The sequence below is a fragment of the Aedes aegypti genome, chromosome 3 (assembly GCF_002204515.2).
Source record: "Aedes aegypti strain LVP_AGWG chromosome 3, AaegL5.0 Primary Assembly, whole genome shotgun sequence".
Classification (NCBI taxonomy): Eukaryota; Metazoa; Arthropoda; class Insecta; order Diptera; family Culicidae; genus Aedes; species Aedes aegypti.
In genome coordinates, this window is record NC_035109.1 from 307,244,977 (window position 1) to 307,317,065 (window position 72,089).

The 72,089-nt window shown below is 37.4% G+C and overlaps 1 protein-coding gene across 1 annotated transcript; it reads right to left on the bottom strand.

The window, feature by feature from the left end:
• Positions 1-31,619: 31,619 nt before the first annotated feature.
• On the bottom strand, positions 31,620-33,471 carry LOC5567442 (insulin-like growth factor-binding protein complex acid labile subunit). Its single transcript, XM_001657386.2, has one exon. The coding sequence runs from the start codon at positions 33,458-33,460 to the stop codon at positions 31,856-31,858; it is 1,605 nt and encodes a 534-aa protein (XP_001657436.1). The 5' UTR covers positions 33,461-33,471; the 3' UTR covers positions 31,620-31,855.
• Between the last annotated feature and the right edge of the window lie 38,618 nt (positions 33,472-72,089).

Genomic DNA, 72,089 nt, shown 5'->3' on the forward strand with positions numbered 1-72,089 from the left:
TTTTTGATGAAATCATAATGAGTTCGTCACTTATCCTTGACAGCTTAGTTATAGTAGAACATGAATTCGGTCTCAAATCTCTTAGCGAAAACCATTTTTACAAACTGGAACCATTTTTGTAATCTAAGTCAGAAATTTCCATATAGCGTTAAACGCCTAAAGGTATGCAACCAGTGCCGGATTTGGGCTTCGGGGGGCCCGGGTCAGATCTCATAGAGGGGGCCCTTTTATACAAAATTCAGCACGTTTTTGGGATTCCACAAAACAACTTGCAAAGAGTTTTGCACGAGATGGTCGGTCCAAAGATATGAGGGGCCCAAATGCAAAGTGGTGTAAATGAGATTTTCGATTGCGAGCTGTATACATTGAAAAATTTATCTGTTTTTAAAGTTTTTAATAGTATTTCTAGGTAATTTTTCCGTCCAATGAAAAAATATAACAGTTCGTAGAATATTGGCTTTTATGTGGTCGGTGTTCAGACGGACTGGACTAAGTGTTTTGTTTTTAATGGCTCCAAGAAAACGTACCTGTGCCATTTGGAGTATCAAAATATTTGCATTATTTGCTATGATAATTCAACTTTTCTATTTGATGACAAATTTGCATAATAAAAGCATCGGAAAAATCAGAATTGATGATGTCCTCAATGTATCAAGTCCTGTCTGTCTGAACACCGGTCATATAATTTGCATGGAGTGAAAAATTGTTGAAAATGTTTAAAGCCGTTTTTCTACAAACTCCTTTTGGTTCTACTTACTACAAGTTTCCAGTTTATCTCTGATATAAAAAATGATTTACAGTACTGGCGAGAAAAAATTCACAAAGGATGATTATCATATAAATTGATCAAGTTTGGAGATCTGCATCTCTGCTTCTTACAAACCGATTGACCTGAAATTTGAACCGCATGTTAAAAATAACTTCATATTAGATCTGTGAATCAACCATCAAATTCTATGCAAAGGTGTCTAAGTTCTTAAAGTTGGCCTATTTTGACAAAAATGTTCAAATTTTGATACTAAGATATTTTGAGAACAAACAACTTACGATAAGTATAATCTTTTACAAAGTTTGGCATTTCATCGAAGTGAACAAATTTGCAGAAGCATGCCTACTTCTAAATAATCACATTTAAAAAAAAATCCAAATTAAAATTTTTGGCATTTTTTAAATAGTGTTTTTTAATGCCTTCTAATATATTGAATAGAATTTAATTAAATTCACAAAAATCTAATTTCAAGTTATTTATTGGATGTAATTCAAATTTCAGATTAATCGGTTCGTCAGAAGCTGTTATTAAGTTCCCTAAACTTGAACATTTTGTATGGGAATCGGCCTTTATGTACTGTTTTCCTAGTATTGTATATTCAATGGAATATATTCAAAAATAAACCTTTACTAAAACAAAACTAAGCCTATAGTGATTTCAAAGAAAACTTCATCAACTCTGGCATACAAAATAAAAAAGTATTTAAAAATACTGATCACCGCGAAACAAAAGAATTTTCCATACACTTCAGGGCTCTGATAGAATTGCAAACATGTTAAAATTTTGAAGTTTTGATAGGAACCCAATAAAATCTTTTTTTTTTAATTAATTAGAGAAGAATGTTGAAGGTTTTGGTTTAACATTCATGTTGTCTTGTAATATACTGTGTGGTTTAGATATTAGGTGAAGAAATACAATTAACTCAAATATTGAAAAGTTGTCTTAAATATTTCAATTATATGTTCAAATGTCTAAAAAGAAAATATGGAAAGGTATTTTATAGAGTTTTTTTTTGTTCTTAATGTTGGTTCCTCGAGGGGGCCCCTCAACCGGGGGGGCCCTCAACCGGGGGGCCCGGGGCATTTGCCCCCTCGGCACCCCCTCAAATCCGGACCTGTATGCAACGCCCTATAAATGTTCCGTGGTTCATTCAATTTTGTTCAATTTATACTCCATTATCAAAGTTACCCCAAAACAGAAAATCGACTTTCGATTATATGAAAAATAATATATCCATTCAGAATAAATCATAAGGCAACATATCAAGTGCTATCGATAGCTAGGATGTCAAAACTTGTTATAAAAATATAAATTGTAATTCTTTGAAACAGAATGCATAAATATTGAAGTTTTCTTCAGAAAAACTATCAAAGTTACCCCGTTTTACGGTACCATTTTAGAAACAGCGAGCTGGTCGGAAGCGACGCCGTTCAAACAGCTAGTGTTTTGCGCTACAGCTGCGACACAATTCCCGAAGGATCCGGAAGGCCAGTGTACGTAGGCTTACGGCACATCTAGTGCATGTGTCTGGAGAATCCACTCGCTGAGCGTACAGAACTGAAGTAAATCTCGAGCTGCCGGTATGGCAGGATTTTGACGTTTTTCTGAGGGGAAGAAACTGAACTTAAAATTTTCAACACAGATCCTCAAGCGATCCGAGTGTGAGTGCAAAAAAAGCGAGGATTTTTTCAGGTATTCTCTCTCTCTTGTTGTGATGCTCACATTTACTCACGCTTCAAAAAAACTCTTGAGCGTCCCGCCCGAACAAGACAGTCCTCGGGGAGTTGTGATGGCAACTTTTTTTTTATGAAATTTTACTCTGATGTGTTTTGTGCTGCACCTTCCTCGCTCAATTTTAGTTGCCTCTCTGCTTAGCATTTTTACGTTACATTGCAAAGAGGCAAAGGCAGCACGCTGCTCTTGAGTATGTCACCGAACATCTGATGATGTTGAGGAGTATTATCAAGCCTGCCCGTAGCCGACCCATACCCAATAATTTGATAGCCTCGCAATCCCGAACCCGAAAATTTGTAAATGTTCAAACCCGAACCCATCGGAGCATTTGCCAATTCTAAAAGTTGTTTTCGAATTCCCAGGGATTTCCAAAAAGATTGCAAAACATTTTCAGATATTTCACAAGGGATATTGAAGGAATAAAATTTATTCAAAATAATAACCCAAATTTCATGCAAATTATTTTTCAAAAAATGTATTTATAAATTCTGGGGCACAGATAGCCGTAGCGGTAAACGCGCAGCTATTCAGCAAGACCAAGCTGAAGGTTGTGGGTTCGAATCCCACCGGTCGAGGATCTTTTCGGGTTGGAAATTTTCTCGACTTCCCAGGTCATAGAGTATCTTCGTACCTGCCACACGATATACACATGCAAAAATGGTCAATTGGCATAGAAAGTTCTCAGTTAATAACTGTGGAAGTGCTCATAAGAACACTAAGCTGAGAAGCAAGCTTTGTCCCAGTTGGGACGTAACGCGAGAAAGAAGAATAAGAAGAAGATTTATCAATTCTTATTCTATGAATTCTAAGAGCCCTTCTTGGAATTAATCCATGTTTTAATTCAAAAATTTCTTCATTTAATCGGACAAAAACTTCGTCAAGGAATAATTGTAATTTTTCAATAAGAGATATTTCAGGAATCCTCACAGGGATCATGTGTGAAGTTTCTCCTGATTTCATTATTGAATTTCTTCCGCAAGTGCTTCAAGAGATTTATTCAGTTGCTGCAGCAGTATTGTTAGCAATCACGATATCAACACGTTTTCACTAATATTCGGAAGCACTTCCCCTAAACATTCACAACACGAGCGAACAAACGAATGTCGGAATGAAAAATGTCAATTGAATGCCGCTGACCACAGATAGCTTCGCTAGGAATCGTCACGGTTATATTTGTTTCTGTTATTTTTCGTAATAGGAGTTCGCTGTATGTGTGTCACATTCGACATAATAAACAAAACCAAACTATTCATGTTGTCTATGATCCGATATGATCGAATTCTATGCAAAACTTATGATTTATGCAAATGCCATCGTGTCAGACGATATTCAATTGACACTTTTTTCCGGTTTCGCGATGTTCATTCTACCGCTCGTGCGAGAGGAGACGGTAGCAAATGAACGCGGAATAATAAAACTGACTGCTGACCATGAACTAATCTGCGATGGCGTCACGTTGCAACTTCCATTGGGAAGAAAACCTTTACTGCGGGCCGTGTTTACAGAAAATAAATGATTTCGCTACACATTCATCCACTCAATGTTCATCCGGTGAACATTCCTTCACTGGGTGTTGATTCGAATGTAATTTTATGTAAACACGGCCCGCATTTAGAGCGGAAAAGAAAAAGAAAATCGACAATAAAAGAATACCGTGAATAAGTTCATGGTAATGAAACGAACGTCGTACAAAGTGTCAAATGTTTACAGCACTGGCTGCAGGGAATCGGCAAAGTAGTCTATCAATTTATTTCCCAAAGATTTCTTCAAGGTTTCTTTTACGGAAATTTCTCCAAATATTCTTTCTTTCTTTGAATTTTTCCATTGGTTTATTTTCAAAACTCTTCTTAGAAACTTCTTAAGATCCTCAATAACAACCTCTTAAAACTTCTACAGCAAATTAAAGTTTCTTTAGAAATTTCTCCAGCGATTTTTCAGAATCTTTCTCACATGCAGTACTTCTTCCCAGAATTCTTTAAGAAATTCAATCTGATATTTCAGTTCAAAAATTCTATATGTTTTCTCCATGAGTTGTGTTTTTAAGGAATAGTATTAGAGATCCATCAAAAAATCTCCCCAGAAATTCCTTTGGTAACCCGACAAGTATTTTTACAAGGGTTTTCGACAAATTTCTTTGGGAATGTCTCGAAAAATTATTACAATGATTTCTCCACGTATTCTTCTGAGAATAATTCTTCTGATTGCTGCAGAAACTTCTCTAAGATATGATTAAAGTATCTAGGATTCATTCAGAAATTCTTACAGTGATTCTGCAAGATTTACTTACATTTTTGCTGAAATTACTCGAGCATATCGGCATGGATTCTACAAACTCCTGTTCCAGAAATTTCAAGGTAGTTCAAATAAGAAAACAATTTTGAAAATCCCGTCTCCCTTATCTTTCGAACCTATGATAAAAATAAAGTACTGTCAAATTTTAGTTCATTTTGGTTAAGATTAAAAGGTGGCTCAAAGGCATCGAAGGTTCATATGAAAATGTATATAACAAGTCTGAAATGATATCTACTTCCAGCACTGGTGCAACTATAATATCCTCATTACATGCTTACATTACATACGTCAATGCTAAATGACCTTCACAATAGACAGAGTGTTTTCTGAAAAAAGTTGCCTAATGAACAAATTTATTATATTTTTTTTGTAGTAGTAGTAGTATACTGTTAGGCACAAATTTATAAATAACTCTTCAACGATCGGTTTGATTGTTTTAGCCACATTTTCACAATTTCTCTATCTATAGTTTGAACAACAAGTTAAACGTTAAAGATAAAATGTTTGTAGCTTCAAAAAATTCTAGCACCCTTTTAACATTTTATCCGAATTACTGCATAGTAACTTATATGTAAATCTACATTGTCTTTAAACCACTTTTAAATCCTCATCGAAGGGGCTGAAAATGTGCCTCCTAATAGTGTGATGTAAAATTGATTCTATGGAGAATCATTAAGGGATTATTCAAGAAATTCTTCTAATGGTTGTATCGGTAGTTTTTGAATTATTTCTTCGACAATTGGTCGGTGTTAAATCAGAGGGGACCAAGTACAAAACTTGGGAAAATGGGATTATTCTCTCATTAGATGCAAAATTACCTTACCTCCATTTCACTTTGATCAGATTTGATAAATGCTGTAAACTGCGAGAGCTATGTAGCAAATTTACTCTGGATGATCAATAAAAATCGAGAAAAGTGTGCAGTCAGAGTGGACCAAGTGCTTATTACCATAAGAGCAAAAATGATCAGCGCGCTGAGGAATGCGAGGAAATGAAAAACATTTCAAGAGATTTGTTAGATTTGCAACATCGAATGATTTTTCTACTTATTCATCAATAGAAATTTATAAATATTACTTAATTCGATGCATTTGATTTTGATTTTGGACCATTTATCATATTTGGATGGGTGGTCAGAAATTGCAACAATTTCTGTGCAGACAGAGTGGACCAAGTGTTGAAGAGCGATAAACTGATTGATTATTGCATTTTTTGAGTCAATTACAGAGTCTGATAGAAGTTTATGGTAGTTCTATGGTGTATGTATGGAATGTGCTAAAACCCGCTTATTGGACTAGTATATTTTGGTCGGTATTCAAGATTTCCACTTGGTCCACTCTGACTGAACGCATATTTGAATATTCCTGGTCGTCAATGCCCTGACCATGCAAAAGTTTAATTTTCAAGCTATCGTAATGTCACTGATTTCGGTATTGACGATATGGATTATTGAAGAATTTAAGATACTGGTGTCGAAGGGTCTTGATAATCTGCTTATCTTAGAGACAAGCATCGAGTTTGACCATGCAAGCATTGAATGACTGTTATTTTCCTAGAAACTGTTCAGTCAGAGTGAACCAACTCACTGAACGGTGTTCTTTAGTTCAGTCAGAGTGGACCAAGTGCACATAGTCCATCAGAAAATCGTTCTATCAGAGGTTTGGATTATGATTTTTCATGATTATCACTTCACGTTATATTGTTTGGAAGTAACACAAGGATGTGTAGATATATTGAACCAAAATTTAAACGGGTTCAAAAATTACAGAGCGTTAGACTTTAAACCCTTTTTTCTCAAAATATGAAAAATGTCACTTGGTCCACTCTGACTTAACGCCGACCAATTGTTCCCAAAATTCATCCTGCATTTCATTAAAGGATTCTAATATGTTCCCGTGGGCGTATCTATGAAATATTGCCGAGAACCTTACAGCAATTATTCCAGAAATTACTTTATGGATACTGTTGGGTTTTTATGGCTGCTGCCAAAAAAAACTACAGATTTTCTACTAAAGTTCATCTCACAGGATTCGACATTGAACTCCCTGCGGAAATATCTTCACAGATTCTCAATGAGTTTTTAGTGATTCCACGGGGTCTTGAGTCCCTCGATGGAACTTCCTTGAATTATCCAAGAACATTTCAAATGATTTTCATAGGTTCCAGAAAGGTTTTATTATCTAGATTATTACAGCGATTTGCAGAGGCTCTCGGGAGATTCACTAAGAGTTACGTGGGATCTTAAAGCGTTTTTTTTTTCCTTTGATAAGTACAAGGAAATCGACGGAACGGTTGGTTCGACGAGGAGTGTTAAACGGTTTTGGACGAGAAGAATGCAGCACGGGCACTTATTCTCTATGCTACAGCAAGGCACCCGTCAAAGCGTGGAGCGATACAAACAGAAGCGATGACAGCAAACCCATCTATTCCGGGACAAAAAGCGCCGCCTGGAAAAGTTTGAGTGCGAAGAGATGGAGCAGCTGTATCGTTCTCAAGAGACGCGATGCATCCCGCAAAGGCTTTGTTCCGCGAGCCGAAATGTGCCGGGATAATAATGGAGGTATCTTGACGGACAAACGTGAGGTGATTGAAAGGTGGAAGCGGCACTACGATGAACACCTAAATGGCGCAGAGGAGGAAGACCAACGCAGCAAGAGAAATAGCTTCATCAGTACGACGGAGGAGGAAGACGTGTCTACTGCCACAATAAGGATGATATCGAACAGCTCAAGGCCAACAAAACAGCTAGTAAGGATGGTATTGGAGCGGAACTTATTAAAATAGGCCCGGATAGGTTAGCTACTTATAATAAACTGATTGATAGTCAGGATCTGGGATACAGAACAGCTACCGGAGGAGTGGAAGGAGGGAATAATATACCCAATATACAAAAAGGGTGACAAGTTAGTATGTGAGAGCTATCGAGCGATTACCATTGTTAACGCAGCCTATAAAGTGCTTTCCCAGATCATCTTCCACCGTCCATCACCGCTAGCAAGATTTGTGGGACCAATTCTTTATGTTGCGGCAGATCCTCCAAAAGTATCGCGAATATCAAGTCCCTACGCAATACCTATTCATCGATTTCAAAGCGGCCTATGATACCATCGACCGCGAAGAGCTATGGAAGATTATGAACGAGAATGGTTTTCCCGGTAAACGGATTGGTTTGACCAAGTGGAGCCACGGTTCGAGTAAGTTGGCGTACCATTTGTGGCGCAGGTCATGTCTTGAAGAACGTAGCGCCATCAAAAGCAATTTAGTAAAGTAAATTAGGTAAAGTTCGATTAATTACTTAAAAAGTGAGCTGATTAAGCCAAAACATGCTATTTAATCGGGATTTTTGATTGCTTGGGATATTTTCAGAGCATCCGTCATGTGCTGCTTCAGAAATGCAAAAAAATTTTGTCAGGTAAACGTCCAAATATTCCTCCAGGAATGACTTCATGCATTTCCCCAGTACTTTAAACCTCTAAGGGTTCTACAATTTTATTTCCAGAGGTTATTAAAGGGACTCATCAGAAAAAAAAACCTTCAAAATTATTCCCAGAGATTCTTTTAGGAGTGTATTCGGAAATATCTCTGAGAGATTCTCTTATTTTTTTCTCTCTGTTCGGATGCGCCACTGCGACCAGTATTTAGATCTATTGTGGCATTACCCGTATCCTTAGTGTGTAGTGCATGTCGCATTACTCCATTTCCTTTGATAAGTAACGAAGCATCGATTTTTGTACAGTTCTTGTTTTGATTCCTCAGATATTGATAAAAATCGACTATGATGAAAAGGTCCCGCTATTTACATCTCAGCGAAGGCGCGCCCCTTAGTAAACATAATTTCTGAGGAACCAAATCGGTACTACTGATATTTGACCATGCAACGGAACTCTAGTTACATCCTTGTTTCGCTTTTAGTTTAGTCCCAGAAAAATACAAGGGATTTTGCACAGTATTTTGTGGAATTTTCTACAAATATTTTTGAATTTCTGTATTCTAAAAGAATCATTTGAGAATTTTTCCAGTGGATCTTCTACAGATTGCTCCAAGGATTTTTTATGAATTTCCACGATCCACGATCGATACACAAAGAAGATAAGAAATGTTTGAATTATCACTTTGGGAATCCACCAAGCATCTTACATATATTTTATCACAAACCATACCCGCAATCCCCCACTTTGTTTTACAATAAACGCAATAAAGTCGTCAAAGTCGTCAAATCGTCACAAATATTTTCACAACCTTTATACTGAAAATTTTGCTATGAATAAGAAACCCATCATATATAGCTTTTATTATAAATTCTAGGAGCTACTCTACCGCAAACCATAGAACTAATCTGCAAAAGATCTTGTATCCACAGGGGAAGATCCCCTAGTACCGGACAAGATGGTGTACTAGAATAAAAGAAAGCTATTTTAGAGAGCAAAGTTTGCATTGAAGTCCACATCCTTGGAATATACACATTTTTTTAAATATAAATAAAGAAGAAACTTTTGAAAAACGTTAAAAACTAACGGTGACTAAATCCGTTTAAGTGATCCTACAAACTTAATTAATAATGATTTTTAATATGCAACCAATATTTTATTCATGCAAGCATGATCAAATATAATTACAATTCGAAAGTATGATTGTACTTCGCTTCAAAATTTGTTCAAGCTTCTGTACCCCAGATTCAGACTGCTGACAATTTATTGCACAAATGTCTCAAAATACAGTAATTTTCCACATATTCTGTCGATCATGGTGCCAATCATACAACAAAAATAAGAAGAATGAACATTCAGAACAATATCTTAAAAAGTATTATTTATCATCATTATAGAGGTGTTTTGAATTGGCAAGATGTAGAAAACAGAATTGACCCAGTAGACCTTAAATAACTTGTGTAAATGTTGCAAATGCATTGAATTTGTAGTAAATTACTATTCATGGAATGAAAGTATTCCATGATGTAGAAATCAGGAGAATAAATTCTAGGTTTCCGGTATTGGAGCCCACTTTTAAGATTGGTCAAATTAGTATCAAAATACATCATCAAAACACAGTCTAAATTCGTGTTTATGTTTACCAATCGTTTTATATTTAAGAACGCGCTTTAAAAATTCACCAATAAACTTACCAGGAAAAATAAAAAAACAGTTAGAAGTCCAGGAAGGAGTTTTCCTTTTTTTTTTCTTCAGAAACCAGAAAAGGATCTCAATATAAAGCAGGAATTTGTCGACAAGAGAGGCGCTGAAAACACTAGGCACGATGAAACTTCTCTCTATTATGAACGTATATTCCATTTCCACATTATTTCCCACAAATTTTCTTGGATTAGATTTAACAAACTTGACCTGACATCATTGCCGCCATACTTTCAAATACACCATTCTTCAAACAAAAACCCTAATAAGTTCCGAAATTAGACAATACAGTGAAATAACTTTTCCATTCCCGGACTTCTGAAACTCAAGCAATTTATCCATCCGCAGTTCGCCACAGCTAATCTAATCAGAAAATTTCTCAAATTTGTTAACCTTCATCATTGGCACGCTAGGCCATCCAGGGATAGAAGAAGCCGTCCCGAGCGGCAAATTGACACAGCTTTACCGAAATTCCTGCCAACTTTCGCTGCCGGAAGATGATGAAAACGGGACGACGGGCGGTGACGATGCTCAAAAGTTTCCCTCACTACTTTCACCTGCTGGCCTTTTGTTTGGACCACCGGCGCCGTCTAATAACGGGGATAACTTTTCACTCGCTTCAGCCACACCCGACTCAAGATCGCATCCGGAAGTTTTGCGCAAACTAATTCTGACAAAATCTCGAAAAATTATTCATACAGACTCAAGTCAAAAGAGTATACAAACTTACTTTATCAATCCTACGTGTTTCGCAGACGAAATTCTACACGTTTCGCTCTGAACCAACTCATTTTTCACTCTTAGAACGTTTAATTTCCGGATTTACAAAACGACGAAAGTAAGATTTTCAACTTTCGCAACCTAACCACTACTTTCGTCACCCCGCTGTATAGAGAGACAAAGTGACTTAACCACGAATCAAAACAAAACACTACTTGAGTCGATTTTACACTGGTAGAAAAACGTCGAAAGTAACTGAATGAAACGACTTATCATTTTGGCATACAATTTTTGTGGTAAACAATAGGAACTATCTAGTATTTCAACGCGAGCTGAATGCATGCAAAATTTAGGCGATGTACACGGTAAAAAAAAAGTTAAAAAGTGGATTCATTTTAATACAGATTTAGAAGACAGGTTGTGATTCTTCTAAATTAATTTTCTCAAAACTGTATGAAAGTTACTTACGTCTATTTGAAAAAGTAATCGAGAAATGCTGTCAAAACCTAATGAGATTCAACCACCCCACTCTTCCACAAAGAGAGAGGAGAAACTTCATCATCTCCATCAAAGAGCGGGCGTTTGCTAAATTTCACCATGCAAGTCGCGCCCCACTGGCTGCCAAATGTACTGTTAATGTTACGACTTGCAAACCTTGAACCCGGCGGCGGAAATCCGAATGCAAACATGTGGAATTACACGCTGCATACCACCGAAACCGACGGCAAGAGCGAAAATCGGCTCTAAACGCGGGTTTCTGGCAGGTCTTTTCGGTGGCTGGCCGGCAGCTTGTGGTCGCGGTCGGTCATGGCCAGAAAGGTGTTCCACAAGCCAGTAGCTAGCGCAACATACTTCCCGGGCGCATGCAAACCGGATTGTTACGCTTCCGCACTTGGTGGTGTAGGGCTGTGTGTATGCTTAAATAAAAGAGCAGCTTGTGGGCTGAAATTGTTTGCGATTATTACGACTACACGGTTGGCCAAACGACCGCCGCCCCAGCGAAAAAGTTGGTCCTTTTGCGGGGCGGATGCCGCCGCTGGGATTTGAAGGAAAAACGATGTGTGGGAAATTTCGGCAGCAGACAGTGATGAAAACCGGATGCTTTGCTCATGTGGGTGTGTTACGAGCTAAGAGCATCATCGCCCGGTTATTTGTGGAAATGGGGAAAATGTCCAACGAAACGACGGCTTGACCTGGAAGCGAAAAGCCGTCCAACGACGAAGGTGTTGTTTGTTTTTGTTTGATGGTGGTAAGTGAAAAAAGTGAAATGAACATCGGACATACATATGGATTTATTTCGAGATGTTCAGGGAACGTCAAATTTTCAAGTACTACCTACACTGATAGGTAAGGTGGCCCATCTCTATATGAAAAAAAAAGACCGAACCGTACAAACCTCTTAGTTACAACCAATCAATTTGTTCCTTTGGACCCTCAGAAGCTGCAGTGCAAGTTTAAGAGAAATCCATGTACAATGAAGGGCGTAATTCCCCCCTTGAAGTTTGAAGAAGAAACACAGTCAAATGTATGGGAAAGGCTATTTCAATTTCATTTCTGCCTATAGTTGACGCTATAGTTGATGTTTTTTTTTGTTTTCGATTTGAAAAATCTCCAAACAAATTCAGACATCAAAATTAGCCCTCCCAACCGGTGGTCCACGCACCTCTATGCGATCATAACTATTCGCGAAGCCATTTGTAAATAACTGTCGTTCTTCTTGATTGATGAAAAAATGTGAGAAATCTCTTACTTCGTTTGCTTTACAGAGAAGCATCTTCTTCTTCTTTCTGGCGTTACGTCCCAACTGGGACAGAGCCTGCTTCTCAGCTTAGTGTTCTTATGAGCACCTCCACAGTTATTAACTGAGAGCTTTCTTTGACGATTGACCATTTTTGCATGTGTTTATTCGTGTGGCAAGTACGAAGATAATCTATGCCCTGGGAATCGAGAAAATTTCCATTACGAAAAGATCCTCGACCAGCGGGATTCGAACCTACGACCCTCAGCATGATCATGCTGAATAGCTGCGCGTTTACCGCTACGGCTATCTGGGCCCCTACAGAGAAGCATAATTGAGTTGATTAACGATGGAAAAGTTAAAGTTGTCCGTAGCTTGATCGAAAGAGCACATTTTTGTTAGTAGAACACAATTTAATTGCGTTTCAATATATTAATTTTGGCATTATAAATTACTAATGGAGATATCAATCTGTAGATTCAACGACATTCCAATTTACATAATGACAGCTTGTCCCGTAGAAAAAAAAAACCGAAGGGTGATTCAAAAGAGATTTACATACTAACTTCAAACGTGCTTTAATATTAGTTTGCGGAACAAGTTGCAGAATGATGATTTTTACAGCACGAGTCGTAAATTTATCCTACGTGGCTTGTCGAGTTACGTACAACATTTTTGCAATTTCTTAGAAGACCACTTGAGGGTATCAGAAATTATATTGGAATGCATTCACCATTATTTGACAATTTGCAAAAAAAAATAGTTCCATCGCATTGAAAATTATGAAAATACAGTTATGTCCTGATTTTGTCCACCTCATGCTGCATTTATAGTTGTCAAAATCGGGAAAGGATAAGACCCTCTAATTGACTTTATGCATCCAATATTGCCAGTATAGATGTGTTTAGTCTAAATAAAATAAATATAAATTTTAGGCTGACAAAATCGGGAAAAAAGGATGCTAAAATCGGGGGTAGATAAAATCGTGGGTAGAAAAAATCGGGGGCTGACAAAATCGGGTCATTACTGTATTCCCAAACAAGTTAAATTAAAAAGTAACAAATCAAATCTTGATTTTTTTTTTTTAAACAGAAACATCTTTAACCCAGAAGAGTACACAAACTTTGTTTATCGATAATACGAGTTTCGCATACGAAATGCTACATGTTCCACTCTGGAAAAAAAACTCTATTTTCATTTTTATAACGTTTTATTGGGGACGATGTTCGACTTTCGCAATCTAACCACTACTTCCACGCTTTGTTTTAGGGAGAGACTAATTGACTAAACCAGAAACAAATCAAAACACTACTTGAGTCAATATTACACTGGAACAAAACGCCGTAAGTAATTTAACAGAATGGTTGATCAATATGTCGTTGGGTTTTTGTGAGAAAATGATAGAAAATCAAAATTTTTGGACGCGTGCAGCTAGCATGAAAAGTTTTAAGGATACACGTGAGGAAAAGATCTCGAGATTAAGATTGGTTTTCAAATAGATTTAGAAGTAGGGCTTCAATTCTTCTTATATTTTTCTCCAAACCATGTTACTTACGTCGATTTGAAAAAGTTATCGATAAATAGTTTCAAAATATAACTTATTTTGTTTTTGTTTTACATAAGCGAATAATGATAAAAAAAAATGCCATGCCATTATATCAACAAGAGATTGTAATCCTTATTTTATTGGAATTAGACAATTAAAATAACATCTTCATAGAGAAAGTTTTCAACGTTGACAGTTAGATATTTATTGACCAACATAATGTGTAATTGTGTTGTGACTTGAACCCGTTGAATCGATACTAGAGGCACCAATCGGAAATTCCTGACATAAAGACTAGAACGCGCAAAAATTGGTCAACTTCAAATGGTTGTGTTTCGATTGAAAATGCATTGAAAAACCTGAAATGCTGCATTTGAAAATTGAGTGTATATACAACGGTTGCTATAATGAATTTTCACCTTTTGCTCTTCAGACTCCAAAATAATGTCTAAGTAAGAGGAACAGCGTTTCAAAATTTTACTCGCGCAGCTAGAGAATCCGACGTTCTAGCACAAAACTTATGTGAAGACGGATGTCAAGCAGCTTCCGGGACAGGAGTTTTATACTGCATCAGGAAAAGGGAAGGTGGCTGAAATTTACAAAACCATCAAACTATCTAAATTCCCAAAACAATACTTCGCCCGGCATGCCATAGGCTAGTGTTGTCTAAAAAATGACATTTCCATCACTACGGGAACCATAAATGATGAGATTTACGTTTTGGATTGCCTCGAAAAGCGGCTACTACCATTCCTGACGCAACATAATAGACATGTGGTGTTCTGACCAGGTTTGGCGAACTGCCACTATGGGAAAAAGGCAATCGAGTGGTACGATGCGAAAAACGTGGTTTTGGAACCCAAAGACCACAACCCTCTCAACAGCCCAGAACTCCATCCTGTTGTATGATATTGGGCCTTGGTCAGATGGAATTTCAAAACAAATCATAAATCAATGGGAAACGAGCAGCAGTTTAAATTAAACTTAGGTTGATGCACTGTGCAAAATTTTATGGAAGGGGTTAAACTGAAGGCACGGCAGTTCGGATTTGGCAACCCAAAATAATAAACAAACTTTTTTCCTTCAAATGTATGATTTAAATTATAAAAGAAAATAAGATGGTTTTTGTATTATGAATTTTGACTGAGAGATACGATTTTTCGTCGACCAATTTTTGCGCGTTGGAGTCTTTATTTCAAACTAAGTCTTTGCAAATTTTGGCAAAATACCTTGGAAGTCTCTTAGCAAACTTCTTGCGGGCTGAAGTTTCAAAACTGTTCGCTGTAGTCTTTACTGTTTCCATCATTGCACAGTGGTCCAGGAATCAGTTTTACGCGGAAAGATGCATTTTGAGCTTTAGAATGAAATATTAGACAAAAACGGTCTTCTACAAAGTTGTTTGTATTAGTTAAGCCCTTTGTTTGGTTTTATTGAAAATTAGGGTGGACCACATTTTCATAGAAATTGTGTAACTAACTTTCTTATTTGTAGAAATTATATTATACATGCTTCAGCAAAGTTATAGACCATTCAATTTCAAGCAACTTTGCCAAAAAAAGTTTTTTTGTATCTCTTAAATTGACCGATTTAGAGCTTTTTTCCTGCAGTGACATAGGGTGGTCCGAACAAAACTGGTTTTCTGGCTCTAGAGTTTTCAGTTCAAATTTCTCATCAAAGTAGTCTATGAAACACTTTTAGAGCTTCAAAAAATGCGTAATTTGATGAGTGAAAAAACTCGCTATCTCCTTTCGTTTAGGAGTTATTGTTGTTTTTCTCTCAAAAACATGCCTACTTTGATTGTGAATATCTCTGATTGGGGCAAACATAAAAAATATCTTTTGACGGCATTCAAAAGACAAAATAAAATTGTATATTATATCAAAAAATTACAAATGTGTTATTTTTGTAAATCTAATAAAATGCCTTGAAAAACAAAGGTTTTTAAGCAGAAAAACTTTAATAACTTTTGAACTAAAATAGATATCATCAATATTTTTGCATGAAAATTTGCGTTTTGTTAAGTTCTTAAAGTCGTTCATAGACTGCTTTGACGAGAAATCTGAAATAAGAAAGATAGGGCTCTAAAACTATTTTGAAGATTTTCATGGTATGTATTTCTTTATTATTTTACATTTTGAGCATGAAAATGAAATTTTAGATAAAAATGGTCTTCTACAAAATTGTTTCTTATAATGTAAGCTTTCATACTGTGTCATTTGAAACTAGGGTGGTCCACAATATCACACATATCATATAATCAACTTTTTTGTTTGCAAAAATACTGGTATATGCTCTTAGGCAAAGCGGTAGAACATGAAATTTTGATCAACTTTGCCAAAAAAAGTTTTTCTGTAGCTCAAAATTTGACCAATCTAGAGCATTTTTTCCTAATCATCGCAGGGTGGTCCAACAAAAATAAGTTTTTTAACTTTAGTTTTTGTAATATTATTTTCTCGTCAGAGTCGTCTATGAACGACTTTTAGAACTTTACAAAACGCAAATTTTCATGCAAAAATATTGATGATATCTATTTTAGTTCAAAAGTTATTAAAGTTTTTCTGCTTAAAAACCTTTGTTTTTCAAGGCATTTTATTAGAGTTACAAAAATAACACATCTGTAATTTTTTGATATAATATACAATTTTATTTTGTCTTTTGAATGCCGTCAAAAGATATTTTTTATGTTTGCCCCAATCAGAGATATTTACAATCAAAGTTGGCATGTTTTTGGAAGAAAAACAACAATAACTCCTAAACGGAAGGAGATAGCGAGGTTCTTCACTCACCAAATTACGCATTTTTAAAAGCTCTAAAAGTGTTTCATAGACTACTTTGATGAGAAACTTGAATTGAAAACTCTAGAACCAGAAAACCAGTTTTGTTCGGACCACCCTATGTCACCGTAGGAAAAAAGCTCTAAATCGGTCAATTTAAGAGATACAAAAAAACTTTTTTTGGCAAAGTTGCTTGAAATTGAATGGTCTATAACTTTGCTGAAGCATGTATAATATAATTTCTACAAATAAGAAAGTTAGTTTAATCATTTCTATGAAAATGTGGTCCACCCTAATTTTCAATAAAACCAAACAAAGGGCTTAACTAATACAAACAACTTTGTAGAAGACCGTTTTTGTCTAATGTTTCATTCTAAAGCTCAGAATGCATCTTTCCGCGTAAAACTGATTCCTGGACCATAGTGCATTGGTGAAACTCTCCCGAATCTACCAGCAGGATTTTTATGCGGTTTTCAACTGAAATCTGTAGCAGTGATACTTAAAAACATCAAAGATTCTTGATACGTATCTGAGAAGATTCCTGGCACAATTTTTCACCCTTTTGTTGTCATCGACCTTAAGCTGGCTCCTTAAACCTCATTAGTAAGTTTCTCAAAATATTCAAGAAATTGATCTTCAAAATCTTGGCGAGAAATCACAACCCGATCAACCAGTGAATCAATTACTTTATAGATCTTTGCCCAGCGATAGCGTTCACCAACGATTCAAAACGAATTGATATCGATCGCTATCGTTAACCACTGTAAGCGGATAGGAATCGGTTGATCGGGAAGGGAAACTTGGAGAAATCCTACAAATCTTGTGAAAACCCTTAGTGATGATGCTCTAAGAAATCAAGATTTTTATTGGAAGCTGGTTATTTTTTAAGAACTAACAAATCTGAATCTTGAAAAAATGTTTGGTAAACTTCTACCTAGATTCTTAGTGGACTTTCTTAGCTGAACTTTTTCATAATCTGTGGTGGATTACAGGCCTGCTTTTTGAGAGTACATATCTGTTGATTCAATAACTTTGAATTCAAGCATTACAGGGGGTCGCCACTTCGAAAAGGTTGGTAACCACCGATAACGTAACGAATGCGTCCTCAGCGACTCGCAGTCATCCTCGTTAACTATTGCACACAGGGAAGACGAAAGTTCTATCAAAATCCCAATGTACAGTCAGTGACAAAAATTAGAAACCAAATGCCATTTTTCCATACAAGATTCCCAAGTTTGGAGCTCTATATATATTTCAGCTTCTAATAGTCAGAATAAGCTGAAATTTTGATGACGAACTACAAATAAACTAAAGTTTTGTTAATAGTAAATAGAGTTTCAGAGGGTTGTTCAAAGACAAATGTAAGTAACCAAGCGGTACGCTGTGGGTGATTGGTGTATTCTGCAAATTGGCGTAACTTCTGAAAATGATTAACTTTGCCGAACAAACCAATCATTCACAACTTATCGTTTCTGAATTAAATAAAACAATCTCTTGGTTACTTAATTTTGTCTATGAACAACTCTCTGAATATTTTTGGAACAGGACTGAAATTCAAAAACCTCAATATAAACAAAACTTCAGGTTATTTATAGTTCGTCGTCAAAATTTTAGCCAATTTGGACTGGCAGAAGCTAAGATATAGAGCCCCCAAGCATTTTGTATGGAAAAACGGCATTTTATTACTAACTTTTGTCACTGACTGTATCTCGCAAAGATTTTGTGTCGAAAGCCAAAACGTAAGATGACGAAAAGGTGGAAGCACCACTACAATGAATATCTGAATAGAACTCTCTCTGAAAGTTTGCCTAATTGAGGCAACATTGAGCAATGTGCAGAATTGCATTGAGTGCTCGGAGTTGTACTTAAAACTCTGATTTGTTTTTACCTCGTTGAGGACTTCGCGCCTGTAATGTGTAACATTTCACCAGGAGATATGGCAGATATTAACCATTCTGGCAGAGGAAGCAAATCACGATCAACGGTGGTAGAAAAAAAAATGCAGGCTTGCTCATGGATCAAGTCGGACACGCGGCGATACAGAAAGTTCGTCGCTTTTAGGGTCGAAGAGATAATGAGCCTCTCATGTGTCGACTGATAGCGATGGGTTTTAAGGGGGCAGGATCCGTCATTGATTTCGGAATTTTCAAAAGCAGTTTTTTTCGTTTCAAACCGATAAACCTTTCCTTTCAGCACATCAAGCGTAGTCTCTCCTTTCTTTCGTGCTACTTGTGCATCGCGTGTCATGAATCGGAGCCTCGCCTCACCGTAATGAGCTGGTCTTTCAATCAGTAGTCTCTAACTTTTGGGAACTGATTAACTCAAATGAACGACGTAGTGGCCCGTATAGTTTCTCTGTGCATGCATTACTATAGCAAAAAGAGTTAAAATTCAAATTAAAAACATTTTCATTGATTTCCATTGACTGTTCAACGAGAAGCTTGTGACTATCGATGCGGCTTCATAATTCATATAACGGAGGGAATTAGAACTAAGTTGGAGATGATGATCACTCCAAATACTAGCGACTTTGCGGTGGGATGATGACGTTTGATCACGAATTAATTAAAATGAAACGAAATTCTTACTCTATCATTTCACCTTTCTTGTTCGTTGCTCTCAATCGGACAACTCAACGAACCCTGGTCAACGGATTATATAAGAAGGTTGTCATAAGGTTCATAGCTCGAAGGCCCCGTTGGAAATCTACTCGGACAATGGAGCAAACTTCGTCGGAGCACGTCGAGAGCTGCAAGAGGAAATCAAGAGAATCCATACGGAGTTCTGCAGTGCTTTCACAAATGTTCAAACCCGGAGGCGGTTGAATCCTCCTGCAGCTCATCATATGGGGGTTTGGTAGGAAAGGATGGTTCGTTCTGTGAAATCAGCATTAGGATCCGTTTCAGTACAAAGAAAGCTAGACGATGAGTCGTTTGCTACGGTGCTAGCTGAAGCGGAAAGTATAGTCAATTCCCGTCCATTAACTTTCATCCCTTTGGAAGCCGCGGACCAAGAATCTTAAACCCGGAATCACTGCTGTGTTCAAGTGCCGTAGGTGAATCAGAAAAGTTTCCAATGGATGCAGGGATGGCTCTACGAAGCAGTTGGAACTTGGTGAAAAATACACTGGACATTTTCTGGCAACGATAGTGGATAGAGTACTTGGGGATTTTTTTTTTATTTCCGTACAAAGTGGGTCGAAGGGTCTCAGATTTTCATGAAACTTTTTCCACAGGGAGTCCTATACATGAATAAAAAAAATTGAGAAAAATTCAGGGTCGCTTATTTTCCCGGACAATTCAGTTGGATTTTTTTTGTTTTCCTCTGACACTGCTTATTTTGAAAAATCATAACTCAAGAACGAAGCATCGTAGAAACAAAGTTTTTTATGAAAATGAAAGCAAATTTCTCAGAAATAAAAAAAAAATATTAACTGGAATGAGTTTTCCACAAAAATTTCCACCGTTGAGAAAATTCGTAAAGAAAGGTCGGAAAAACTATGCTCCAACTTGTGAAAAATTATCAAAAAAGAAATTTTTTGAGAAGATAATTTCATAAGCTTTAATTGCTGAAATTTTTGAAACGTACTTTTTTTTCGTTTTTGAGTTATGGCCAATTTTGTGGAAAATGACCATATAAGCCTATAAGAGGTAGGGTAATGACCGTATTTTGGACTCTTTGAGGAAGTGATTGATAGGTTTAATTGTACCAATCAATTATTTACACAGCGAAACCAGGTCAACGAACATGCCAAAATGTAGAGAAAAGCTTTCTCCGTGATATGGAAATGCTCATACGGTCCTGTATAGTCCAAAATACGTTAAAAGTAGTTCAATTATGAAGCACTGTTTCTTACTATTTTGGACACCCCAATACATTTTGGACCCTTGAATTTTACATTTTGGATTCCCGGCGTTTTCATTTAATTGAAGACTAAGTCAAAGAAACTGTTGGTGTAACACGCTCGTGTATACTCTGATCAACCGAAAAATGGAACAATGGCAGTTTAAAAAGTTGTAATAATTGCCTTTAGTGGTCTTTAGTAGAGTAGTGAACTAAGAAGCAAAAAAAATCTTATGCTTGCCGAGGACCTGGGATCGAATCCCATCCCCGAGATAGTCACAAAAAAAATCAGTGACGACTTCCTTCGGAAGGGAAGTAAAGCCGTTGGTCCCGAGATGAACTAGCCCAGGGCTAAAAATCTCGTTAATAAAGATAGAAAAAAAAAATCTTATGCTTACATGGCACGTAAACTTTTAGGATTGTCATGTAAAACAAGTTATAACTAAATATTTAACGATGTGTAATAATCCCTATTCTCGTTTACGTTCGAATGCTTTTTCTATCGAAACCCGTTTTGCATTCTCTTTAACGCCAGCAAAAGCAAATGGGCAATGAATTCGAACGAATAGGATTCGATTGAAAGTTGGATCCGCAGTAAGGGTGAATGTGAACAGCCTCATTGCATTCAGGAATGCTTGCAATCTTGAGTGAAACTGAAACATTTCATGATATTGCATCCAACATTCGCCAATATTGCATGCTTTCTTGCATCTTGAAAGTGAAATTGCAAACAAGAATGTTCGGTTTACACGATTTTCTGCTGAATATTCTGTCAAAAATATTGCATATGAATTATGATTGAATTATCAGCGTCAAATCATGGATTTTGCTAGAAATGGCTTTACAGGATTGAAGCTAAATTTACGTTATGTGTAAATCTAAGATTTTTTGGTGTGCACTATAAGGCCATAAGGCCACGTTCAGGACCGTTGAAAGAGATTGACCTTAAAGCTGGGATGGTCACTTTGCACGAATGCCGAGAGAGCGTCTACACAGCAAAACAATCTTAAATTTACATGGCACGTTAACTTTAATGCTTGTCATGTAAAACGAATAACAACAGAATATTCAACGATAAATAATGTATACTGTTTCATTGCATTCAGGAATGCTTGCAATCTTGAGTGAAACTGAAACATTTCACGATCTTGCACCCAATATTCGCCAATATTGCATGCTTGCTTGCATCTTGAAGCCGAAATAGCAAACGAGAATGTTCGGTTTACACGATTTTACGCTGAACAATGTGTCAAAAATAATGCTCATGTATGGATTGACGGCTCGGTCATTCCATGTGCATTATTTATGATTAAATATTCAGCGTAAACTCATGTAAAACGAGTAGTTTCGCTTGCAACATTCTTTGAGAGAAAACGATTGACGCATAATTTTTAGGATTTTGTTAGCAATGTTGGATAAAATAGCTGTGTTTCTAGGATGTACAATACATTACAAATGGCTTTACATTATTGAAGCTAACATTACGTTACGTGTGAATCTAAGAATTTTTTGGTGTGTAGCAAAAAATCAATTAACCAGAGAACCCTGACGGGAAAGTTGAGGAAAACATTAGGGCACTTCATGTTCAGAATGACTGGAAGCAATTCGCTCAGGACCAAGCCCAGCGCAGAAACATCATCAATTTGGTGAACATTATTAGTTTTAAGGATATCAGAATAAGTTCCTCAGAGATATTCCCAAACAATTTGGACAGTTACTGTCCTGAATAATAATTTTGAGAAATCTTTGGGAATTTCTGTCGGCATCTTTACATATTCGACGGAATATATACATGATTTCTTAAATAAGACGCGGTTGGTGGTCTAATGGCTACCGCTTCTGGCTTCATAAACAGAAGGTCATGGGTTTAAACCCAGGCCCGTCTCTTTCCTTGTACTTAATTGTAGTAGTATATTTAACTTGCTTCTATCTTCCACTTTTAATCTATCATAGTTGAGCTACTCGTTCATAGCCGTTGCTAGAACCAGAGATGGTCAAAAAAACAGCCTCTCTACAGTTCCAATCTTCCATCTTTATAGCACGTCATTGCTTATGTCTAATACATAGGCAGTCTGTTTACCAAACAGCAAGCCAAATACCAACCCTTCACCTTCCTGCATGAACTGGCGTAGATACAGGTGTATATCCGGTCAACTGTGGGTCAGTTTTAAATGCACAATCAACTCCTCCCCTTTTCCCTCATTGGTCTGCATTCTGACGTGGGCGCCATTGTTGCCTACAAATAGAAGATCTCCAGCACTTATATACAGAGGGTGTCTGTTAGTCCCAAGCAGTCATCTGGTTGAATTCTCGTGTAGGTGCAGCTACCGGTGATACTGGAGCAGCAACTAGGTCTACAGGTGAATATATGCAGGATATCTTGAATAATTTATTGGGGATTCATGAGAAAAATATCAGAAAATAGAGAAATGCTTGGGCATTTCGAATTTCTAGACGGTTAATGAAAACAGATTTTCATGATAAATGTAAGAGGCATCCTTGAAAGAATTATGGACCCACTTGTGCCCATAAAAGGAATGTTTACAAATTTGACGTTTTCTATTATGGACCTTCCATTTGATTCCTATGTTATTCGGCTCGCTGCCGATGTGCCTATAATGGACCCACCTGGAATTGCCACTTATGGACCCTTTTGTTGGAGAATTCTAACATTAACATGAATCGAATCTCCACTCCACATCTGTCACCTCTAGGGCTGGGCTTAAGAGCAGCATACCGAAAGTCCACCCACCCAAATATACTGAATGAAGTTCCAATATACATATGTATTATAATGCTGGATAATTCCCTTCAATTGTTTATTGATTTAGTTTGAGTGTTATTGGATTCCTATTCAGCCTTGGAATCTTTTCGTCTGAATTCTAGCTTGTTTCTTGACAAATACATATTTAATTCAGATTACCGAATCCGGGATTTTTTGTTTATATTAGACCGGTCGTGTAAGTTCGGTAGTAAGTTAAGTAAACCCAGTATGCTTGGAGAAAGGTAATCTGAATTAAGTGTGCATATAAATTTAGTATGTTTTCCCAATGCACTTAAATTTTCTAAACCTGAAATTTAATAACCAACCCTTATCGTTTTTTCCACAAAAACATTCTTTCCATGTAAGCATTCAACCTCTTTCTCGTGGTCAAAAATTTACCATTTGACCAAGCACCCACTAGTCTAGGAAACTCATCCACAAAAAAAAACAAAAATAGCTTAAAAACCATTCCACGTATTCCATATTGCTCTGAAACACCTTCCGAAAAGCATCCCGCCGCCCACACCACGCACCTTCGGCATCCCGAGGATTACTCGTGGCGAGAATAATCCCGCTGCTCATTCGTGTTGCTTCTGCCCGAACTGCTTTCCCTCGCACCGTGAGCTGTTTTCACTAACCTTCAACAATTACAGTTAAAACTTAAATGGTATTGCTATAATTTTCATGGAATTATTATCACTTTCGGACCCCCTCTCTCGCTCTGTCCTGTCGAATGTAACTGAAACCCACCACCAGCCAAATACTCAACAAAAACGGCAAACAAAGTTCCCTTTTCGGGAAAACCGAAAGGGTAGAGATTGCATTGCACAAACGTGTGAATGGGTGAATTGAGTTTGGATGCCGAAAATAGCTGGTAGCTTCGAAATGTTGTGCCCCTCTCGGAATACCAAACAGGTATCATCAGTGAAGCAACAATACCTGGTCTACCAACCAGGATAGAAAAAAAAGTTTTTCACTTACTCTTTCACCACCCGGATAAGAGTTGAGCCGAGCTGCCACATTGAAGCCGGGTATGGGATTGAGTGTATGGTTTCATTTTCGGCAGCGATGGGTGTCTGATGGTCATGGGCGTAGCCAGGGTTTTCTTGATGTATAAAAGCGTTGGATTTTAGAAGGATTTAATATAGCATCTGCAAGGAAGATAGTATCAGCACTTTTCACAGAAATAGCTCCTGATTTTTTTTAGATAATTTTTCAAGTATTCATTCGAAGAATTCGATGGAAATTTTCCAGGAAAATATCTCAGGATTTTTATAGGGATTCCTCCAGGATTTCTTTAAATTATTTATCCAGGTTACTTGCACTATTTAACGATGAGGAATTACTATACAATAAAGATCAAAATGTTCCTATCTACGTAATAAAGGCGAAAAATGACATAAGTATTGAGAAGCACTATCGAGTTAGGGAAAGTTGACTATAGTTCAATAGTCAACTTTCCCTAACTCGATAATGAAGGGATCATCGAGTAAGGGAGTTATCGACATACAGAACACATACTTTTCAAAAGGAAAAATGCTAAGGTTGTACCAATTTTAAAACCAGACAAAAATCCTGCAGAAGCTTCTAGCTATCGTCCAATCAGTTTGCTTTCCTCCATCAGTAAACTTTTTTAAAAGGTCATTTTGAACAGAATGATGGTCCACATCAACGAAAATTAATTTTTGCCAATGAACATTTAAAAAAAATTAAAAAACTTTAATTTTCCAACATACATTGTTAGAATAATTCAATATTATCTGTTAAATCGCACACTTCAGGTTAATTATCAGAACTCCAGATCTGAATGACTTCCTGTAAGGGCTGGTGTTCCTCAAGGCAGCATTTTGGGACCAATATTATACAATATTTTCACATCTGACTTACCTGAGTTACCTCAGGGATGTCAAAAATCCTTGTTTGCGGATGACACAGGTCTCTCCGCCAAATGACGAAGCCTGCGTGTCATCTGTAGTAGATTGCAAAAAAGCTTGGATATTTTTTCTTCATACTTGCAAAAATGGAAGATTTCAACTAATTATATACCTACATACATAAACCAAAAGCTCTTTATTTGAAACCTTCAAGTAGACATATTGTCACGATGAGACGAGTGCCAATATATTGGTCAGATGAAGTTAAGTATCTAGGGCTCATGCTAGATAACAATTTAACTTTCTAAAATCACATTGTGGGCATTCAAGCCAAATGTAACAAAAAAAAATGTCTCTATCTCCTTATTAATAGAAAATCAAAACTTTGTCTTGATATTCAAACAAATCTTCAGGACAGTCATGTTGTATACTGTACCAATATGGACTAGCTGCTGTAATACCAGAAAGAAAGCTCTGCAGAGAATTCAAAATAAAATTTTGAAAATGATTCTGAAGCTTCCTCCCTGGTATACTGCCCATAAACGCATAATTGTCCCATGTGAATAGGAAATCTAGCAAACATGGGACTGACATGCGTTTATGGGCAGTATAGTACCAATGAGTTACATAGAATATCCAATGTTGAAACATTGGAACAAATGTCAAATCAAATAATTTATAATTTCAGGTAAAAATCGTTACAATCTTCTATTGCCACGATTAATGCGTTGTATATTTAGGTTAAGTAAATTGTAAACGTGTTTTTTTTCTCTTATAAGCAAGTGAAATCAACTCACCTCACTACTATGGTAAACAAAATGTAATATGTTGTAAGCAAAATGTTAATAAAATCTTAAATTTGTTTTACCAAATTAGGATGATAGTGAGCTTGAGCTTGAGCTTGATTGGCCGCCCGTGGATGCACTCCAGTATCGCCAGATCAGCTGCACTTACACAAGGAACCAACCGAATGACTGCTTGGGAATAACAGGCATCCTCAGTGTATAAGTGCTGGTGATCTTCTATTTTTAGGCAACAATGGCACCTGCCACGTCAGAATGCAGACCAATGAGGGGAAGGGGGAGGAATTGATGATGCATTGAACTGGCTCCCACGTAGACCGTATATACCACTGCATCCACGCCAGTTCATGCGGGAGTGTATGGATTGGGGGAAAGGCATGGCAGAGAGGTTTGCTTTTGTGGTTAGCAGACTGCCTATGTATCAGGCGTAAGAAAGGCGTGCGCGTGGAAGTAGGAAGCGTTAGGGAAACGGTTTCTTGTCCGTCTCTGGTTCTAGCGTTTGCTATGAACGAATAGTTTGAGTGTGATATATTTAGAATGGAAGATAGAAGCAAGTGAGAGATATACAACTACAAAGTACGAGGAAAGGGACGGGCCTGGGATTGATCCCATGATCTTCTGCATATGAAGCAGAAGCGGTAGCCATCAGACCACCAACCCCGTCATTTTACCAAATTAGGATGATAGTATTGTCTAATAACACAGAACACCAAGATTTAAGAAAATGAATGTAATATTTGGAATGATACTAATAAAGAAATTTACATAAAGAAAAAAAAAAAAGGAACACATATTTTTCATATTGAGTTAGGGAAGTAACTTGCATAAGAAACATAATCAGATACCATCTAGTTAGGGAACATCGAATTAGAAAGGTACCAACTTACGAGGGAGTCAAAGTATAGGGGAACTGGGTGTAAAATGCGCCGTTGGGGTAAAACGCGTCACCCTTGTTTTGAACAAACGACGTGCTTTGGGACGCTGTTTTCCACTCGAGATAATGGAAAATGTATTAAAATGCTTCTCTAGATATATTTTTAAGTGTTTTCCTGGCATAAATCGTGAAAAACTCGAAAAAAACGTTTTTCGTTGTTTTCGTTGTAATTTTGTGTTATTTTCTAGGCCATTTTTCAGGCCGATAAACAACAAAACTTTTGAAACTATCACCGAGAATCGACTTGTGCACTCCCATAGTTTGTATTGCATGCGAAAAAAGAGTTGAATTCAACCTTAAAAAGCGTATTTAAGGACTTAAACTTTAATCAACTCGTGGGTCAAAACGGCCACACCTAATTCATAACACCAAAACAGCCGTTTGAATTCAAATTCCAGCAAACGTAATGGCACGCTGTAGTTACGTGCCAATTCGAACCTTACAAATGCACATTTTTCGAATCAGCATGTATAGTATAATCGAACAATAACATCTGATCAAACGCTCTAATATATGCAACGTATTTGCAAGCATGATTGCGGATGCGTGCGCGCGAACGACCTCGATAAAAGCGCGGTCCATCCAATCATGTAGGGTAACTGGGGGTAAAACGCGCCCTCTACGGAAAGAAGCGTTTTTAGCTATGAAGAACATTATTATAAGCCTTTTCTTATTCATTATCTCATAGACAAACATGTTTTCTATCAAATAGTAGAAACAGCCATCCATTTCCTTTTTTCTGGAGTTAAGGAATCAATTTTGATAAAATGCTTGCTTATCTGCATTTTTATTTTTTGCGGGGTAAAACGCGCCCCCTGATCTCGGCGTTAATCGTTCGCCGCGCACACATGCGCAATCATGCTTGCAAATACGTTGCATACATAAGGGCGTTTGATCAGATGTTATTGTTCGATTATAGTATACATGCTGAATCGAAAAATGTGCATTTGTTAGGTTCAAATTGGCACGTAACTACAGCTTGGCATTACGTTTGCTGGAATTTGAATTCAAACGGCTGTTTTGGTGTTATGAAATAGGAGTGGCCGTTTTGCCCCCGGAAAGTCGCCATACACGATAAAAGAAGGAATTATTCAGAAAACTGTAAATTAAAAGTAATTCAATAGAAAACAGCTTTAAAAAAGAAGAAAAGTAATTATATACACACTTAAACGGAAAGGAGTAAATCGTCGTAAGCACTCATTGTTCGGATTTAGATTACCCTATCGAAAATGTATTCTCAAAGCAGTACTAGTTTGTTTACGCAACAGGTTGTAACTACATTTGATCATCAGGACGAAACAAGGTTTACACACTTAAATTATTTCACCGACCTCAGTGAAATTTTTCGCCGAGAATTCAACAGCTTATATCTCGGTAATAATTTGAAAAAAAAACTTTTACCGAGATCTCGGTAAACGTTTACCGAATCTCGGTGACGTTCGCCGAGATCTCGGCAAAAAAATTGGATTGCCGAAATCTCGGTAAATAGGTACCGAGATTCGGCATTGAAAATTACCGAATTCTCAGCTGTTGGATTCTCGGCGAAAAATTTCACTGAGGTCGGTGAAATAATTTAAGTGTGTAAACCTTGTTTCGTCCTGATGATCAAATGTAGTTTCAACCTGTTGCGTAAACAAACTAGTACTGCTTTGAGAATACATTTTCGATAGGGTAATCTAAATCCGAACAATGAGTGCTTACGACGATTTACTCCTTTCGACATTTTGTAATTCGACGTTCTGGCATTCAACGTTTTGTCACTAAACTGCCGTTCTGCGGATATTTATCTTGCGGACTATAAGATTTACATAGAACATGGGACAAGTATTGATATAATTGATCTCTTTCTGTGGAATTTCTTTTCAAATTTACAATGAAATTAAGTTTTGGTTTATGAGAAATATGCACTTCAACAGAAAAATAAACGCCTTTCTCAATGCGTGGGAAATTTCTTGCAAGAAATGCTCAAGAAAAGCATTTTTCATCGATCGCAGTACGCAGTTGAAAAGAAATGTCAATTCCAATGGAGCTCACTGTAGAAAATTTATTGACCATTTCTTTACGTAAAAATTTTTACTTTTCTTGAAAGCGGAAGTGCATACCTAGCTTTATTGATAAATCATTGATATTCCCACAAATAATAAAAATATTTCTAAGAAGATCTCCTGTAGTTTTGACATAACGAATTCCTCCATAAACTCGTCTGAGCAATTCTCGTTAAAATTCCAATTTTCTGTCAAAAGAGCCTATTTTATTATACATCTTAGGTGATATGTGTCATATTTTCCTTGGAATACATAACAAACTAAGTGGCATAGTATAAAGGAAAGAAGCAGCTTTCCATTTTAAGTTTGTCCGCCATCTTGAATTTCGTCAAAAAAATAGTTTTTTCGCCTTCAGAGCATCGCTCGTTTTAAATTCCAAGATCATCGTTGGTAAACGAGTCGAGTAAAGGAAAGAAGTATTCTTGAGAGTGAAAAAATCCAGCAGCCATCTTGATTTTCGACGCTATCTTGTTTTTTTTTTTCAAATAGTAGAATGAGGAGGAAGTTTCTTGAAAAATTTCTTCTATAGTTACTTCCGAAAAAGAAATACTGTGATTTGTGGAATTCGAGAAGTAATAGTTGCTCTGGATAACGTAAATTAAGTGTTTGATTGTGTTCATAGAGGCGTTTATGGCAAAAATATAGTAAAATCTAAAAGAGGCAATTTCTGAAAAAATGCGGATTGGATTCGGTAGAAATCTATGCGCAATTAAAAAAAGATTGTTATAATTCCTAGCAAAAATCAAAGTACATTTGGAGAAATAAAAAAGTACCTCCTTTTGATTCAATTACCTGATTATATACCGAAGGCAGTGATGCATTTGAACGCGTTCCAGTTCAATTTTTGAAACGGAGTGATCAAGTAGGCTTGTTGATTGTTCAGTTCAAAAATTTGAACTCTAGTGAGCAAAAATTTGAACGCAGATTGATCTGACATATTTTACCGCATTTTACCTGGCCCAAGTAGTTTATATGGTGATCAAAGCAAAGCATAATGTATTTATTTATGATTGAATTGATTTTATTATTGAACCAAGAAATATTTTCAAAGTGAATACCTAAATCTATGCTTCAATTACCATTGTAGTGCATTGCGATCTGAACTGGGCGTTTGAGAGCAGCGGTAGGCTCCGGCTTGCGAGTTCACTGTCTACTGCGTTCTCGTGCAAAATTTGAACTTGCTCCGTTCAATTTCAAATTGAAAAGCGCTTTTAAGAGCTCTTAGGGAACAATTCTTAAAAAACATTTTTGAAAAAATCTCCAATGAAATTTCAAAAAATAGTCAGCAGAAATTCAAGCGTGTGCTAGAATAAGGATGTTGGTCGCATGATCGATTTCTTTTCATCGATCCTGTCTTCTGAAAATAAAGTTACGCCTTTATTCTAGCATACGCTTGAATTGTAAGCAGGCTTTTTTTGCTCTTCTTGATCTGATAGATGAAGCAAACTCATTCGCTCACAACTATTGTGAGTCAGCATTCGATGTTACTGTCACTGAATAATACGTGACTGAGAGAGTGGAGAGAAATGTTGGCTTTAGCGAAATGCACTTGTTCCATTTGACAGCTCTTGCTTACTGCGATGCTCTGCAAACACCTAATTATTACTATCTTCTTTGATCTTTTGGGTAAAAAGTTGCAAAGAAGCAACGAAGAGCTTGTCTGGAAATGCTCTTCTTCGAAACGAGAAATGGAAAAAATACTCTCCTCCGAACTGAGAAAGGGGCAAAATCTCTTTCTCTTTGAAGCGCTGACGATGTCAAACAAAACTGTGGGAAGAAAAATAAGCAAAGACAAACACGTGTAAACTCTTCATTCCGCAGAGTACGTACGCTCAATTATGTGTATGAGTAAAAATGTTTCTCTTTTGTAGTTGATCATCAAAAGGGGGAGATAAAGAAGACTAAGTCAAGAGCAAAGAAGAAGCTTGAATCCTATAGTTTATGTACTACTTAAGGTGAATTGAAAACAAACCTTAAAATTTCAAGTGCATATATCAGAAGAAGCAGATAACTATTCATGCTTAAAATGTTTCCGCCCAGCTGAAACTATCAAAATTTTAACTTGATGTGTTACTTAGTTAAGATCATTTTTTATAACAATGGTTGTTATAAATTAGATGTTGTTAAAATAACTATGATTTTGCACTACAAGATTTTTCACTACCCGATTCATATCAAGATTGTAACATATTTTGTTACAAATACCATTTTGGGTAAAAATTTCTCTAGAAAAATCCTTGAAGAATTCTTCAATGGGTTTAATTGTAATATAACTAGTAAATCTGACAATATTATTTTCAGAATTTCATAACAGATTTTTCCTAGCTTCCTCATAAGATATGTAAATAAACCCTTCAAATAATTTCTGATGCGATTTTTTTTTCAGAAGCCTGATTGCTTGGTAAACTTCATAGTTTTTCCAAGAAATCTATCATGTATGATTCTGTAAATGTGAGTGCTGGAGACATTTTTGTTTGAACAACTTGAACACAAGATACCCAAGATTAATTTCCGTGGCTGTTTTTTTATGTGCCCCTCCCTGGCTACGCCCATGCCGCTACTCGTTTGCTTTAATTGAATATTTTTAAAGTGGTGTTACAGGGCTTAACCCATTCTGCTATTAACATCGTTTCAAAAACGAAACTCGGTACCCATGCGACATGGCTGGCATGTGGATCGTTTTGCCATGACTGTGTATTTGCAAATGGTTTGTAATACTGTTTAGACTAGCTCCGACATATCGATTGCAGGAAAACTTCGCCTCAAAGGCTCACCCATCTACGGTGCAGTCTAGAGGGGAGGCCGATTTCCGACAGAGAGAGCCCGAAAGCGAAAGGGATTAGCGCAAATTAATTTACAAACTGACATCACACTCGACTAGCTTTCAATACTATAACTCGGTAATCGGGAGCGGCTTGTTGTAGTAGACATTATCCTGCTGCATGTACGCCGGGTAGCCATTGAGAATCGGTTGTACCTGGTTGCTGTACAAATTGCTCTGCCGGATCACGTAATCATCCTCGGTGATGGCCTTCTCGTAGTCCACGCTGTTGATATTGGTTCTAGGAATGGTACCGACCCCACTGCCGCTCGTTCCACCGTGAGTTTTGTTCTTGCACCCGTTGTGCACGTACTCTCGAAGGAGACCCCGGAAGCGGTAGAAGGTGAGGGCTATTGCTGTTACGATGGCCACCGCCAGCACCAGCACCGATATCAGATTCTTGTTCTTGTCCAAAATGTACTCGCACTCCCACTGGTCGGGCAGATGGTGCGGGCAGCCGGTTGCGTTGTAGCTAATCCTGCTGGACGTTTGCAACCGGTGCAACAACTTAGAATAGTAGCAATCACAATTTATCGGATTATCCGAAATGTCCAGCGTACGCAAACTGTTCCAGGAAAACATGTTCTCATCCAACCGCTCGAAGCCGTTATTCCGCAAGCTCAAATGCTTCAGAAATAGTAATCCGGCAAAGGTTGCCTCCTCCAGGTCGTGCAGCGCCTTATTCGATTCGATTGCAATGCTTTCTAGGTTTGTGTTAGTATGAAATGCTGCTTTCTCGATTTTCCTCAAGTACAATGAGCCTCGCAGCTCAAATCGTTTCAAGTTTGATAATCCTCTAAATGAGTTTGCCGACACAGTCTCGAAGTAGTTCTGTCCAATCGATAACTCCTCCAACCGCTTCAACACCATCAACGCTTTCGATGGAATCCTTTCGAATCGATTATCCGCAAGATTAAGACTTTTAAGATTTTCAATTCCTGCAAACGTCTCGGCACTAACATTGCTCAACAGAGAACTTCTCACATCCAGTAGTGTCAATTCTGAAAGCACTTGAAATGCTCCATCTCGCAGTGCCTTCAACGAGTTCGTACCAATGTACAGTTCCGCCAACTTATTCACCGGTTCAAAAGTTTCTTCCGAAGGTATCACTTCCAACCGATTGTCATCAAGGTATAAAATTTTCAAATCCATCAATCCCAGAAGCGCTTTTGCTGACAGTCCAACGGTGCTAATCCTGTTTTGTCCTAAATTCAGCTCTTCCAGATTCACCAGCGGAGTGAAGGTCATCGGTTCGATTTGATCGATCAGGTTCCCCCTCAAATTCAGCACCAACAGATCGCCCAATCCCACAAATGTCCTATTCGACACCACGCTGATCTTATTGTGGTTCAAGTGCAGCTGTTGAAGCTTATTCTGCCGCGCGAATGTCCTATCCGGAATGTTGAACAGATAGTTATAGCTCAAATCCAGCAGCGTTAGTTCCGAATAGAACTGCATCGACGAGTCGATGATGCGGATTTTGTTGTTCCGGATCACCAACCGTTGGATGGAAGGGTTCAGCGCGATTGGGACCACGTCCAGGTGGCCTTCCTCGCAGTTGACGTCCAGCTTTTCGTCGTCGCAGTGACATCGGTGGGGACAGTGCAGGAGACTGGACGATAGATCTGGCACGATCAGCGCCAGGATGAAGAGCCACGACATGATGAGCGTCATTTTTGCGGGGATGATCTGAAATGGGGGAGAAGAAATTGAAATGAGTGAGTGAAATTGGAATTTTTTAATTTGCAAGATTATAAAACTATAATAATTTAAAGATGACAAGATTATAATATTCAATAACACTGCGGAACACGGTCATAGCACGTCTAGATTTTGAGATACTGGACGTTGAAAATGCTAAATTTTACTATTTCAGCCAACTTGCATGCAAGTTTGTCAGTTTGTAAGGTAATTTATTTGCTTAATATGTCTCATAACTCATACTTCATGTGTATAACATTACTTATCAACAAAGTTCATAATATTTTTATTCCCAAAAGTTATTTTTTGATAGTTTGGAAAAGTATTGTATTTTTCCATATAAATGAAACGAAGAGTTTTATATGGAGACTGTTGAGTATGTTGAAAAATCGATGTAATCGAAATTTTATCGTGCAATTTCAACCTAATTATATATGAATTGAAAATTAAAGGCAGATTTTGCATGCTTGATAGATTACATCACGAAAAATTTTGATAAATCATAGTTTAAATTTCATGTAAACATCAATTAAACCAGTGTTTTTAACAACTGTGGCGACCTGAAGCTAAAAATCCTGACGTGCTGGAACATTTCTGAGAACGGCATTAAATTTAGCAACCCCAAATCTACTAGAGACACATAATTTGATCATTTAGACACGCAAAAATGTCATTTTTGTTGCGCTGTGTAATTAGTTACAATGCATTTTAAGTGTCGTGCCTCTGTATAGTAGTGGGCCGCATGTACGCATTGGTTATCTTTCATTTTGTAGGTCTGAATCTCGGCTTCTAACAGTCAGATTGACCTGAAATTTTCACCTCAGCTCATGATAACATGAATTTAGCTGAACAAATAATTTGAAATATATCATAACGCATACCTTTAAATTGTTGAAATTCCCCCATTTTGTAGAAAATGGGATAAATTTATTTTGAAAATATTTTGATAATAATTATTTTGAATGACAAATGTTATTCTTCTTCTTCTTTCTGGCGTTACGTCCCAGCTGGGACAAAGCCTGCTTCTCAGATTACTGTTCTTATGAGCACTTCCACAGTTATTAACTGAGAGCTTTCTTTGCCGATTGACCATTTTTGCATGCGTATATCGTGTGGCAGGTACGAAGATACTCTATGCCCTGGGAATCGAGAAAATTTCCATTACAGTCACCCCACAGTTATGGATCAGCTAAGGATCATTTTTTAGAACAAAATATGACTACAAATCATGGTGACCTTGTACAAAACAAAATTACTCGCCTGGCAATGCTGAATATAGTTGTTTTCGGGAATACACATAAAAAATCGCTATTATTTACGAAAAAGTGTCGATTTCGATAGAAATTTCAAACGTTGTCCATCCCACAGATGTGGATCAGTGGAACAGGAGGGTCCTTATTATGGATCAAATCGACTCATATTATGGATCAGAACACTATAAAAGCAATTTATCTGTGAAGCAAACGAATGGTGTGTTAGTGAAAGTATACGTTTCGGCGTTTCTTTCGAAATCGTCTTATCGTTGATTCATAACTGTGGTACGGGTTTCAATGCCCCACAGTAATGAATCAACGATTCTATGAATACGGATAACATTTTATTTCATACGGACGAATAAAATATGCTAGAAGATGTTATGGTTGATTGCAATGCTGTACAGATTTATGGACCACGTAGATAAAATGTGTTCTGGTTAATTGTAACTCTATTTGATGAGATATTCTCCGTTTAAGCCAACTTTGATCCATATCTGTGTGCTATCCATAACTGTGGGGTGACTGTACGAAAAGATCCTAGACCAGCGGGATTCGAACCCACGGCCCTCAGCATGGTCATGCTGAATAGCTGCGCGTTTACCGCTACGGCTATCTGGGCTCCTGTTATTCTACAAAAATCAAATTGAATAACTACAGTATTGGACAAAACATTTGCAACTTTTTCGATTTTCCACACAAAATGATCAACTTTGGTAAGCTAAATCTCAGTTATTTATGAACCGATTTGAATGAAATTTTGGCAAAACATCAGACATAGCTTGGGTTTTAACACATATTTTTGAATGATTTTTCTAATCACAAGTTCAAAAGCAAAAACAGTTGGACCAAAGTGAATATTTTGATGATTTTTTATGAATGACATTACTAAACATATTGAAGGAATCAGTGGCGCAACCAAGGGGGGTTTTGGGGGTCAAAACCCCCCCCAGAGCCGAAAAAATATAAGGCTTATCTTGTATATTTCTGTAGTGCATAAACATTCTACAATTATGGATCAGTAATTTAGGCTCGTATTAACACTCTCAGTTTCAGTGGTTTTATCAGTAACATTCTTATTCTATGGTTTCTTTAAAGTCTTAGACCCCTGAAGAGGTTAATAGTTAACAAACACATTTGCAAACTTGTACTATAATATAGTACTGAACAAAATATAGTACAAGTTGGTTGTTTTATCAAAACAAAATGGTCGAGTTTGGAGGATTGGATCTCGGCTTCTAGTACTTGGATTGACTTAAAATTTACATCCTAACTTGGAAATACATAGGTTAGCCGGAAATTCGCAACTTTAAAAAATCAATCTTTTGAGTAATAATAAATCTTCAAATTTAACAAAAACACAAAAATAAAACTGTTCATTCCACTATTTTGCGAAATTGATCAATAATTCAAACTTGTTTTTAGAACTATATTATTTAGTAAAAATTTTGTATTCAAATAAAATCAAAGTGAAAGTTAAGACAATTTTTCACACGATGCGAAACATACGATGACAAAGAAGTTTGTGTTTGAAATATCATGAATTTTCTGCTGAGTGAAATTATGTGAAGTGAGTGAAAGATTATTCATGAATTTCCGTGCAAATTACAAAAAGCCCACTTGAAGCCAAGACCCAGGTCTCCAAGTTTGATCTTTTAATATGAAAAGCGACCCGTGGGCAATTTATTTTGTTCTATGCTGTAAGGCTATAATATTGTTTTGCCTTTTCTGAAAACTTAACTGAAGTATTTGTGTCAGAAGTTGGTCATCCATTTAAATATATTGGGAAAAAAGTCCCATCCGCAGCATAAATAATCTTTCAATTTGCTTATTACATTGCAAACTTTCCCGACCTTCAGAGCATATGAATTTCCGGAGAATCGTTTCTTCAGTTTTAAAAAATTACGCAGATAATGTTATCTTCTTCTGCATATCGAATACTGTAACATGGGACGACAACGAATGCTATGGTAAATATTCAACGAACACAGATAAGTAAATGCTGATTGAACATTATCACGCGTTATGTATTTTAATCTTGTTTAATGAGTTTAACCAAGTATGCACATTCAAACTCTTTAAATCATTTTTTTTTATTGAAACATAGGGTGCAGAACCATTTGGGCACTTCCCTGATTCACTTTGGCATGGGGAGTTTTTCTCGGTAGAATTGTCTGAAACTTTGGTGTAAGAAGCGCATCAGTACGATGCATATTGTGGCCAAATATGAGAGCTCTAGCTTTTAAAAAAAAACCCCTGCCGAAGTGAGCCATGGATGGGGTCTGGCTTCTTACTTTCCCAAAAAATATTACCTTCAAGATATCAAAACCCCCCCCAGAACCAAATCCTGGTTGCGCTACTGGAAGGAATAGTTTCATGGCATCTAGCAAAGTTGAATATTCTAACGAGATGAAAATGTTTACTGAAGACAGTTTTTGTGTAGAGCTACCAGATTTTGAGATAAATAGTTTTGAATTTATCGTCGAAAATTGCACTTTATTTAAATCGTTAGTACTTATAAACTCATGATTGTAAAAATCATTCAAAAATATATGACAAAATTAAAGTTATATCTGATGATCTGTGAAAATTTTCATTTGATTCGGTCCATAAATAACTGAGATCTAACTTACCAAAGTTAGTCATTTTGCATGGAAAATCAAAAAAGTTGCAAATGTTTTGTCCAGTACTGTATGTAAAAAGGTATATAATTATTTAACACTTCAGTCGTCGCGCTGTTGTATTTTGTACAACACTGTTGAAAAAACCTCGCTTTTCGTTCACAACAGCAGCGCGTGGTTCTGACGGTGGCAAACCGCGCGACGACTGGAAGAAATTTCTATTGAAAAAACTGTTCGATTTAAAATTCTACCATTTTTATTAGAATTGGAGCTTTGTGATTACTTAAATGTTTATTTATAGAAAGCTGCTTTAACTAAGCAGATTCAGTGACAATTCACGGAAATCATTTCCCGGAATGACTCATTTTCCGGAATGCTCCAAAAATAAACTTTCGTGTATTTTGTTTTTCTTTTTTTGGGGTTAGAATATCAGAACTGAACGGCTTCCAGCCCCTCTTGTATTCATAGCGATGAACGCGCAACTAATCAGCAAGACCAGAGCTAAGTGTTGCGTTTTCCAAATCCGTCGGTAAAGAATCTTAATGGGTTGGGAAATCCTTCTACTTTCGAGAGCACAGAGTTTCTTTGTCATTTGGCGAAGAATATTCTCAGTTTAACACTGTGAAAGTAAAATTTGAACATTTAGCCGAGAAGCTGGCTCTGTTCCTATGATTTTTTTATTTTAAATCTACTTGAATATTTAATGATGCCTTGCTTAACCAGTCCTTAAAATTACCATATGAATAATAATACTTGGTTTAAAGCACTATAATTGAAATTGTGCTCAGTTTCTAAAAAAATATTGCTAATTTTATTCATAAATCAGATTCCTTAAATAGCTTGCATTCTATAGTGCACTAATTTAATGAATGTACTCAAAAAACATCAAATTATGAACCTCAGAATTTTGTTCATAAGATTTCTCTACTGAAGAAATTGACGTTAGGGCGATCGGGTGAAAAACAGGCAAGTCGCAGCTGAGCTGTTACGCCCTATCCTAGGATGATACCAATTAAAACACTATTACTATTGAAGTTCATGCTAATGTCATTCCAAAGGTAGGGAAGGTGATGAGGGGAGTATCACAAGCCTTGCCAAATTGACAAGGGGGGATTTGGTGAAATATGTATAATCCAATGACTCAACAGAATAACCTTATTTTAAAAGAAGGGAAAATTTCTGATGTTCAACAATGCAACCTTTTCGCCGAAAAAGCATGTGCAACCTCCATTAAAAGCACCTCCCATACATCTCTCCCTTTTTCCAATGACTCAATCACTGTGATTTTGAGACAAAATGACACCCTGTAAAATATCTGAAAAATTCATTTTCGACAAATGTCCATTCGACGAAATGTCCATTCGACTAAATGTCATTCAACCAAACGTCATTCGACTAAATGTCTATGTTGATGGATTTGTTTATCACTTTTAAAAATATTATTTGTTCTTATGGCATAACTCGAAAGTACAGCCTATGTATGTAGCGAATTGCTAGAGATGCTAGTATTAGGAAGTCAGCAGAAATTAATAACGCCAAACAATTTTTCGACTGGGCTGTGTCGCAAAAGGTGAAAGACCAATTTAAAAAAGATTGGGAATTTATCTATGCAACTGAAAATGACTATTCAGAGGCTGAAAGGTTTTCTAACCTTGTTCCAATTCCTGGAACAAAAAAAAATATCATTCATTTATACCAAAAGACGAACGAAGCATTTTTGCTAGTGAATTCTCAGATGCACATGAAAACCAAGAAAATACAGCATGCTTTGTTCTTAATAATACAAAGAAACGAAAATCTTCTGGTGTTAGCAACCAAAGACAATCTTCCCGGTTGAAAAAATAGATAGTATTAAGATGAAAATGTAAGTTATATACTGAAAAATTGAATAAATAAAATTAAAAAAAAATAATAATAATCTTATTTGTTCCATAGAAAAGAAAGAATCCCTTTTCAATGTAATGAAAAATTGAGGCAGAAACAGTTTTTTTCAGTTTTTCTTAGCGGTGTAATTTTTCATGAAAAATATCATCCATTCCGACTTATACTTCATTAAAACCAATCCCATATCATTTTTCAAATGTTTTAGAAAATTTGCAATTGCTTTGATAAAAAAATCTGTTTTTCCGATGCTTCGATTGAAATATGGGTTTGCAAAGAAAAGGCTTATATGGTCATTTTCCACAAAATTGGCCATAACTCAAAAACGAAAAAAAAAGTACATTTCAAAAATTTCAGCGATTAAAGCTTATGAAATTACCTTCTCAAAAATATATTTTTGAAAGTTTTCCACTATTTGGAACATAGATTTTCTCAACGGTGAAAAATTTTGTGGAAAACTTTTTCCAGTAAATATTTTTTTATATTCCTGAGAAAATTTGCTTTCATTTTCATAAAAAAAAAACTTTGTTTCTACGATGCTTCTTTCTTGAGTTATGATTTTTTAAAGAAAAGGCTCAAAATGGCACATTTGCACTTTTTTCACAATATTGGCCATAACTCAAAAACGAAAAAAAAGTACATTTCAAAAATTCAGCGATTAATCTTATGAAATTATCTTCTCAAAAATATTTTTTTGAAAATTTTCCTCGAGTTGGTGTTTAGTTTTTCCGGCTTTTCTTTACGAATTTTCTCAACGGTGGAAAATTTTGTGGAAAACTTTTTCCAGTTAATATTTTTTATTATTCCTGAGAAAATTTGCTTTTATTTTCATAAAAAACTTTGTTTCTCTGATGCTTAGTTCTTGAGTTATGATTTTTCAAAGTAAGTAGTGTCAGGGGAAAACAAAAAAAATCCAACTGAGTTTTCCGGGAAAATAGGCGACCCTGAATTTTTCTCAATTTTTTTTTTCATCTATATATTGATGAGTCCTGCCTGTGGAAAAAGTTTCATGAAAATCTGAGACCTTTCGGCCCAAACCCGTATGGAAATAAAAAAAATCCTTATTTATTACTATCAATTCAGCAAAAGCGGTTTAGAATTATTGAAATGGATATCAACTTCGCTCGGTCATCAACTCCTCATAGTCCCTTATATCATGAACCAAAACGTTTAAATTAGATAAGAAACCACTATGACCATCCCAAGTAACAATGAAAGCTGAACAGCAAGAGTATTTGCTGAAAAATGGCTGATTAATGGTGTACAAGGCTGAACACCGTGACAGCTGAACAATAATTTGAAGAAAAGCTCATTAAACACTCTTATTCAGCAGTATACTCAAAGCTGAACATCAAGTTGAACAAGCAATTTTCTGTCTACAATTTTAACTTTTGTTCAGCCATTCTGAATGATATTGATTAAAGGTTATTTAGAGCTTTAATCAAATCAACAGCCATTGTCGAAAAATTGTCCAGCTGTAGGTTGAAAACACTAAATTGATAAATAAAAAACTGTTTCATTGAACTCACCGAACAACAATTTTTTACATCCCGAAGCTAACATGCCCTAAACACACATGGGCCTAGCGTTTGTCGAAAAAGAAAAACACCTGAATTCGGCATCCCTGAGCTTGAGTAACAACAAGATAGAACAATACACTCGCTCACAAAGTTTTCTTTGTCACATTTTCATTTAATTGTATGAAATCGTAATCATTACCAACTTTCATTGACAACAATTAAACAAGAGTACCGTAAAACAGGGTAACTTTGATAGTTTTTTCGAAGAAAATTTGAATATATATGCATGCTGTTTCAAAGATGTACAATTTATATTTTTCAAACAAGTACTGGCATCCTAGCTATCGATTACAGTCGATAGATTGGCAAAAGATTTATTGTGAATGGATGTATAATTTTTCATATAATCGAAAGTTGGTTTTCTGTTTTGGGGTAACTTTGATAATGGAGTATGATTCGAACAAAATTGAATGACTAACGAACATTTGTAGGGCATTGCATACTTCTAGGCGTTTAACGTGAGCGGTTCCACGCGAAATCGTCCATAAAATGCTGATATCTGACATGTACCATTCCGATTTGGATGAAACTGCGCAGATGTATTAAGTATATGAGACGAAAATTATCTCATATAATTGGGGATCGTTTAGAATCGAGAGTAACTTCTGATAAGGGCGTATGTATTTTTGGCACCACCATTTAAAAAAAATTGTACCTCGGAAACCGTTTGTTATAGAGAAATAGTGTCTGAGGAGGGATGGTAGACAATCAAATAGGCTTTGTAAAAAAATACACACTGAAAAAAAAACTTTTATTTTCATGAAAAAATCGAAATTTAACCTTAAAACACAAATTGCAAAAACTAGGTATCTTCGATTTTTTTCAAATTTTTTCTGTAAAATTTCAATGTAAAACCAGATGTTTTAAGCACAGTTTCAACATGGTGCAATCTAAAATAAAAAAGTTTTTCTAAGAGCAACTTTTGGTGCATTTCTGGAAATTCAATTTTTGGCCGTAGAAAAGACGTTTTGATGCTGTAATATGATCCTTCATCCAAAAACAATTCAAAATGCTAATAACAATGATCTTCCTAAAACTAGCCGTTTTCTAGATATTTAGGATTCAATTATATTAATATCATCCCAAGCAGCACAGTTTGTTTCAATTCAAGAATAAAATAATCTCTTGAAACTAATCCAAGTTGTCAATGGTTGAGAATATGACTTTTAATTGCACTGAACAGCAACGCAAAAAGCGCAAGAGGTGGAGTCTGTTTGCAACATATTTCAGTTATATCGAAATTGCTTATTTGTGGCAAAATACTTGAGAAAAAAAATGAAAACAAAAATATGAACGAGAACCAAACTTCCGACCTCAAGATCACCAAACTTCTCCTATACTCACTACTCCACCAGCTCTTCGAACAATTGCTTTGCCAATGTACTATAAAAGCGACCACACGGCCCATGAATCAAAGCTTGTTGCTTTTAACTTTACTGCACCCTTCGGAATACAAGTTCATTACTGTCGAAATTAGACCACGCCTGAAATAATCTTAACTTTTTGCAAAAACTTCCGCGCAACATATGAGAAACACCATTCAAACAAACAAACTGTTGCTAGACCATGTTTTCGTTGTTAGATGATACGTAAGGTGCAACTCAACCATATTGCAACTCGATTCAAACAAACAAACTTCTAGCTGTCATACACGTAGTTTAGTGCAACTTGGCCGCAACTGGGATGAATCTTCTTGAGTTGTGGGTATGGAAACGAAAATTTAATGCAAGTTGCGGATGCTTTAAATGAAAGTAATTTGAAACATAACATTAAAACCGGCATTTTGGGAGAAGTTTCAAGAGTTTGTTTGAAAAGTTGCTGGAAACATCTTGACAAACTTGATTTCATTGCTATTTGCAAAGGACATTTGCAGCAAATCTTGTCGTTTCAAAAATGTTGAACGTCAAACAAGAAGTGAAATGCATATTCATTGGAACGGAAATGAAACTTTATGAGCCTTAATATTGATATGCAACCGAACTAGAACCATGTAAGTTACAGATGCTTTTATTGATACGCGATTGAAACCATTTTTGAAAAGCATCTCTTTGGAAGATGTTTCGTGTGCTACTTGGGATAAAACTTAAGAAAATACGCCCGTTTCATAAGTTACTCCAGATGCTCCACCAACAATGTTACGTTTATCTCTTTCCACATTAATATCCCATGTTTTAAGGGCAGTTTCAACATGGTGCAATTTAAAATAAAAAAAAAAATTCCAAGGGCAACTTTTGGTGTATTTCTGAAAATTCAATTTCTGGTTATAGAAAAGTCGTTTTGATGCTGCAATATGATTTTTTATCCAAAAACAATTCAAAATTCTAATATCAATGTTCTTCCTATAAGTTACCGCTTCAAGATATTTGCGATTGAATTGGCTCCATCCCATTACCCCGAACGCCATTACCCCGAACGCCACTACCCCGAATGGGTCACTACCCCGAAAGCCATTACCCCGAATGGGCAATACCCCGAACGCCACTACCCCGAATGAGCCATTACCCCGAAAAGTATGAGATATAGTGCAGTATCTTATTTTGCGGGCAAAAATGCGTCTCTAATGAAAGCTGGTAATTAATGGCGCGTAAAATTCGTCGGTAAAATATTCATCATATATTTTCCCTTCTTTTATATGTCAGTTATTCTTTCAAAATATCTTGTTGGCAACTATCTTCCTCTGATTCTTTCTGAGACAGTGCCTGTTTATCAGCTCAGTGGGCACTTTCGTAGTTCAAGGGTTCATTCGCAAATTTCATAACGCAAAAATTGCCATTTTTGACACCTACCCACCCCCTCATACCATTTTTTGTATGGAAATTCTACATATTGTGTATGGGCTGTAACATTTTGAAGACAACCACCCACAACATTTTTTGCCTCCTTCAGGGTTATGAAATTTGTGAATGGGGTTTTTATAAAATAAGCCTTTTATTGACTGAGAGCATTCCTTGTCAATTTACCATTCTTGTACAAGTGCCTCTATGCCCAGGGACGCCAAGGAAATGTTTAATGCATATGATCCACCATCGGAGGAATTCAAACCCGTAACCCTCAATATGGTCTTGCTGAGCAGCTGCGTGATGACCGGTATTTGGACTTCATGGTGGGGTTCATAATTCAATTTTGAATTTTTTTTTTTTCTTATAAATATAGGTTGTACCATATCATCACGTTGTTACAGTGATCATTCACGTCATAGTTGCAAACATTTCACCAGATGTTTGCCCTTCTTTCTTAAATAGGCTGTTCTTTCAAGTATTCGTTTGATAAGCTAGTCACTAGTATTTCCACATAGAACAGCTTTTTTAAAGGAATATATCCTGAAGGCATTCACTAAAGTGAATCCTGCTATAATTCTAATCAGAAATTTTCCCTTTTTTAATTGCTTTTGTATTAAAACAGACAGGTCTCTTATGGATTGGCTCATCACTTTTCTGCCATCATAATTTCTTCATTGTCTTGAATAAAAAAAAAATATATATATATGCGGTTATCTCATCGAAATTCTAAACTAATGATCTAACAAATCAACGAAAGTTTTTACTGTAGCGGCAATCAGAGGCCGCCGTTTTTTCTAACATGTACAAGTGTATTAACGTTTCCTAGCTATAGCGGAACGATTGTCTATCAGGTTGTTTTTAAGCGTGTTCCATAGAACAACACTTGCAGTGACTATCTCAGGGTGATCATCCATCGCCATCGTTTACGAAACAAAATCTTTACGGAGATCTTAATGCTAGTAGCCTGACACCTACAAAAATGAGTAAAAGAAGTGGGTACCGATTCCCAATAAGAGACTTTACTACATCTTAATTTTGTGCATATTATAGCTATCCTTTTCATAATCAATTCACCCTTCATTTTTGAAAAGGCTGTTCTTCAGATGTGACTGTGCGAATCTCACCAAAATTAGAAGACAAATCCAAAGAAAACTTAGTATTTAAAAAATATTTGCTAAAAAACTAGCTGCTTTTTTATCTTTTGATATATGAAAAATACATAGTTAAGCTAAACTCGTTAAATACTCATAAGGAATCGTACAATCATCTCCCCATTCTCTAACTAGCATAAGCCTCAAAATGTTATGCATTCGGGGTAATGGCGTTCGGGATAGTGACCCATTCGGGGTAGTGGCGTTCGGGGTTTTGACCCATTCGGGGTAATGGCTTTCGGGGTAATGGCGTTCGTGGTGGTGGCATTCGGGGTAGTGGCGTTCGGGGTAGTGTCATAGAGTCGATTGAATTATATTAATATCATAAAACTTAAGAAAATACGCCCGTTTTTTACATTATTTCAGATGCTCCATCAACAATGTTACGTTAATCTCTTCCCACATTATTGGGTATTTCGTTCACCACTGGATTGCGCAGTCAGTTTTCATAACTGCGAGAATGTAAATAAAAGTGCGATCCTGCATCAAATCTTGTTGGTGTCTTCAGCGCACTTATTCTACGATTTATAATGAATGAGTGCGCTGAAGACATCAACAAGATCGGATGCAGAATCGCACTTTTATTTTCCTTCCCTCACTTATAAAAACTAACTGCGGAGTCCAGTGGTGAATGAAATGCGCAATAAAATCCCATCAACTTTATCTTTGACACTTACACACGGTTTCCGAGGTACATTTTTTTTAAATGGTGATGCTAAAAATACTTACGCTCTTATCAAAAGTTACTCTTGATTTCAAATGGTCTCTCCACCAGTGGAAAAAACTTATTCTATTATATCGAAACTATGTGCAAAATTCCATTTGAATCCAAGGTAGTCGAGTTTCATCGTTTACCGATTTGGCGTGGAACCGCTCACGTTATATGGAAATTTGTGACTTAGATTACAAAAATGGTCCCAGTTTGTGAAAAAGCTTTTCGCTAAGATATTGGAGACCGATTTCAAGTTCTATGATAACTAGACTGTCAAAGATAAGTGGCCAACTATTCAAAACTACAGTCGCCTCTCCACATCTCGATATCGAAGGGACCATCGAGATAGGGAGAGATCGAAACAAAGAATAGTAATTTAATGAACACTAGATTGAAAATCACTCCGTTACAAGAAAAATAATAAACAAACAAATTTCATTTCAATATACTTCATACTAATATTCTTTAGTTTTGCATTCATTTTGCTTAACTGATTAACAGAAATTATGATATTTCGTTTAGTATGTGGTGGGTTACGCACTATCAAAGTTACCCGCATTATCAAAGTTACCCCGTTTTACGGTAATTGAAAATTATCGAGAATTCAATTTTAAAACAAAAATCTCACCACACAAAACACTCACTTATTCTCTTCTCCAACCTCAATGCAACCTTTAACATAGCCCTTATTCAGACAAGTCAATAAGTTATTCCCTTGCTTTTAATAATGCTCACACAGTCTCATGTGGAGTAGATGTCAAGGTAAGTGATTATAAATCAGTGGATCCCAGTTCAATTCTCAATTGTTAATATTTACTAATCTTCATCTTTCAATTCCAGCACACATCTTCCCTATGTGTTTGAAATTGTAAGTTGCAACAGTGTATGCAGGCTATGAACAGCTTTTGTTCAAACAAAGACTGAATAGAATTAGTTATAAAAGCGTTTGAACAGCTTCAAATTGTTACCTGGGATAAGTGGTACATCTATCCTTAATGGGTTTAATCATTCTTCCCAAAAGCTATACAGTGATACCCCCATGAGTCGATGTTCCATGACTCGATATCGACTCATGGAACCATACTAAAAACAAAATTTCATGGTTACTATGATGGTCCCTAGAAGCAGCTTTCCAAAGGATTGCTGTTCCAATGCTAGATATTTCCATGAGTCGATGGTCCCTTCAATATCGACTCATGGAGGTTTCACTGTATTTACAAAAATAAAATTGTCATTCTACTTTCGAATACCATTTGCTATTTATACCCTACAATGATCAAATCACTGTGAATTAAGTTAAAACTACACTCGTTAAAAGCAACAGCAATCCGCTTCCTGACAGTACCTACTCTTATCACGCGTTTCATAAGGAAAAAAACCGACTGCAATATAATGAACATTGCCCCCGCTATCAAGCAGTTCTCCAACCACCAGAACCAACCCCATCAAGCTGACAGGCTCAAGTCAAAAGACCAACTTGCTTTTAACTAACTAGGGGAATAATAAAATTGAACCCGAGCGCTACCCTTTCTGCCATAAGCCATTCAGTGATGGTTATTCGTTCCACGAAGGAAACTTTTAATCAACCACCCATCCCCCAGCTCAACTGATGGGCGCTCTCGTTCTAGCTGTAGAGGGGTAGAAAATCGTTTCAAGTGTCGGAAAATTCGTTCCACAGTACATACTTTAAAGATTGACATTTTTTCAAATGCATCGTGAAATAAAACCGGCAGAAACATGTGTTCAAGCTATTCCAATAAAGGGCATTCCACCCCAAACCGACAACTGGTGGGGTGGATCCCCCTAGTCATGATGGACGGCTGGCTGGCGGGTGTTTCGGTGGCCGCTGGTGTGGGTAAGCACTTGAAGCACATTTCGACGTGATTGTTTGCAAATTGGGCTTCCGTTTTTACGGGGGGATGGGATTCGACTACAACGGAATAACTATTCCCAAGCATATTTCTTCCCCTTCGACATGGATGGGGCGAATAATTGCAGCGCATTCGTTTCGTGTGCAAATGGAATAGTATGGAAACTTGTTACGGGGTATTTCAATCTTTGATCAATAGAAATTTTATTTCATATTTGCATATTTTCATTTTGCAACTCTTCATTTATACTCCTTACTGTGTTCCTTTTAATATTTATTTTCTAACTGAATACATGTTCTTGCTTCAACATAATTGACGTTGAGAATTTATTTTTAGCAATGTCTGAGAATAGAAAATGCCCATTATAATTCCAATAATCTATCAAATCTATCATGCCATCAAATCACTACCAAAACTCAAATGTCCGAGCACAAATTACTGTCGCACCTGTCAAAGCCGGAGCCGACCGTATTTCCCCGAAGCAATATAATCAGAACTAATTTCAATTAGACAGCACAAACACCAATCCTTCCAAGAGTCGCACGATACGTCGAACCAAGAACCAAGGAAACGATGCGATGCAATCAGAAGGCTGTATATTTTAGTAATTAGACAAAGTCCTTTAATCAGTGCTGCAAACGTTGCTCGATTTTCGTTCGTTCTGTCCATCGCATCGATTCGTTTCCTGGAGCACACACACAAAAAGGATCCGGACGTGACCGAGGAGAAAAAAAAAATCATCGCTTTCTTAAGCTACCCAGTCTGTTTAGTTTTCTCACCTGACTGTGAATTGGCCGGAGCTGGCAAAGGTCACGACGGAAAAAATATGAACTAAATTTGCCCCCTCATAATTGTATCAAACCGACCGAGACCGAGCCTCTAAGCCGCCCGATCATAAGTTTTATGATCTTATATTTTTTCTCTTTTGGGCTTTTTGTTATTCGTCCTGCTGTTTGAGGATTATCTGAAGGTGCATAATTAGAAACTCGCCACCGTTAGATAAGCAACTTTATCTTCGTTTTGGACTTTTACGACACTACGATTTGAAAAAGGGCTTTTCAGAGAAAAGGTTTATAGTTTAAAAATTTATAACACAAAAACGGTACATTTGAACAATATGATGTCTTCGAAGAAGTTTCAGTAAATAACAAAAAAAACTATGAGAAAAATTACACTGAGAATACAAATCATATAGAATCCACGTTAGGTTATACATAAAGCCATGTTTAGAAAACACACACACACACTTCGATTTTTTAATATATAAATTTTCTTGTGAAATCTGAAGCCTAGTGCTAAATTTGAGCATATAAACGATAATAGTTGAATGCTTAAAAATATTTTGTTTTCGATTGTTTGATGATTTGCAAATAAGTTCGAAAAAGCAATATATTTTGACACATATATGACATAATTTTAATCAAATGCACAGTAAAATTTTGATTGAAAATGTCACAAGGTTTGATTAAATTCGATGAAGAAATCGTCTTCACGATTTGCGTTCTAAGCTGGAAATGCTCTTTAATCCAGGAGCAGTTCAGGAAGCCTGATCCTGGATTCGTTTCACGTGTCAGAACGCTGTTTACCATAAATTATGACTCTAATTCCCGCAATGCAACACTCAGCCAACCGTACCGAAATTGCGCCACTGATCCCCGTGCCCTCCGCGCCTGTATTAGCATAGACACAAAATTATGAATAAATAAAAACGTCTCCCTAAGCCGGTGGAATTCTGCGTCTTGCCACAAATGGGCGTATAGGCGAAGATGATCCCCCTTCGGCACCGAAAACAACAAGCTATGCAAATGCTGCTGCTGCCATATTTGAATTTGCCCAACAGCCATCGGGGCGAAAATTACCCTCCTCCCAAACATGAATATTTATCCTGCTTCAATAGATCCATCCAAAGCCGAGACCCCTATTAACACGAACTGCTCCGTTTGCAACCCTCGAGCTGTACACCTTACCGACGAGAACCCATGCATGGGACGGATGAAATACACGGAACCCGGACTGAATCATCTCTCGACGAATCGACGACTTTGGCCAGGGAGACGACTTTGTTTGCATCCTGGTTTGTTTCCACTACTGATTGGAAGCAAACAAACTGCTTTGATGAATCTCGGGAATCTGCGAAACAATGGTTTGGGTGCAACGGCCCACTATCCCAAAGTCTAGGCGAGGGCGAATGGGCTTCTTGACTGGCTGTGAACGTATCTTCCCAGAAGGCGAAATTCCACCTCCATCGAAATGTGGTTACCTTCGTGCACTTGATTAGGTCCGCACCGGTTGATTAGACAGGAGTGTTGAATTTTGTTAGAGAAATTCTTTGGTTTAAAGCCGTAACAAAAAATTTCCACTGACAGTTGATATTACGCTTTAATAGAAAAGTAACACAAAGCTCCACATACAGATGTACAATTTCAGCAATAATGTATCATGCTGGTTTCTTTTCACCAAGAAACACGTAAGTTCTACAAGAAACTAAACGCATCCCGCATGGTATCTTAACGGTTGAACGTATGGTGATTGAAAAGTGGTAGCAGCACTACGATGAACACATGAATGACGCAGAAGCAGAACACCAAGGCATCGGGGCAGCGCGAAAATTGGAAGGGTACGATGTGCGGTGCGCAACTAGCTAGGTGATTTGACATAATGAAGCCGGATCTTGGAAGTGTAAGACGATTGAGAAAGTGGATGCAAGCAAGCATGAATCGAGTTTTTTGGCCTAACTTTGTGGCGCAGGTCCTGTCCTGAAGGACGTAGCGCCATCAAAAGTAAAGTAAAGTGAGAGGTTTTTCTTCACCTATGTGGATTATGAATGGTCATTAGCCTGGGGCACGGCTATATGAAAAATTTAGATTCTCGCTCCAGTCCACTTTTTCGACTGCATTTAGGTCCCATATCAACTGTGCAAAATTTCAGCTCGATTGGTGAAACTATATCTACGCGCCAGCCATTCAAAGTTTGTATGACATTTACTATGGGAAAACTCACTTTTGCAAAGAAAATTCGCCAGAGGTCGCCTATAGTGCTCTATAAAAATTCTGAACATTGATCGGCTCGCGGAAGGTTGTGTTTTGAATGCACTGTCATATTTTTTTCGTCTCCGTGCATCGTATCAATTCGGCTGATGCAATCGCAAGTTGGACGCAATCGTTTTAAATTTGTCGAATTGTTCTTCGTGACAGTGAAAAAGTGGAAATCTTCTTTCGGCGTGAAATTGTTGCTCTTCCGCGTTTTAAATGTTGTTCACTTTCGCGTTGAAAAAAAAAAATCGAGTGCATTCAGTTTCTTAACCTGGGAAAACAAATACGTTTCAACCTGGATCAAGAGTGTGGTGGACGTTGACCGGCGCCACGGCGAGGGATTAAGTAACTTTTTTTTCCGGAGGCTGCAAGCATTTGGTGAGTCCGTTCCTTTTAAACAGAATACCCGAATTTGTTTTAGATGTAACGGTTTCGTGATCAGATTATCGCGATTCGGAGTGCAGGTCGTTTCTGTGGTTGTCCCGGGTGTTTTGCTTTTCTCGCTTATTTGAAGTGCAGCAATTTACTCGTTTCAACCGGTCGCTTATCGCGGAATTGGCTATGCATTGTGAGTGCTTTTTGGTCGGTTGTATGTTCATGTAAATGACAGTTCCATTTGAATCATAACAAAGTTTTTTTTTTCTAATTTCGATGACCCTGGAGGGATCTATTCTGCTTTTTACTAGGTAGAAAGCGGATCGTTATTACCGTTGAACGCGTAATAACGATAATTTTGACGTGAAACAACATTCTTTATACTGTAAATTAAACATTTTTCCTCTTTTGATTGCCGGCATTCAAGAGATTAAATCAAAAACAATTAAACAAAAACTACTTTGGGTCTATCGCTAGCTTTTCAGGTGAATCCTGATGACCTAATACCCCTCCCAACCCCCAACTCCGTAGCACTTATGAGGGTGTCGCTGAGTCGGAGGCCTCTCATTAAGTAAGTGCTACATCAACATTTCCTTCCCCAATCCCAAGTTACGGTAAAGATGGGCGTGGCCGGGAATAGCAATATTCATGGTTTTGGTATTCTCATTTAAGATTGGATCAAGGCTTATTCCCTAGCCTTGGCATTCTAGATGAGAATATCAAAAGAAAAAACATTAATATTGCTAGTATGCAATCTACGAAGTATACCGTAACTACGCTAACGCTAAAGCTATAAAAATTCTGAACACAGATCTGGGTAGGTATATCTACGATGAACAACATTGTCCAAGCCCACAAAGCAATTCGATGCGTGTGAAAAAAGTTATTAAGCATATACTATTTGGAAATGTTGCTCAATTTTGTTATTATTGTTATTCCTTTACGTGTAATCAACGTCGCCTTGCCAATAGGTTTTCATTAAATAACTTTTTTCGCAAGTGTCGGATTGTTTCACGGTCTTCGGCAATATTCTTCATCGTGGAAATACCTATCGAGATCTGTGTTCAAAATTTTTATAGAGGTCAATGGGCGCCCTCTGGCAATTTTTCTTTGCAAAAGTAAGTTTTCCCATAGTAAATCCCATACAAACTTTGAACGGCTGGCGCTAAAATATAGTTTCACCGATCGAGTTGAAATTTTGCATGGTTGTTGTGGGACCTAAATGCAATCCAAAAAGTAGACTAGAGCGAGAATCGCTATTTTGTCCCACACTAATGGTCATGGTTAAGTCATGGAAAATTTTTACTTTAAACATTTGTATTATTGTTCACATTGATACTCTTTATATATATCTAGCATTCAGCGTGACGATATCTTTCTTGAACGCTTAAATGAAGTTACACAAAATATAGTACGCACAAAATCGAGCTCTTCTGGACACATCAGGTGCGTAATTTTAACACATACCAAAAACACCTGCTCCTAGGATGATTTCTGTGCCGAAATGTGAAGGGTCAAAGATGCTAATATTATGTCGGATAGAGTTGAGGTGTTCGAGAAGTGGAAGCAGCACTACGATGAACATTTGAATGACGCTGTGGGCACAGGGACAACAAAATTTAAAAAAAAAAACGTACTTCTGTGGAACAATATCAGTCAACCAGGTAACGAAAAACAAATAAACTACGAAATTCCAGAAGAAATGTATGTATGCATTGCTAAAGGATTTTTTCACGGTGTTAATGGAAAATGAATCTAGAAAGAATCCCAGGAACAATTACTGGAGTAACCAAAAGAAAAATTCATGCAGAATCAGCCAAAAAATGGAAAATTAAATAAAATTCATGCAGAAATTTCTTTATCGATGATAAATTCAAAGAATCTTTCCCTGAAAAACCATGGATGGACCAGAAGAAAATTTTGGGATTTGGATGACCTCCCGTCAAAAGCCTGGACGATAATTTAAATGAATTCTATCAGGAATCTCTGAATAACTTTGAACAAATTAGATTAAATTGCTTCATAGAGAAAAACTTTGCAAAAAATTCGGGTGAATTCTGTTTAAGTACCATGTCCAGGAGATTATATATGAATTATATGAGCGTTTGTAATGGAATTTGATTAGAAACGATCTTTGAATTTCAAAGAATTTCCATAAACAGTCCTTTGAGAAATCCTGAGCAGCGTTGTGAAAATCTTAAATTCTCATAAATTATAAGCTTGAGATTTTTCGCGCTCACTCAACTAGCCAAACCATCATGCATGAGTTGGTTTATCCGTTTGACTTCCCAAGAAACATTGAAAGCTGAACAACAGTTTCTTCAGCTGAAATATGATTTAGAGCGATTTGTTCAACGCTTATCCAACAAAAATGTTTGTTGGGTTATTGGCTTGCTGTCTTCTTCTTTCTGGCGTTACGTCCCCACTGGGACAGAGCCTGCTCCTCAGCTTAGTGTTCTAATGAGGACTTCCCCAGTTATTAACTGAGAGCTTAATATGCCAATGACCATTTTTGCTTGTGTATATCGTGTGGCAGGTACGAAGATACTCTATGCCCAGGGAAGTCGAGAAAATTTCCAACCCGAAAAGATCCTCGACCGGTGGGATTCGAACCCACGACCCTCAGCTTGGTCTTGCTGAATAGCTGCGCGTTTACCGCTACGGCTTGCTGTCTTACAGCTTTTTTACGCAAAGCACTTATTTTATTTTTTAATTAAACGAACCTTTCTAATGCAAACAATCACATTGGGTTTTGACTGATTTCCTGTGGGCTTCATGGCTTTAGGTCATTTGGCATAAAGTCGTTTGGCATAATGAGTCTGAAACCAAGGATTTCTTAAAATGACATTCGTTTTTACGTTTCTATTGAGTCCCACTGACGACATCACGCTTATTTTGGAGTAAATTGATACAAAATGACACTTTACTTTGCAATCATATGCTCTTGAATAAACTAAAGTATATTTGGAAAGTTATTGCTAAATTAGTTAATAGTGTATTATTTATCCAGAAATCATCCTTCTTTCACTAATTATTTTTTCTTTTGAGGTGAGCTATTGGAATAAATTTTTGATCTGGAGATTTTGATATATTTAGCACAAATTCACTCTTCTTAAAAACATTGGATGTTCTTTCTAAATATGATGTAACCATAATTATAGGTAATGAAAACTGTTCATTTTAAATTTAAATAAATTTCACTTTCTTTTATAGATAGGCTGTTCTTTGGAGCTATATTTTTTAAATATTTGTTTTGTTTCCAACTGATAAAAGGGCGGCAATCAATAACATTGATCTACTCAAGCTATCGGTGAATACAGAAATCGAATATTGCAGTTACTACGATGATTCTGAACGCAATATTTTATGTCTTTTCATTTTATTATGTCGCTACAGTTTTTGGCGTCCAATTTTATATTGTCCAAATCATTAATTTTACCTTCATTCATACTGTTATGAGATAAAATTTATTAAAGCTTTATGTTAACAATTCTTATACTTTGCAGTTTTATCTAGTGCAAGCCGCGCTGTTAGAATGATTCTTGAAATTTCATCTGAAATAACATGCATTTCAAAAGCTGATGAGGAAATGAAGCAATAGGCATGTTATAAGTCAGTGTTCAAAACTCAAAGAAGATTAAATAAATGATGTTCGAAAAAAACTGCCTATATTGCCCCGAATGGCTCTTTCAAAATACATCATTTCAGAATAATGATGTTGGACTGTTAGAATGTTCTTGAAAAACTATATCTTCTTGCACGGAGTGTTTACAAATACTTATCACTTTCAAGTGTTGTAACAAGATAATTGAATTTTTGGATTATATGAGATTATTTTGCAATCAAAAATGGGGTGCTCATATCACCCCATCAGTAAAAAATCGACTCGAAAAATAACAAATTTTGAAAAATCAATCATTCATCCGTGAACTTTATAAGTCAAAGCAAATCATGCGGATCTAATGTATTCATCTAAAAATTGTTGGAAATCATGCAAACATTCGAAAAATTTATAATATTTTCAGCACTTTTATCGATCTTTCCTGAAGGTGGCCAAACTGCCCCATTTTCCCCTACCGATGAAGATGGTATGTAAATATTTCAAATTGGGTAATATTTCCATATGCATTTTGATTAGTCTTGAAAGTGTGTGCATGTTTCGTTGAGAAAAACCAAAACAAACTGTGCATTACGAGCGTTTGCGAATGTTCGTGAGTTCAAATGTCACTGAGCTCTATAGACACGGCTGGTAACAAAAAGTGGTACCGAAAAAAGTCATTTTAGTGACCAGATTTGAAAAATAAGCGACTAAAAAGTGACTTTCGATTCTCGAAAAAGTAACTAAAAGTGACCCGAACCATAATCAGCTTTATTTCAAATCTTATATACTGTTCTACGATCAATATCCAATATGATAGGGAATATGCAATATGATCTTCTGCAGCTGGTAGTTCTAATTGAGTACCATATTTGGAAATTTTAATGAACCGTAAAATGGGGTGAAGTTGATCACTTTTGAGCGATTTTGCTCTATAATCCCGAGTAGATTGCATGTATTATCATACAAATATTTTTAAAACCTGTACTGGTTGAATGTTTATCGAATTATACAAACGAAATTTTTACGAAATGTTATCATAATAACAAAAACATTTTTTAGAAATCAAAGAGTGGAATTTTTGATTCCGGGGTGAAGTTGATCATTTACTGTGATAGGTTTCCTAAAATAAATAGATATGCTATTAACTAAATTTGGGATCACTGATCCCGAATCAAGTCTCAAAAATCTTACGACTGGTTGATAAACCGCTTAATTTTGGATTTGAATGTTGTAAATTAAAGAATACATCACATTATACGCCTGAAAGTATGCAATTTTCTTTGAAATTAGCATTTCGTTCACAAAAAGGACACATTTTTCGTTGAAAATGAAATTTTATCCTCAATGCAAATTCAAAACTGGATTCACAGAACGTATGTGGAATTTATGAAACGGTTTATTTAAATGGTGTCATTATGTAGCCTTGGCAATAGTCGAATGTTTGCACTAGTACCCGTCAACAGTTCATCAAACATTTCCTAAAATAGCTGTTTTCCATGTTATAATTATCTTGAATGGCAAACCGAATTTCGAAACACCAAAAGCAGCTATCAGCTAATGCGACATCACAGAAATTGTAATAATTGAATACGGATCATAGCTCTCTTGGCAATTTATACGTCTGGGTACAAGAATGATCAACTTCTCCCCGAATTACGGTACTTCAAAAATTTCAAGATATTGCCTAATTTTTTTTTAGCAGGTTTTCAATCTTTTCAAAAAATTTTGTCTTTTATATCACCAAAATATTTTATTTGCAAATTTTAATAAACATTTCGAACATTCGTAAAATAAAATTGTTTGTCATTTCATTTTTCTATCCATACTCTAACTCTTCTACCTAATAAGGTCAATATTTTATGTAACTAAATCAAAATTACGGAAAATGTTTTACATGGGCATTACTCAATATTTCAAATAAAAAATGATGATAGAAGATCGAATATGATTGAAATACTGCTAAAAACTGCGTCCTTCAAACGCCGACTAAGGAAGAACAAATGGTTGATATAAGCTGTTAAAGTAGTTAATAGCACTAGGCTTCTAAAAATTCAATCAAAATTACTTGGACACTTTAATGATTCACTCAATGTCAAGTGGGGTTATAGTTGGTCGATTGTAATAAACTATGCAATAAAAAATACTCCAATACCGCGCATCTTCTTCTTCTTCTTGGCATACGTCCTCACTGGGACATTGCCTGCTTCTCAGCTTAGTGTTCTTATGAGCACTTCCACAGTTATTAACTGAGAGCTTTCTTTGCCAAAGTTGCCATTTCCTCATTCGTATATCGTGTGGCAGGGAAGTCAAGGAAATTTATATTACGAAAAGATCCTGGACCGACCGGGAATTGAACCCAGACACCTTCAGCATAAATGAATAGTCGAAAACCACGATTTTTACGTAGTTTTTAGAATCCATTTAGATCAATCCATTTTTGGTTTGGTTTGCAAATAAAGTCTGTCCTAGGAAGTATGATAAGTTTTTACTCTCAAATAGAGCATTAAATAATTCTTCTTTGTTTTGCGTTTTACTGTTAAATATCTATATTATAGATTTTTCAAAAATTTAAGGAACCAGGAAGGTTTGGTAAATAAAACGTATTTCGAAGACAAATAGAATGATTGAGATGCGTATTTTAAAACGTAGTGCTCGGCAATAGAATATAAACATCTAATTATTCATCTCAAGGTATGAACATTTCTATTAAATGAGAATTCACGAGTTATTCAAAAAGAATAATAAACATTTAAACCTTTAGTTTTATAACAGTGAACTTACACCATACTAATAATAATTTGGATACTATTACAAATTACGTGGAACTCTATGCTTAGCTTAGCTTAGCTTAGACTGACTACACATATCAATGGTTGCTATTCCGTGATTGACCGAAGTCAGTGAAAATGCACAAAGAATCAACTAGAAGTTCGGCTGGGATTGGCCATAATCTTCTTCAGTGTGCATAATTCAGTGCCTCTATTTATACAGGGTCAATAACGGCGCCGGCCACGTCCTTGCAGTCAGGTGGGATTGGGGGAAGGAATGTTAGTGTGTAACCTTTGCTTTTTGGAGACCGTGTTTGCCTCTGCATCTCCACAAAGGCTACTGGGAGGGATGTTTGTTAATGGGGAGGATCGTTGGGTCATAGGATTCACTTTGATAAGCGATTAGACCATGATAAACAATGATTTGTGAGATATATACATACTTATACGTAAATATAATATTTTCATTTGATATGAACAATTTCTATGTAGAGGAAAATAATGCCGACACTTGAGGTGACGAACCATTCAAAGTTTGTTGAACAAATACCTAAATGTAACATTCCTACAGCTGTCAGGACGAAAGCATGTGTTATTATATTTTACTCATTTGAAAAGAAACAAAAAACTCGATTGGTTGGGACATCATAGAACACTCTTATTATTATGCCGACACTTACAGTGGCGAACCATCCAAAGTTTGTTGAATAAAGTGAACCTTTCGCAAGTCTACACTTGTAGTGTCGAACCATTCAAAGTTTTTTTTAATTACAAAAATAAAGGTATATAAAAGGTGTTCTGAAAAAAAAAATGTTAAACATAAATAAATCATGAATCAGAGTTTGTGTCGACACTCACAGTGACGAACCATCCATAGTTTGTTGATAAATCATATATTTTATAGATTAGAAATAGTAGCATGAAACGAGCTCACCAATTGATCCGTTATCCTTGACTGAGCAGCCACAATCCACTTTCGGCTTCACTCGTTTGCTCGGCTATAAAAAAGCACTCAGGAAAAAAAATAAGCGCGCGACCCAAAAAGAATAAAAAAAAAACTGTTCGGGCTTTCTTGACGCACTGCCCAGGAGCAAGCGTCAAGGTCGAAGGATCAAACAGAACTAACCGATCGCGGCACTTTTTCAGTTACTCCAACCGAACTCACCGATCACGCCACTTTTTCACTTACGAGACCGACGCGCGACATGTTTGATCCTGCCCTCGTCGCTTGCCCCGGGAAAAGCAAGTGTCAAGGTCGAAAGATCAAACAGAACTAACCGATCGCGGCACTTTTTCACTTTCTTCAACCGAACTCACCGATCACGCCACTTTTTCACTTACGAGACCGACGCGCGACATGTTTGATCCTGCCCTCGTCGCTCGCCCCGGCAAAAGCAAGTGTCAAGGTCGAAAGATCAAACAGAACTAACCGATCGCAGCACTTTTTCACTTTCTTCAACCGAACTCCCGATCACGCCACTTTTTCACTTACGAGACCGACGCGCGACATGTTTGATCCTGCCCTCGTCGCTCGCCCCGGCAAAAGCAAGTGTCAAGGTCGAAAGATCAAACAGAACTAACCGATCGCGGCACTTTTTCACTTTCTTCAACCGAACTCACCGATCACGCCACTTTTTCACTTACGAGACCGACGCGCGACATGTTTGATCCTGCCCTCGTCGCTTGCCCCGGGAAAAGCAAGTGTCAAGGTCGAAAGATCAAACAGAACTAACCGATCGCGGCACTTTTTCACTTTCTTCAACCGAACTCACCGATCACGCCACTTTTTCACTTACGAGACCGACGCGCGACATGTTTGATCCTGCCCTCGTCGCTCGCCCCGGCAAAAGCAAGTGTCAAGGTCGAAAGATCAAACAGAACTAACCGATCGCAGCACTTTTTCACTTTCTTCAACCGAACTCACCGATCACGCCACTTTTTCACTTACGAGACCGACGCGCGACATGTTTGATCTTGCCCTCGTCGCTTGCCCCGGCAAAAGCAAGTGTCAAGGTCGAAAGATCAAACAGAACTAACCGATCGCGGCACTTTTTCACTTTCTTCAACCGAACTCACCGATCACGCCACTTTTTCACTTACGAGACCGACGCGCGACATGTTTGATCCTGCCCTCGTCGCTTGCCCCGGGAAAAGCAAGTGTCAAGGTCGAAAGATCAAACAGAACTAACCGATCGCGGCACTTTTTCACTTTCTTCACCCGAACTCACCTATCACGCCACTTTTTCACTTACGAGACCGACGCGCGACATGTTTGATCCTGCCCTCGTCGCTCGCCCCGGCAAAAGCAAGTGTCAAGGTCGAAAGATCAAACAGAACTAACCGATCGCGGCACTTTTTCACTTTCTTCAACCGAACTCACCGATCACGCCACTTTTTCACTTACGAGACCGACGCGCGACATGTTTGATCTTGCCCTCGTCGCTTGCCCCGGCAAAAGCAAGTGTCAAGGTCGAAAGATCAAACAGAACTCTATTACAAATTACGTGGAACTCTATGAAAGATTAACTTTATTCCAAGCTTTTTTTCACACGAACCAATATTTTGATACTTGTTGTTCCAACTTAAAACTTGGCCTAAATTAAAAAAGACCGATTCATAATTTTCTTCCGAAAATTGAGCTCAAAATAGTTGAAAAAAGTGACTTTTTGACGAAAAAAGTGACTTTAGTTGAAATGGCTTCAAAAAAGAGACTTTAAAGTGACTGGCCTCAAAAAAGTGACCAAGTCACTAAAAAGTGACTCGCTACCAGCCTTACTTACAGTTCCGAACTGTAAGTCTCTCAATTTCTTGGGAAGTACCCGCATTCTTTCCGAATTATTAAGGGTTCGCAAGTTCGACATCGTAGCGCTGCAGGAGGTTTGCTGGAAAAATTGACGGTACATACGTATAGGGATGGTTATACCATCTACCAGAGCTGCGGCAATAGACATGAGCTGGGCACAGCTTTTATCGTGATGGGCGAAATGCAGAGGCGCGTGATTGGGTGGTGGCCAATCGACAACAGAATGTGCAAGTTGAGGATCAAAGGCCGTTTCTTCAATATCAGCATAATCAACGTGCATAGCAAGTGACGATGACGATAAGGACGCTTTCTACGCGCAGCTGGAACGTGAATACGACGGCTGCCCAAGCCATGATGTCAAAATCGTTATCGAAGATCTCAACGCTCAAGTTGGCCAGGAGGAGGAATTTAGACCGATTATAGGGAAGTTCAGCGCTCACCAGCTTACGAACGAAAACGGCCTTAGACTGATTGATTTCGCCGCCTCCAAAAACATGGCCATACGTAGTACCTACTTCCAGCACAGCCTCCCGTATCGGTACACCTGGAGATCACCTCAACAGACTGAATCACAAATCGACCACGTTTTGATTGATGGAAGGCACTTCTCGGACATTATCGACGTCAGAACCTATCGCGGCGCAAACATCGATTCGGACCACTACCTTGTGACGGTTAAAGTGCGCCAACGACTCTCCGTTGTGAACAACATTCGGTACCGACGCCCGCCCCGGTACAATCTGGAGCGACTCAAGCAACCCGAAGTCGCAACTGAATACGCGCAAAGCCTTGAGGCAGCGTTGCCGGAAGAGGGAGAGCTCACCGAAGCCCCTCTTGAGGACTGCTGGAGTAGTCTCAAAGCAGCCATAAACAACGCAGCGGAAGGTGCCATTGGGTTCGTGGAAGCAAATCGACGGAACGGTTGGTTCGACGAGGAGTGTCAGACGGTTTTGGACGAGAAGAATGCAGCGCGGGCGATAATGCTGCAGCAAGGCACCCGTCAAATCGTGGAACGATACAAACAGAAGCGAAGACAGCAAACCCATCTATTCCGGGATAATAAGCGCCGCCTGGAAGAGTTGGAGTGCGAAGAGATGGAGCAGTTGTATCGTTCTCAAGAAACACGTAAGTTCTACAAGAAACTAAATGCATCCCGCAAAGGCTTTGTGCCGCGAGCCGAAATGTGCCGGGATAAGGATGGTGGTATCTTGACGGACGAACGTGAGGTGATTGAAAGCAGCACTACGATGAGCACCTAAACGGCGCGGAGGAGGAAGATCAAGACAGCAGGAGGAATAGCCTTATCAGTACGGCGGATGAGAGAGACGTGCCAACTCCCACAATAGGTGAAGTTAAGGATGCTATCAAACAGCTCAAGAACAACAAAGCAGCTGGAAAGGATGGTATTGGAGCGGAACTTATTAAAATGGGCCCGGACAGGTTGGCCACTTGTCTGCACCGATTGATAGCCAGGATCTGGGATACAGAACAGCTACCGGAGGAGTGGAAGGAGGGAATAATATACCCAATATACAAAAAGGGTGACAAGTTAGAATGTGAGAACTATCGAGCGATCACCATTCTTAATGCAGGCTCTAAAGTGCTTTCCTAGATCATCTTCCGCCGTCTATCGCCACTGGCAAGCAGATTTGTTGGAAGTTATCAAGCCGGATTTGTGGACGGTCGATCGACGACAGACCAAATCTTTATGTTGCGGCAGATCCTCCAAAAGTGTCGCGAATATCAAGTCCCTACGCACCACCTATTCATCGATTTCAAAGCGGCCTATGATACCATCGACCGCGAAGAGCTATGGAAGATTATGGACGAGAACGGTTTTCCCGGGAAACTGACTAGACTGATCAAAGCTACGATGGATAGTGTACAGTGCTGTGTGAAGATATCGGGTGCTTTATCGGACCCGTTTGAAACACGCAAAGGACTACATTGTCGGAAGAACGTTCCAGTTGGTTGCTGAACAGTATACCAGGCTGAAACGTGAAGCAGATCGGGTTGGATTGAAGGTAAATACGTCGAAGACGAAATATCTGCTGGCTGGAGGAACCGAGCGCGATAGAGCTCGCATAGGCAGACGCGTGACGATCGACGGGGATGAGTTCGAGGTGGTGGACGAATTCGTCTACCTCGGATCATTGATAACGTCGGATAACAACTGCAGCAGAGAAATTCGAAGACGTATCATCGCCGGAAGTCGTGCTTACTATGGACTCTACAAGACCTTGCGGTCTGGTAAACTTCACTTCCGTACTAAGTGTACCATGTACAAGACGCTAATAAGACCGGTAGTCATCTACGGGCATGAGACGTGGACAATGCTCGAAGAGGACCTGCAAGCGCTAGGAGTTTTTGAACGACGTATGCTTAGGACGATCTTCGGCGGAGTATGTGAGAACGGCGTATGGAGGAGAAGAATGAGCGACGAGCTTGCGCAACTCTACGGTGAACCCAGTATCACGAAAGTCGCCAAAGCTGGAAGGGTACGATGGGCGGGACACGTTGTGAGAATGCCGGACAACAATCCTGCAAAAATGGTGTTCAACTCAAATCCGGCCGGTACAAGACGAAGGGGAGCGCAACGAGCTAGGTTGTTTGACCAAGTGGAGCAGGATCTTGGAAGTGTGGGGCGATCGAGGAATTGGAGGTTAGCAGCCTTGGACCGAGTTAGTTGGCGTGACATTGTGGCGCAGGTCATGTCTTGAAGGACGTAGCGCCAGCAAAAGTAAGTAAGTAATATACAAATATTAATAATTGATACGATTTTAGTATTTTAGAAACGCTTACAAACAATCTGTTCCACGATCACTATTTGATGTAGTTTTGAACAGTTGGTCATTAATCTTTGACAGCCTAGTTATCATAGAACTTGAATTTGTTCTCAAATCTCTTAGTGATAAGCATTTTCACAAACTGGGACCATTTATGTAATTTAAGTCAGAAATTTCCACATAACGTTTAACGCCTAGAGGTATGCAATGTGCTATAAATGTTGCGGAATTCATTCAATTCTGTTCGATAATCGAAGATACCCCAAAACAGCAAATCAACTTTCGATTAAAAGAAAAATTATATATCCATTCAAAATAAATCTTTTGGCAATCTATCGATTGCAATCGATAGCTAGGATGCCAGTACTTGTTTTAAAAATATAAATTATAATTCTTTGAAACAGCATGCATGAATATTCAAGTTTTCTTCGAAAAAACTATCAAAGTTACCCCGTTTTACGGTATCTTTGATAATGCGGGTGACTTTGATAGTGCGCTACTCACCACATACTAAACAAAATATCATAATTTCTGTTAATCGGTTAAGCAAAACGTATACAAAACTAAAGAATATTAGTATGACACTTTATGTAAGTGCTGTTTTCATTCGAATCGAGAACATTTGGGGCTTTATATACGAATATTAAGGTGATTATAAAACGAAGCCAAACTTTGAATTTTCAAGTGCACAAGACGAGAGTATCTGACAACAGATCGCATAGAAAACCAATCAACTTGCTTGCTTCCTGGTGGTGACCATTGGGATAGATTTTTAACGCGGAGCGCTGTTTGGTTCTCAAGTCTTGTGCTCTTGAAAATGTGAGGTGTGGCTTCGTTCTATAATCACCTTAATAATTGATACGATTTTAGTATTGTCTAAACGCTTAAAAACAATCTGTTCTACGATCACTATTTGATGTAGTTTTGAACAGTTGGTCATTAATGTTTGACAGCCTAGTTATCATAGAACTTGAATTTGGTCTCAAACCTCTTAGTGATAAGCATTTTCACAAACTGTACAACAAATTCGAAATTTTCAGTTGCCAAAAACGGAACCGTGCCAAAATCGGAACCCATTTTTAAATTTTATTTTTCAATATTGATTTTTAAAACATCATGGGAATATTTTTATAGCATCCTTATGGTATCATATAACATCTAGGCTTCGGAACGATCACTTCGAAGCAGATTCATGTAGTATTGGACTATGCTATGAATCTATAGCCCCGAAATTGAGACACACGTTCTTTGAATTTTGAATCGCTTAAATGTCTTAAATGATGCAGTTTAATCAACACTATTTATATCTGTGGGCCATGTGAAATCAATTATCGCATAAGTGACTTTTATTCAATAACTGGATATTTCCTTGAAACTGTGTAAGATGCGAAAAAAAACAATGAAATATTTTACTTAATTCTTTACGGCTCTGTATGAAAAAACATGCTGACTCCTATAATTTATCTTTCTGACAAAGTAAAGCATCTCAAATAAGCTTATAATATCATTTTTATTTAAATGAGCATTAGTTGTGTTATAGAAGTTCTGATAAATATATGTTATAAACCTACGGAAATTTACTCTGAAGCATATTACTAGGAATTCACAGGATCCCACCCTTAAGTCTCATGATCTCGCTTAGTATTCCGATAGGATTCGACATCTTAGGATTCCACTGCAATATTCCTGAAAATTTTCAAGTCTCCTATGAAAATTTTCAAAAGTTTATTATTCGCAGGCTATCACTAACACTCTCAAAATTTCACTGGAAAGCTTTTTAAAATCTCTCAATTTTTTCCATTCTACAATAGCCTGGTAGGAATTCACAGGATGCTCTAGAAACTTTAAAGGTTTATTAGAATCACCAGATTTTTCACAGCAATCCCAGCAAAAAAATAAACATTCTCAGGATCCCGCAAGAAACCCTTAGTGTCCACTAGGAATCTCCAGAATCTGTTGAAATGTCTGAGATGCCCCCTAAAACCATGAATCCCCTGAGGATTCTCCAGAACATAGTTATCAAACTCATAGTCCCAGCTAGTAAGGAACATTTGATAATTTTATGGAACCCGTATCTTTGATTATAAAGTTTGTATAGAATGTTGAATCATCTCCAAAAAAAACGTCTCAAAGAATGTAAAAGAATAAATTGCGTTTGCGAACTGCATTATAAGTAACAACGCAATTTACGCAATATTCAACTCATTAAAATGTAAGATGCAAGGCTTCTTGTTCTATTTCTTTTCATTACTGCGGTGTATTTTTACACATGCTACACGCAAAAAAAAGTGCGGTAAAAACTACCATTTCAGGACAATAACTTAAGCGCTCCCACTGGTAATTTTCAGCAGACCAGAAATGCGCTTGGTTTTACCATGTCTGTAGTCGAAACTAGATGGATAAAAGTGAGTTCTATCAAATGTACCAGTAATGTGGTGGTATATAAACGTAGTAATTTGTTCTGAAAATTTATGATAGTTTTAAGCGTAGTCAGCTACAATAGTAAATTTTACAACAGAATTTTTGCCGTGTTTGTATGTAATTGCATAAAAATAAAATCAGCGAGCTAAAAAAATGTGACAAAATTCATTGAAGCTCTGTGTGAGCCAAACACTTCTTGTTGCTCTTGTGTCAGTGTTTGTGCTTTGTTCAAACTAACAGTTTCCAAATCGGAAGAAAAGTGGTTGTTATTAAATGTATTACCTCCTGGCAGACTCATGGGGGCTGGTTATACAGTATGAATACCTGAAAGAAGTGTTTGGCCGCTACTTGAAATACTGGTGGAGATTAATGAACCCATGAAACGTGGCGAATGCATGGCCAATGATCATTCCGAAGAAAATAAGCGCGTACGTGAGCCCGTAGTAGATGGTATGATTTGGGAATATCGCAAACGATGGAGCTCAGAAACTTAGTCGGTGTGTAGTTGGCCTGCTGTTTAAATAACTTAAGCAAAAGACACGATAATACATACAAAAAAATATTTTTTTAGTGGTATTCAAAGATGTTGCCAAAAACAGATCCATTTTGTTGCCAAAATCGGGGAGTGCCAAAAACGGAGCATGCCAAAAATGGAGCATGTCAAAAACGGAATCCCACCGTACTATCAAAGTTATTCGAAAAATTATGTTTTTACTGGAAATATATATTTTTATTTCCACGTTTTGCAACGATTGTGCTACATTTCCCAAAATACCGTTTCGCCCACTTCCTTGAAAAAGTTATTATTATGAGTGCTAAAAACGTGTCGGGGAAGGCTATTTTGACAAAGGACGTGTTTGGGAAACTGGCATTCTTGGAGCTGGCGTTCGGGAAACGACATTCTGAGAGCCAACAACTTTTCAACTTTTATTACAATTTGCAAGTCTTTATTCGCTTCCAAACAAGAAGAAGTTCTTGTTCCTCCCGATTTTGTGGAAGGAATCTCTGAAAGCGTTATTAAAAAAAGGCACAAAAAGCAGTAACGGTAAACGCGCACCTATTTGCTCTCTGTCTTGGTTCGGTTCCCACCGGTCGATGATCTTTACAGAGAAGAATTGTTTCGACTTCCCAGGACCCAGAGTATCTGCGTGTTTGCCATACAATATACGAATCCAAAAATGTTTAATTGGTAAAGAAATCTTTCAATTAATAACATTAAAAAAGCTCATAGGAAAACTATGTCACACTTGGAACGTATCGCCATGGAATAAAAAAAAACTAAAAAAATGGAATCAGTCCTGTAGGAATCTTATAGAAAGAATTGCTTGGGAGAATTTTAAAAGAATTTTACAAATCCGACAAGAAAAACAGTGAAAAGTGATCAATTTCACCCGAAATTACGGTACCCCAGGAAGGATTCCTGATGGAATATAATCCCTGGCAATATGCTTGGTACTAAGAAATCTCGTAAGCAATTCCTGCCGAAATCTATCTAAAATTAATGGAGGAATACGAAGGGGTATCTTATGAAAACAAAAAATAAAATAATACTTGTAAGCAAGCATTCCTAACAAAGTCATTGGAACTATTCATGAAGTAACAATTTCTGTATAGCAGTCCTTGGAAAATTTAAAATAGGAATATTTAAAGGAATTTCTTTAAAAAAATCTGAAAAAAAAATTTGAGGATTATTTGCTAGAAACTTTGGTGAATTCCAGGAGTAATTTTAAAAAGAAAATCTGCAGATATTCTTGAAGTAATCTCTGGAATAAACAACGAATAAATTCCTAGAGAAAACCATAGATCTATCAGTAGTGGAATTTATTAAGGAACGGGTTTATTATTCCACATTTCTGCATGAACCATTAGGAATTTGTGGAGAGACCGAGCTGGAATTTGTAAAGACCCAATGTAAAAGTTCTACAAATCTCTCTAGGATTTTTTTAAGAAACTCTAGCTGAAAAACAATAGGAATTCTCAGAGGAATCCTGGAAGTTACGTGAAAAAAATCCTAAATGGGTTCCGCAGATCAGCAATAATTTCTACCGTAAATATCTCATTGATGACAGAAAATTTTAAATGAAAAGTTTATCTGATTTTTGTCAAAAAAATTAAAACGGTACGTGAGTTTGTATCGTCTGCTAAATTATCCTTATTCTTATTGGCATAACGACTCCACTTGGTCAGAGCCTTTTTCTCAGAATATTGACATTACTACCAAGGACACTACAACAGTTCTTTGCCAAAAGGTGCCATTGATTGCATTCATGTATCTTCTGACAGATACATTTATTCTCTGTGTCAGCATTCTGACGTAGCAGGCGCCATTATCGCCTAAAAACCGAAGATCACAATCATTTTTACACTGAGGGTATCTGTTAGTCCCAAGCAGTCAACTTGTTGGTACCTTGTGTAAGTGCAAATATCAACTCAATAACTTATTGAGCTCCTGAAAACGCAACTTTTTGTTGTGCACTCGGTATTGAAATACTTGAGTTTATTATTTTGCAAGTACTCTCCATAGAAATGAATTGATTTTTGGTATTTTGCTTCTTATTCCATTACGCTCCATATGCTGATATTTATTTTGAATCTACCAAGACATGGTATTCATTTGTCATGTTTTTTTTTGCTCAGGTCAGCATCGGCCTAGCTCTGATGGACATTGTATAATTTCATTTCTACCCCATGAAATCCTGTACGTTTTGAACCCTTCTAAGAAATCAGTCTGAACTAAACAGAAAATTTTGAACGCAAACTCATGTGTTCCACGAGAACCTCACCCCTCGAGACGGATCGAGTCTTTGCATCGCGTTTTCCGCGAAATGGAAACTTGTTCAATTCCGTGTCTACCCCTACCCCAATGGATAATAGGTCTGTATAGTCAGTCTGTGCAATCGAGAGTGTTCTGTAAATACCACCGTCGTCGCTGTCGCGTCATCAACCACACGACCAAGAGGAAACCCAACGAACCACAAACATAACGGTGGTGGTGCTTCAACAGCAGCAGCAGCGCCGCCAACGCAAATGGAAAGCAGGTTAATTTTAAATGCTTCTATACCACCTAAACCACGTGGTGTTTGCCGAAGAAAACCCGCCGTCGTTTTCCGGGGTGCATTTGCATGGGGAAACTTTTTTATTGAACGGGGAGGTTATGTATACGTATACTAGTATACGTCTGTATAGCTAAAGCAACCAGCCGAGGGACGAACGGTAATGCTGCAGATAACGTGCAGTCACGTTGTCATAGAACTTGGCAGAGTAAAAAATCGAACACCTGAACCAATTCTTTGAGCTGTCCACCGGTATACCAAGATTGATGATTTTGTTGATAGACCAATTGAGATGATTAATTTGATTTGTGCACCTTCTTGTTGCTCCACACATTACAAAGTAGAGAGATAGGCATTCAATAACACGCTAAGCCTGCTCCACGCAGCACGTGTGTTAAAACTACACAGAATGAGGCATTCAATGCAGAACTGACTGACTGAGTGAAAATTCTGTGTAGGTCGCACTCATTCTGTGAGTAGCCGACGTGTTGGCCTTCGGCTGTGCGGGGATGGAAACGGAACTGTCAATCATCTCCCGCGCGACAGCAAACAGTTGGCCGTTGGTAAGATGGGAAGTTTTCTGGGATTTTTTTAGCGAAAAGCAGTTTTTTTCCCCATTTGCTTCCGCTTCGGCTATTCGAATGAAAAAATCTCTGAAAACTTTAAAATGTGAATGTGTTTTTAATGTTTTCAGAAGCAAAAGAAAAATGGAAGTGAATTCCGCATTCCAAGCGTTCCTCCTCTGTGCGCATTTCACTCGATTCGGTTTGTTTACCTCCGTTTGCACAAAACTGTGTACAGTCCCCTGTGCACAGAATCTGTGTTGCATGAAGAGAGGCCGATTTTGAGTACTCGGCACTCATTTTTGAGCGTAGCAAGTTTAGCGTGAATGCATTCAAAGAGTGAAATATCTTTCATCGTGTATCACACTCTCGTGCTACAAATTCTTTCCCCCAGTAGCGTAGCTAGGGGGTGCGGTAGGTGCAGTCCGCACCGGACCCCGGGATCTTAGGGACCCCGAAATCATGATGAAAACTTCTCATAGCAGTAGATAATAAGTTTTAGCAAACAAAAATGTATACTGGCAGGGAGAATCAAGTTTGAAGGGGGCCTGAATTTTCAATATGTGAGGTGGATGCGGTCCCACCGGGTCCCAAGTTCATAGGGGCCTCCAAAGCGTGGTAGGAGTTTTTTTTTAATATTATCAAATTGATTTCTAAAAAGCTAACACGTTAATCAGTAGAGTTACATATTTCTCAGGAGCACATAAATGTACTTACGAGCCTCCCACCAAACCGTCTCTCAGCTCATCAGAATCCTAGTGTGCTGCGCTGAACGGAGGCTCACAAAAATTCTAAAAGCGCGCGCTAGGTGATGTGCTCTCGGGGAGACTCGTCTCATGCGCTGCTCGCGCTACGGCTCGTTATCGGTATCCAAGTTGTGAAACAACTGCTAAGTAACGAAGAGCCTCTATAACTATTTTCGCCTCATTATGCAGGTGTCTAGATGGCCTATATGATATGGTCGAAGACTCGCGATCCAAGAATTAGGGTAACAGTCGTATTTTGGACCCCCTAAGGATGTGATTTTAGTTTTTTGTCCCAATTAATTAATTGCACAGCGTAACCAAGTCGAATAACATGCTAAAATGTAGAGAAAAACTTCCTCTACGAGATAAAAATGCCCAAACGGTCATGTAGGATCCAGGAAACATCGAAAATAATTGAATTGTAAAGCAGTGTTTTTCATTATTTAGGATACACCTATACATTTTGGACCCTCAAAGTATATATTTTTAACATTTTTCTTATCTTCTACAAAGTTGTTAAACATCTTGAAACGCGTGTTTTGCTGAACATTGCACCTCTCTATCTCTTAAAGTAAAAGAATTACCAGTCGAATTCGTTTTAATAAGGCTTATTTGTTTGATAGTAAAAACCCATGCAAAGACGCTTATAGACAAAAGTTTTTATCAACTGCCGAAAGGGAAGATATGGTACTTTCATGATTTGTAAGAGTTGTCTGCGCCATTTTGCGCCGAAGCCAGTTATAGAGGCCTAAACTACCCCTTCTAAAAAGAGTAATTCATGAATAACTTTGTTACTTCAAAAGATAGGGTGATGATATATTCAGCAAAAACACGGGTTTTTTTATGACAAACAACTTTGTAGAAAACACAAAAAATGTTAAAAATCTAGGAAAAAAGTTATGATAAAATATATGATTTTTAGGGGTCATTCACATACAACGGCATATATCTCAAAAAGTATAAGAGATAGAAAAATTGTGACTTCGACAAAGTTGTTTCAAATTGCCAATTCTACAACTTTGCCGAAGACACCATATGTCTATCTAAATTTTTTGAAAAAATAGTTTTTCTATCTCACTGCTAGGTGGATTGATCACAAATTTTTTTTCGTCAAAAGTTGCACCTTAATATACCAAGAAACTTCTACAAACAAACTATATCGCTAAAATCAACGGGTAGGGCGCTATTCAAAAGGCGCATGAAAACGAGGAATTAAAACAGTGCACTGGTTGTATAATCCTGAGACGAGACTCGCGAAGACGGTCTTCTTTTTCTGTGATTGCTGAGTTTTTTTCTTATTCCACTTTGTGTTTATCCAGCTTTTTACGATCGCTATAAAACAACGAGGGGTTGTTCACATTTGATATATTTTGCCTACCGATTTCATAGCTGTGTCTTAGTAGGCTGTTATCTAGGATTGTTGATTCAAATGTCAAAGTTTTTCACCGATCGATTTCAAATATTTTCATTATTTTAATTTATCTGTTTTAATAATGGTTTTCAATTTTAGGTGCCTCAAAAATACATGTCTATTCTTCAAGCTCAGTGGTGGAATTTGAAGACAGTCTTTAATTCGATGTATTCAAAGTACAAATGGAAATAACGAGCGAAACTAAGGCCACTTTGTACCGGCGTAAGAAATTCTAGTCCCGCACGTCAACTGTAGTGTAGCTTTCATATGAAAACCACGTACTTACATCTAGTAAAGTTAAAGGTTTTGGATTGTCAACAGGGATTTGGTTCAATTCTCTAGGTCGGTTAAAAGTCTGTTGAAATTTTAAATATCATAAAGTGTGATCCATGCACTTTACTCACAACATTGAAACATGCAAGTAAATGAAATAAAATATTCAACTTTCCGTCGAGATATAAGAACAAACTCGTTTGCTTTTCTTTAGAAAAAGCTTAATTCCCTAGAATACGTATAATATTTGTTTACTAACAAATATAGTGTTTGTCTTATAACTTACGGTAAAAGACTACGATTACGCCCAAAAACGTAGCAGAGACTCAACAAATTCCAATATACATTATTGGACACGTCTATCTTATCGAGCAATCAACAAAAATGAAAAGTATTAGTTATTTTTCGTCAGCCGTAATCCTCTTTGCGCCTAAGGTCACGATTTACATCACCAGTTATATGTCCACCACTACAGACGACCGAGGCTTTGAACATCCATTTGGAACTCATGTTATTTCCCTCAAATAGAGCTGAGTTGTTCCGAAACCTTGATTCTGCTGAAAAATAGGTTATTTTATCGAAAATCATTCAAAAAATTTAATACAAATTGAACAAACTATCGAACGCTAAATAAGTTGACATTTTCTATGTTTTCGTAAATTTTCCAGTCAGGCACAGCTTGCTGTGATGCTGCCATAATAAATTATGGTGTACGCAGCATAAGTCAAATGGGGGTGATTCAAAATTTTATGGCAGCAAAGCGTAAAATGCTGGATACCAATTATGCGCAAGCCGTTCAAACCCTCACATGAAGCTCTCAGCAAAAAATGATTGAGTTTGCATCACATCGAATCATAAATAGCCGTTTGAGTGAAATTTCATGCCAGCAAACGTAGCAGACATTAGAAATAATTAATCTTC

Bases quoted from the DNA above. Each gene is read 5' to 3' on its own strand.
- LOC5567442 (XM_001657386.2), bottom strand. From the start codon at position 33,460: ATGACGCTCATCATGTCGTGGCTCTTCATCCTGGCGCTGATCGTGCCA.